The 72,089-nt window shown below is 33.8% G+C and overlaps 3 protein-coding genes across 7 annotated transcripts; 2 read left to right on the top strand and 1 right to left on the bottom strand.

Annotated features, from left to right (window-relative positions):
• Window positions 1–50,394: 50,394 nt before the first annotated feature.
• Window positions 50,395–57,437, top strand: LOC139839740 (protein NLP9-like). Of its 4 annotated transcripts, XM_071829886.1 has the most exons (7): window positions 50,395–50,503; window positions 50,598–51,499; window positions 52,206–52,250; window positions 52,471–53,178; window positions 55,621–55,744; window positions 55,887–56,900; window positions 56,981–57,437. In XM_071829886.1, the coding sequence occupies exons 2-6, from the start codon at window positions 50,675–50,677 to the stop codon at window positions 56,858–56,860; spliced, it is 2,676 nt and encodes an 891-aa protein (XP_071685987.1). In that variant the 5' UTR covers window positions 50,395–50,503; window positions 50,598–50,674; the 3' UTR covers window positions 56,861–56,900; window positions 56,981–57,437. The 4 variants fall into 4 exon arrangements, with proteins under 4 accessions (XP_071685987.1, XP_071685984.1, XP_071685986.1 ...); XM_071829883.1 differs by having other exon boundaries at window positions 55,887–57,434; XM_071829885.1 differs by having other exon boundaries at window positions 50,420–50,503; window positions 50,633–51,499; window positions 55,887–57,434.
• Window positions 57,438–59,810: 2,373 nt separating this feature from the next.
• On the top strand, window positions 59,811–62,124 carry LOC139839738 (pentatricopeptide repeat-containing protein At4g39620, chloroplastic-like). 2 transcript variants are annotated; one of them, XM_071829882.1, is made up of 4 exons: window positions 59,811–60,122; window positions 60,189–60,218; window positions 60,533–60,919; window positions 61,769–62,124. In XM_071829882.1, exons 1-4 carry the CDS (start codon window positions 59,880–59,882, stop codon window positions 61,796–61,798), a joined length of 690 nt encoding a protein of 229 aa, XP_071685983.1. In that variant the 5' UTR covers window positions 59,811–59,879; the 3' UTR covers window positions 61,799–62,124. The 2 variants fall into 2 exon arrangements, with proteins under 2 accessions (XP_071685983.1, XP_071685982.1); XM_071829881.1 differs by having other exon boundaries at window positions 59,811–60,218.
• Window positions 61,616–63,803, bottom strand: LOC139839737 (anthocyanidin 3-O-glucosyltransferase 2-like). The gene has a single exon (XM_071829880.1). The coding sequence runs from the start codon at window positions 63,800–63,802 to the stop codon at window positions 62,339–62,341; it is 1,464 nt and encodes a 487-aa protein (XP_071685981.1). The 5' UTR covers window position 63,803; the 3' UTR covers window positions 61,616–62,338.
• Window positions 63,804–72,089: the final 8,286 nt, after the last annotated feature.

Raw genomic sequence — 72,089 nt, 5'->3', positions numbered from 1 at the left:
ATATATATAGATGTGTCGCCATGATAGGTCGAAACATTGTATACGTGTCTATGGTATCTCAAGATTACATAATATACAATACAAGTTGATTAAGTTATGGTTGAAATAGATTTGTTACCAATTTTCACGTAGCTAAAATTAGAAAAATTATCCAATCTTGTTTTACCCATAACTTCTTCATTTTAAATCCGTTTTGAATGAATCAAATTGCTATGGTTTCATATTGAACTCTATTTTATGAATCTAAACAGAAAAAGTATAGGTTTATAGTCGGAAAAATAAGTTACAAGTCGTTTTTGTAAAGGTAGTCATTTCAGTCGAAAGAACGACGTCTAGATGACCATTTTAGAAAACATACTTCCACTTTGAGTTTAACCATAATTTTTGGATATAGTTTCATGTACATAATAAAAATCATTTTCTCAGAATAACAACTTTTAAATCAAAGTTTATCATAGTTTTTAATTAACTAACCCAAAACAGCCCGCGGTGTTACTACGACGGCGTAAATCCGGTTTTACGGTGTTTTTCGTGTTTCCAGGTTTTAAATCATTAAGTTAGCATATCATATAGATATATAACATGTGTTTAGTTAATTTTAAAAGTCAAGTTAGAAGGATTAACTTTTATTTGCGAACAAGTTTAGAATTAACTAAACTATGTTCTAGTGATTACAAGTTTAAACCTTCGAATAAGATAGCTTTATATGTATGAATCGAATGATGTTATGAACATCATTACTACCTCAAGTTCCTTGGATAAACCTACTGGAAATTATAAAAATATATCTAGCTTCAAAGGATCCTTGGATGGCTTGAAAGTTCTTGAAGCAGAATCATGACACGAAAACAATTTCAAGTAAGATTTCCACTCGAAATAAGATTGTTATAGTTATAGAAATTGAACCAAAGTTTGAATATGATTATTACCTTGTATTAGAATGATAACCTACTGTAAGAAACAAAGATTTCTTGAGGTTGGATGATCACCTTACAAGATTGGAAGTGAGCTAGCAAACTTGAAAGTATTCTTGATTTTATGTAACTAGAACTTGTAGAATTTATGAAGAACACTTAGAACTTGAAGATAGAACTTGAGAGAGATCAATTAGATGAAGAAAATTGAAGAATGAAAGTGTTTGTAGGTGTTTTTGGTCGTTGGTGTATGGATTAGATATAAAGGATATGTAATTTTATTTTCATGTAAATAAGTCATGAATGATTACTCATATTTTTGTAATTTTATGAGATATTTCAAGCTAGTTGCCAAATGATGGTTCCCACATGTGTTAGGTGACTCACATGGGCTGCTAAGAGCTGATCATTGGAGTGTATATACCAATAGTACATACATCTAAAAGCTGTGTATTGTACGAGTACGAATACGGGTGCATACGAGTAGAATTGTTGATGAAACTGAACGAGGATGTAATTTTAAGCATTTTTGTTAAGTAGAAGTATTTTGATAAGTGTATTGAAGTCTTTCAAAAGTGTATAAATACATATTAAAACACTACATGTATATACATTTTAACTGAGTCGTTAAGTCATCGTTAGTCGTTACATGTAAGTGTTGTTTTGAAACCTTTAGGTTAACGATCTTGTTAAATGTTGTTAACCCAATGTTTATAATATCAAATGAGATTTTAAATTATTATATTATCATGATATTATCATGTATGAATATCTCTTAATATGATATATATACATTAAATGTCTTTACAACGATAATCGTTACATATATGTCTCGTTTAAAAATCATTAAGTTAGTAGTCTTGTTTTTACATATGTAGTTCATTGTTAATATACTTAATGATATGTTTACTTATCATAGTATCATGTTAACTATATATATATATCCATATATATGTCATCATATAGTTTTTACAAGTTTTAACGTTCGTGAATCACCGGTCAACTTGGGTGGTCAATTGTCTATATGAAACATATTTCAATTAATCAAGTCTTAAAAAGTTTGATTGCTTAACATGTTGGAAACATTTAATCATGTAAATATCAATCTCAATTAATATATATATAAACATGGAAAAGTTCGGGTCACTACAGTACCTACCCGTTAAATAAATTTCGTCCCGAAATTTTAAGCTGTTGAAGGTGTTGACGAATCTTCTGGAAATAGATGCGGGTATTTCTTCTTCATCTGATCTTCACGCTCCCAGGTGAACTCGGGTCCTCTACGAACATTCCATCGAACCTTAACAATTGGTATCTTGTTTTGCTTAAGTCTTTTAACCTCACGATCCATTATTTCGACGGGTTCTTCGATGAATTGAAGTTTTTCATTGATTTGGATTTCATCTAACAGAATAGTGAGATCTTCTTTAGCAAAACATTTCTTCAAATTCGAGACGTGGAAAGTGTTATGTACAGCCGCGAGTTGTTGAGGTAACTCAAGTCGGTAAGCTACTGGTCTGACACGATCAATAATCTTGAATGGTCCAATATACCTTGGATTTAATTTCCCTCGTTTACCAAACCGAACAACGCCTTTCCAAGGTGCAACTTTAAGCATGACCATCTCTCCAATTTCAAATTCTATATCTTTTCTTTTAATGTCAGCGTAGCTCTTTTGTCGACTTTGGGCGGTTTTCAACCGTTGTTGAATTTGGATGATCTTCTCGGTAGTTTCTTGTATAATCTCTGGACCTGTAATCTGTCTATCCCCCACTTCACTCCAACAAATCGGAGACCTGCACTTTCTACCATAAAGTGCTTTAAACGGCGCCATCTCAATGCTTGAATGGTAGCTGTTGTTGTAGGAAAATTCTGCTAACGGTAGATGTCGATCCCAACTGTTTCTGAAATCAATAACACATGCTCGTAGCATGTCTTCAAGCGTTTGTATCGTCCTTTCGCTCTGCCCATTAGTTTGTGGATGATAGGCAGTCCTCATGTCTAGACGAGTTCCTAATGCTTGCTGTAATGTCTGCCAGAATCTTGAAATAAATCTGCCATCCCTATCAGAGATAATAGAGATTGGTATTCCATGTCTGGAGACGACTTCCTTCAAATACAGTCGTGCTAACTTCTCCATCTTGTCATCTTCTCTTATTGGCAGGAAGTGTGCTGATTTGGTGAGACGATAAACTATTACCCAAATAGTATCAAAACCACTTGCAGTCCTTGGCAATTTAGTGATGAAATCCATGGTAATGTTTTCCCATTTCCATTTCAGGATTTCGGGTTGTTGAAGTAGACCTGATGGTTTCTGATGCTCAGCTTTGACCTTAGAACACGTCAAACATTCTCCTACGTATTTAGCAACATCGGCTTTCATACCCGACCACCAAAAATGTTTCTTGAGATCCTTGTACATCTTCCCCGTTCCAGGATGTATTGAGTATCTGGTTTTATGAGCTTCTCTAAGTATCTCCAAATTTTGGTACCCAAATCCTTTCAGCCCTATACCGGGTTCCATCTTCCTGAATATTAAGATGCTTCTCTGATCCTTTGGGTATTTCATCCTTTGAATTTCCCTCTTTTAAAACTCCTTGTTGCGCCTCCTTTATTTGAGTAGTAAGGTTATTATGAATCATTATATTCATAGATTTTTCTCGAATGGGTTCTCTGTCCTTCCTGCTCAAGGCATCGGCTACCACATTTGCCTTCCCCGGGTGGTAACGAATCTCAAAGTCGTAATCATTCAATAATTCAATCCACCTACGCTGCCTCATATTCAGTTGTTTCTGATTAAATATGTGTTGAAGACTTTTGTGGTCGGTATATATAATACTTTTAACCCCATATAAGTAGTGCCTCCAAGTCTTTAATTTAAAAACAACCGCGCCTAATTCCAAATCATGCGTCGTATAATTTTGTTCGTGAATCTTCAATTGTCTAGACGCATAAGCAATCACCTTCGTTCGTTGCATTAATACACAACCGAGACCTTGCTTTGATGCGTCACAATAAATCACAAAATCATCATTCCCTTCAGGCAATGACAATATAGGTGCCGTAGTTAGCTTTTTCTTCAATAACTGAAACGCTTTCTCTTGTTCATCATTCCATTCAAATTTCTTCCCTTTATGCGTTAATGCAGCCAAGGGTTTTGCTATTCTGGAAAAGTCTTGGATGAACCTTCTGTAGTAACCAGTTAGTCCTAAAAACTGGCGTATGTGTTTCGGAGTTTTCGGGATTTTCCACTTTTCAACAGTTTCTATCTTTGCCGGATCCACCTTAATACCTTCTTTGTTCACTATGTGACCGAGGAATTGAACTTCTTCCAACCAAAATGCACACTTTGAAAACTTAGCGTACAATTCTTCCTTCCTCAATACTTCTAACACCTTTCTCAAATGTTCACCGTGTTCTTGGTCATTCTTTGAGTAAATAAGTATGTCATCAATGAAAACAATGACAAACTTGTCAAGGTATGGTCCACACACTCGGTTCATAAGGTCCATGAACACAGCTGGTGCATTAGTTAAACCAAACGGCATGACCATAAACTCGTAATGACCGTAACGTGTTCTGAAAGCAGTCTTTGGAATATCATCTTCTTTCACCCGCATTTGATGATACCCTGAACGTAAGTCAATCTTTGAATAAACAGACGAGCCTTGTAGTTGATCAAATAAGTCGTCGATTCTCGGTAGTGGGTAGCGGTTCTTGATGGTAAGTTTGTTCAACTCTCGGTAGTCGATACACAACCTGAATGTACCATCTTTCTTCTTGACAAACAAAACAGGAGCTCCCCACGGTGATGTGCTTGGTCGAATGAAACCACGCTCTAAAAGTTCTTGTAATTGGCTTTGCAGTTCTTTCATCTCGCTGGGTGCAAGTCTGTAAGGAGCACGAGCTATTGGTGCAGCTCCTGGTACAAGATCTATTTGAAATTCAACGGATCGATGTGGGGGTAATCCCAGTAATTCTTTCGGAAATACATCGGGAAATTCTTTTGCAATGGAAACATCATTGATGCTTTTTTCTTCAGTTTGTACTTTCTCGACGTGTGCTAGAACAGCATAGCAACCTTTTCTTATTAGTTTTTGTGCCTTCAAATTACTAATAAGATGTAGCTTCGTGTTGCCCTTTTCTCCATACACAATTAAGGGTTTTCCTTTTTCTCGTATAATGCGAATTGCATTTTTGTAACAAACGATCTCTGCTGTCACTTCTTTCAACCAGTCCATACCGATTATCACATCAAAACTCCCTAACTCTACTGGTATCAAATCAATCTTAAATGTTTCGCTAACCAGTTTAGTTTCTCGATTCCGACATATATTATCTGCTGAAATTAATTTACCATTTGCTAATTCGAGTAAAAATTTACTATCCAAAGGCGTCAATGGACAACTTAATTTAGCACAAAAATCTCTACTCATATAGCTTCTATCCGCACCCGAATCAAATAAAACGTAAGAAGATTTATTGTCAATAAGAAACGTACCCGTAACAAGCTCCGGGTCTTCCTGTGCCTCTGCCGCATTAATATTGAAAACTCTTCCGCAGCCTTGTCCATTCGTGTTCTCCTGGTTCGGGCAATTTCTAATAATGTGGCCCTGTTTTCCACATTTATAACAAACTACATTGGCATAACTTGCTCCGACACTACTTGCTCCGCCATTACTCGTTCCGACACCATTTGTTCCTTTCGTTCTATTAACCCCTGGTCCGTAGACCTCACACTTTGCCGCGCTATGACCATTTCTTTTACACTTGTTTCAAAATTTGGTGCAGAACCCCGAGTGATACTTTTCACACCTTTGGCATAGCTGCTTCTGATTGTTGTTGTTGTTGAGGTTATTATTGTTGTTGGGATGATTGTTGTAGTTGTTGTTGTTGTTGTTGTTGTTGTTGTTGGGCCGTTTGTTGTAGTTGCGATTGATGTTGCGATTGTTGGGATAATTGTTGCGATTATTGTTGTAATTGCTGTTGTTGTTGTATTGGTGATTCTTATCACCGTTTTCCTGCCACTTTCTTTTGACTTGCTTCACATTGGCCTCTTCAGCAGTCTGTTCTTTAATTCTTTCTTCAATCTGGTTCACTAGTTTGTGAGCCATTCTACATGCCTGTTGTATGGATGCGGGCTTGTGTGAACTTATATCTTCTTGGATTCTTTCCGGTAATCCTTTCACAAACGCGTCGATCTTCTCTTCCTCATCTTCGAATGCTCCCGGACACAATAGGCACAATTCTGTGAATCGTCTTTCGTACGTAGTAATATCAAATCCTTGGGTTCGTAACCCTCTAAGTTCTGTCTTGAGCTTATTGACCTCGGTTCTGGGACGGTACTTCTCGTTTATCAAGTGCTTGATTGCTGACCACGGTAGTGCGTACGCATCGTCTTGTCCCACTTGCTCTAGATAGGTATTCCACCATGTTAACGCAGAACTTGTGAAGGTATGCGTAGCGTACTTCACTTTGTCCTCTTCAGTACACTTACTTATGGCAAATACCGATTCGACCTTCTCGGTCCACCTTTTTCAATCCGATCGGTCCTTCGGTTCCATCAAATTCCAAAGGTTTGCAGGCAGTGAATTCTTTGTAGGTGCATCCTACACGATTTCCTGTACTGCTAGATCCAAGGTTATTGTTGGTATGTAGCGCAGCCTGTACTGCGGCTATGTTTGAAGCTAGAAAAGTACGGAATTCCTCTTCATTCATATTCACGGTGTGTCGAGTAGTCGGTGCCATTTCCTTCAAAATAGTCAAATGGAACAATTTAATCATACAGAATATTAAGAGTAGTTAATAGTATTTCGTAGCATAATATGAACTCATTTATAAAAGCTTTTTCTTCATATTAGCGTTTTATAAGTTTAAATTCGGGTAGTACCTACCCGTTAAGTTCATACTTAGTAGCTAATATACAATTCAACTACTACAATTCTATATGAAAAAGTGATTATAATAATATTTCGCGTTCAAACTTTTACACAATATTTTACAAACTTACAATACCGCTTATTTTACATATAGCATGAAATATAGCACACAATAAATTTGATACAAGATGGTTGTGAAGATAATTCTAGCTAGTACACAAGTCGTTCAGCAAAGGCAATAAAGACACGTAATTCATACGTCTAGAAACAAGTCATGCATTCTGGTTTTACTAGGATTACTTCCCATCCTTGGTCTTGTGGAACATAACCGTTATGGCCGTTGATAAGACATCGTGTTGTAACATCGTCAAAGGGACGAGGGTTACGTAATGTCCAACAGTCCCGTAACAATCTAAAAACCTCATTTCTTACCCCAACTACCGACTCCGTCACTTGTGGAAACGTTTTGTTTAATAGTTGTAGCCCGATGTTCTTGTTCTCACTTTGGTGAGAAGCGAACATTACTAATCCGTAAGCATAACATGCTTCTTTATGTTGCATGTTAGCCGCTTTTTGTAAATCACGAAGTCCAATATTCGGATATATTGAGTCAAAATAATTTCTTAACCCATTGCGTAAAATAGCATTTGGGTTCCCCGCAATATATGCGTCAAAGTAAACACATCGTAACTTATGGATTTCCCAATGTGATATCCCCCATCTTTCGAACGAAAGCCTTTTATAAACCAAGGCATTCTTGGAACGTTCTTCGAATGTCTTACAAACTGATCTCGCCTTAAATAGTTGTGCCAAAGAATTCTGACCGACTCTAGACAAGATTTCATCAATCATGTCTCCGGGTAGGTCTCTTAAAATATTGGGTTGTCTATCCATTTTGTGTTTTTATACTGTAAAATAGACAAGAGTTAGATTCATAAAAAAAATACTTATTAATACAAACAATTTTTACATATATCATAAAGCATAAGCACACTATATTACATATATTACACCACACGAATACAACTATCTTATTCCGACTCGCTTGTTTCTTCTTCTTCGGTTTTGGTTCGTTTTGCCAAGTTTCTAGGGATATATGATGTTCCCCTAATACAAGCCGTCGTTTTCCACATTGGTTTAGAAAAACCTGGTGGTTTAGAGGTTCCCGGGTCATTGTTACAACTTAAGGACTTCGGGGGTTGACGATACATATAAAGTTCATCGGGGTTGGAATTAGATTTCTCTATTTTTATGCCCTTTCCCTTATTATTTTCTTTTCCCTTTTTAAATTCAGTTGGGGTAATTTCTATAACATCATCGGAATTCTCGTCGGAATCCGATTCATCGGAGAATTGGTAATCCTCCCAATATTTTGCTTCCTTGGCGGAAACACCATTGACCATAATTAACCTTGGTCGGTTGGTTGAGGATTTTCTTTTACTTAACCGTTTTATTATTTCCCCCACCGGTTCTATTTCTTCATCCGGTTCCGATTCTTCTTCCGGTTCCGATTCTTCTTCCGGTTCCGACTCTTCTTCCGGTTCCTCTTCGGGAACTTGTGAATCAGTCCACGAATCATTCCAATTTACATTTGACTCTTCATTATTATTAGGTGAGTCAATGAGACTTGTTCTAGAGGTAGACATCTATCACATAATATCAAACGTGTTAAGAGATTAATATATCACATAATATTCACATGTTAAAAATATATAGTTTCCAACAAAATTTGTTAAGAAATCATTTTTCAAGTAAACACGGTCGAAGTCCAGACTCACTAATGCATCCTAACAAACTCGATAAGACATACTAATGCAAAATTCTGGTTCTCTAAGACCAACGCTCGGATACCAACTGAAATGTCCCGTTCTTATTGATTAAAAACGTTCCATATTAATTGATTTCGTTGCGAGGTTTTGACCTCTATATGAGACGTTTTTCAAAGACTTCATTCATTTTTAAAACAAACCATAACCTTTATTTCATAGATAAAGGTTTTAAAAAGCTTTACGTAGATTATCAAATAATGATAATCTAAAATATCCTGTTTACACACGACCATTACATAATGGTTTACAATACAAATATGTTACAACAAAATAAGTTTCTTTAATGCAGTTTTTACACAATATCATACAAGCATGGACTCCAAATCTCGTCCTTATTTAAGTATGCGACAGCGGAAGCTCTTAATAATCACCTGAGAATAAACATGCTTAAAACGTCAACAAAAATGTTGGTGAGTTATAGGTTTAACCTATATATATCAAATCGTAACAATAGACCACAAGATTTCATATTTCAATACACATTCCATACATAGAGATAAAAATCATTCATATGGTGAACACCTGGTAACCGACATTAACAAGATGCATATATAAGAATATCCCCATCATTCCGGGACACCCTTCGGATATGATATAAATTTCGAAGTACTAAAGCATTCGGTACTTTGGATGGGGTTTGTTAGGCCCAATAGATCTATCTTTAGGATTCGCGTCAATTAGGGTGTCTGTTCCCTAATTCTTAGATTACCAGACTTAATAAAAAGGGGCATATTCGATTTCGATAATTCAACCATAGAATGTAGTTTCACGTACTTGTGTCTATTTTGTAAATCATTTATAAAACCTGCATGTATTCTCATCCCAAAAATATTAGATTTTAAAAGTGAGACTATAACTCACTTTCACAGATTTTTACTTCGTCGGGAAGTAAGACTTGGCCACTGGTTGATTCACGAACCTATAACAATATATACATATATATCAAAGTATGTTCAAAATATATTTACAACACTTTTAATATATTTTGATGTTTTAAGTTTATTAAGTCAGCTGTCCTCGTTAGTAACCTACAACTAGTTGTCCACAGTTAGATATACAGAAATAAATCGATAAATATTATCTTGAATCAATCCACGACCCAGTGTATACGTATCTCAGTATTGATCACAACTCAAACTATATATATTTTGGAATCAACCTCAACCCTGTATAGCTAACTCCAACATTCACATATAGAGTGTCTATGGTTGTTCCGAAATATATATAGATGTGTCGACATGATAGGTCGAAACATTGTATACGTGTCTATGGTATCTCAAGATTACATAATATACAATACAAGTTGATTAAGTTATGGTTGGAATAGATTTGTTACCAATTTTCACGTAGCTAAAATTAGAAAAATTATCCAATCTTGTTTTACCCATAACTTCTTCATTTTAAATCCGTTTTGAGTGAATCAAATTGCTATGGTTTCATATTGAACTCTATTTTATGAATCTAAATAGAAAAAGTATAGGTTTATAGTCGGAAAAATAAGTTACAAGTCGTTTTTGTAAAGGTAGTCATTTCAGTCGAAAGAACGACGTCTAGATGACCATTTTAGAAAACATACTTCCACTTTGAGTTTAACCATAATTTTTGGATATAGTTTCATGTTCATAATAAAAATCATTTTCTCAGAATAACAACTTTTAAATCAAAGTTTATCATAGTTTTTAATTAACTAACCCAAAACAGCCCGCGGTGTTACTACGACGGCGTAAATCCGGTTTTACGGTGTTTTTCGTGTTTCCAGGTTTTAAATCATTAAGTTAGCATATCATATAGATATAGAACATGTGTTTAGTTGATTTTAAAAGTCAAGTTAGAAGGATTAACTTTTATTTGCGAACAAGTTTAGAATTAACTAAACTATGTTCTAGTGATTACAAGTTTAAACCTTCGAATAAGATAGCTTTATATGTATGAATCGAATGATGTTATGAACATCATTACTACCTCAAGTTCCTTGGATAAACCTACTGGAAATGATAAAAATAGATCTAGCTTCAAAGGATCCTTGGATGGCTTGAAAGTTCTTGAAGCAGAATCATGACACGAAAACAATTTCAAGTAAGATTTCCACTCGAAATAAGATTGTTATAGTTATAGAAATTGAAACAAATTTTAATATGATTATTACCTTGTATTAGAATGATAACCTACTGTAAGAAACAAAGATTTCTTGAGGTTGGATGATCACCTTACAAGATTGGAAGTGAGCTAGCAAACTTGAAAGTATTCTTGATTTTATGTAACTAGAACTTGTAGAATTTATGAAGAACACTTAGAACTTGAAGATAGAACTTGAGAGAGATCAATTAGATGAAGAAAATTGAAGAATGAAAGTGTTTGTAGGTGTTTTTGGTCGTTGGTGTATGGATTAGATATAAAGGATATGTAATTTTATTTTCATGTAAATAAGTCATGAATGATTACTCATATTTTTGTAATTTTATGAGATATTTCATGCTAGTTGCCAAATGATGGTTCCCACATGTGTTAGGTGACTCACATGGGCTGCTAAGAGCTGATCATTGGAGTGTATATACCAATAGTACATACATCTAAAAGCTGTGTATTGTACGAGTATGAATACGGGTGCATACGAGTAGAATTGTTGATGAAACTGAACGAGGATGTAATTGTAAGCATTTTTGTTAAGTAGAAGTATTTTGATAAGTGTATTGAAGTCTTTCAAAAGTGTATAAATACATATTAAAACACTACATGTATATACATTTTAACTGAGTCGTTAAGTCATCGTTAGTCGTTACATGTAAGTGTTGTTTTGAAACCTTTAGGTTAACGATCTTGTTAAATGTTGTTAACCCAATGTTTATAATATCAAATGAGATTTTAAATTATTATATTATCATGATATTATCATGTATGAATATCTCATAATATGATATATATACATTAAATGTCTTTACAACGATAATCGTTACATATATGTCTCGTTTAAAAATCATTAATTTAGTAGTCTTGTTTTTACATATGTAGTTCATTGTTAATATACTTAATGATATGTTTACTTATCATAGTATCATGTTAACTATATATATATCCATATATATGTCATCATATAGTTTTTACAAGTTTTAACGTTCGTGAATCACCGGTCAACTTGGGTGGTCAATTGTCTATATGAAACATATTTCAATTAATCAAGTCTTAACAAGTTTGATTGCTTAACATGTTGGAAACATTTAATCATGTAAATATCAATCTCAATTAATATATATAAACATGGAAAAGTTCGGGTCACTACAGTACCTACCCGTTAAATAAATTTCGTCCCGAAATTTTAAGCTGTTGAAGGTGTTGACGAATCTTCTGGAAATAGATGCGGGTATTTCTTCTTCATCTGATCTTCACGCTCCCAGGTGAACTCGGGTCCTCTACGAGCATTCCATCGAACCTTAACAATTGGTATCTTGTTTTGCTTAAGTCTTTTAACCTCACGATCCATTATTTCGACGGGTTCTTCGATGAATTGAAGTTTTTCGTTGATTTGGATTTCATCTAACGAAATAGTGAGATCTTCTTTAGCAAAACATTTCTTCAAATTCGAGACGTGGAAAGTGTTATGTACAGCCGCGAGTTGTTGAGGTAACTCAAGTCGGTAAGCTACTGGTCCGACACGATCAATAATCTTGAATGGTCCAATATACCTTGGATTTAATTTCCCTCGTTTACCAAACCGAACAATGCCTTTCCAAGGTGCAACTTTAAGCATGACCATCTCTCCAATTTCAAATTCTATATCTTTTCTTTTAATGTCAGCGTAGCACTTTTGTCGACTTTGGGCGGTTTTCAACCGTTGTTGAATTTGGATGATCTTCTCGGTAGTTTCTTGTATAATCTCCGGACCCGTAATCTGTCTATCCCCCACTTCACTCCAACAAATCGGAGACCTGCACTTTCTACCATAAAGTGCTTCAAACGGCGCCATCTCAATGCTTGAATGGTAGCTGTTGTTGTAGGAAAATTCTGCTAACGGTAGATGTCGATCCCAACTGTTTCCGAAATCAATAACACATGCTCGTAGCATGTCTTCAAGCGTTTGTATCATCCTTTCGCTCTGCCCATCAGTTTGTGGATGATAGGCAGTACTCATGTCTAGACGAGTTCCTAATGCTTGCTGTAATGTCTGCCAGAATCTTGAAATAAATCTGTCATCCCTATCAGAGATAATAGAGATTGGTATTCCATGTCTGGAGACGACTTCCTTCAAATACAGTCGTGCTAACTTCTCCATCTTGTCATCTTCTCTTATTGGCAGGAAGTGTGCTGATTTGGTGAGACGATAAACTATTACCCAAATAGTATCAAAACCACTTACAGTCCTTGGCAATTTAGTGATGAAATCCATGGTAATGTTTTCCCATTTCCATTCCGGGATTTCGGGTTGTTGAAGTAGACCTGATGGTTTCTGATGCTCAGCTTTGACCTTAGAACACGTCAAACATTCTCCTACGTATTTAGCAACATCGGCTTTCATACCCGGCCACCAAAAATGTTTCTTGAGATCCTTGTACATCTTCCCCGTTCCAGGATGTATTGAGTATCTGGTTTTATGAGCTTCTCTAAGTACCATTTCTCTCATATCTCCAAATTTTGGTACCCAAATCCTTTCAGCCCTATACCGGGTTCCATCTTCCAGAATATTAAGATGCTTCTCTGATCCTTTGGGTATTTCATCCTTTGAATTTCCCTCTTTTAAAACTCCTTGTTGCGCCTCCTTTATTTGAGTAGTAAGGTTATTATGAATCATTATATTCATAGATTTTACTCGAATGGGTTCTCTGTCCTTCCTGCTCAAGGCATCGGCTACCACATTTGCCTTCCCCGGGTGGTAACGAATCTCAAAGTCGTAATCATTCAATAATTCAATCCACCTACGCTGCCTCATATTCAGTTGTTTCTGATTAAATATGTGTTGAATACTTTTGTGGTCGGTATATATAATACTTTTGACCCCATATAAGTAGTGCCTCCAAGCCTTTAATGCAAAAACAACCGCGCCTAATTCCAAATCATGCGTCGTATAATTTTGTTCGTGAATCTTCAATTGTCTAGACGCATAAGCAATCACCTTCGTTTGTTGCATTAATACACAACCGAGACCTTGCTTTGATGCGTCACAATAAATCACAAAATCATCATTCCCTTCAGGCAATGACAATATAGGTGCCGTAGTTAGCTTTTTCTTCAATAACTGAAACGCTTTCTCTTGTTCATCCTTCCATTCAAATTTTTTCCCTTTATGCGTTAATGCAGTCAAGGGTTTTGCTATTCTGGAAAAGTCTTGGATGAACCTTCTGTAGTAACCAGCTAGTCCTAAAAACTGGCGTATGTGTTTCGGAGTTTTCGGGGTTTCCCACTTTTTAACAGTTTCTATCTTTACTGGATCCACCTTAATACCTTCTTTGTTCACTATGTGACCGAAGAATTGAACTTCTTCCAACCAAAATGCACACTTTGAAAATTTAGCGTACAATTCTTCCTTCCTCAATACTTCTAACACCTTTCTTAAATGTTCACCGTGTTCTTGGTCATTCTTTGAGTAAATAAGTATGTCATCAATGAAAACAATGACAAACTTGTCAAGGTATGGTCCACACACTCGGTTCATAAGGTCCATGAACACAGCTGGTGCATTAGTTAAACCAAACGGCATGACCATAAACTCGTAATGACCGTAACGTGTTCTGAAAGCAGTCTTTGGAATATCATCTTCTTTCACCCGCATTTGATGATACCCGGAACGTAAGTCAATCTTTGAATAAACAGACGAGCCTTGTAGTTGATCAAATAAGTCATCGATTCTCGATAGTGGGTAGCGGTTCTTGATGGTAAGTTTTTTCAACTCTCGGTAGTCGATACACAACCTGAATGTACCATCTTTCTTCTTGACAAACAAAGCAGGAGCTCCCCACGGTGATGTGCTTGGTCGAATGAAACCACGCTCTAAAAGTTCTTGTAATTGGCTTTGCAGTTCTTTCATCTTGCTGGGTGCGAGTCTGTAAGGAGCACGAGCTATTGGTGCAGCTCCTGGTACAAGATCTATTTGAAATTCAACGGATCGATGTGTGGTAATCCCGGTAATTCTTTCGAAAATACATCGGGAAGTTCTTTTGCGACGGGAACATCATTTGTGATGACCCGGGAATTTCCGACCAAATTTAAACTTATTCTTTATATAATTTCGACACGATAAGCAAAGTCTGTAATATCGAGTCTCAAAAATTTTGTAATTTAATTCATGTATTCAATTGACCGTTGACTATCCCCGACGATTCACGAATAGTTGTATGTAAATAAAAATGTAAATATATATATATATATATATATATATATATATATATATATATATATATATATATATATATATATATATATATATATATATAAATAAAGAAAGGTGTATATATATATATAACATTCTGAATTAATAAAATATAAGTATTACTATAAGATTGATTAAAATTATTATTTAGTTGTAATCTAAATATTATTGGTTATTATGACTAATACTATTACTAATATTATTACTTTATAATTATAAATACAATTATTAAAAGTCATTATCAATATTATCATAATATCATCTTTATCAACAATATTATTATTATCAATATTATTATTAGTATCATTAATTATCAATAGTGTTAATATATTTGTAATGATTTGAAAGGACCCGTCCTAATCCACCTGGACGAAGTCATCAACATTTGGTCCCATTGCGATGAGCTCCAAGTAATGTCCTTATATTGAGCAAATGCACAGCGGAAGACTTAATTCGTACATGAGAATAAACATGCTTTAAAGTGTCAACCAAAAGGTTGGTGAGTTCATAGGTTTATCTTAACAATCATTTCAATATGTTAATAGACCACAAGATTTCATAATCATAAATATAATACACTCGCAAGTGTATGTAAAGCATTCTAAGTGGTTGAGCACTTGGTAACCATACTTAACATTTAATCAACGTCGCATATTCCCTTTATTATAAAATCTCACTACACCGTACCAAGTGTAGTCACCAAAATGAAGTACTGTGCAACCGTTGAATACTGGTCGTCCAGTCCGGTTGGGGTTGTCAGGCCCGATAGATCTATCAACAGGATTCGCGTTTACAATACCCATGTAAATAGTAGTTACCAAGCTACAGGGAAATATGCCAGAGGTACAACTCAACGTAGAATATATTTTTAAGTACTTGTGTCTATTTTGTAAACATTTATAAAAGCAGCGCATGTATTCTCAGCCCAAAAATATATATTTCAAAAGCAATTAAAAAGGGAGCAAATGAAACTCACTTTTGCCTTGAAGGTATTTAATTCGACTTGGTCTCCGATAGATATCACGAACCTAACCATATATATAATATATCAACATATTTTCTTTTTAAGTAATCGTTACATATATATATATATATATATATATATATATACTTTTAATACTTTTAATATTTTCTTAGTCCGTAGTTAGCAGTCCGATGTTAGTGGTCCACAATTAGTTGCTTAAATAAAATAAATAAAGACCCCATCGTATTCGTATTGATCAGAATTAATCTCGACCCATGGTACCATGTTGTCAAATGACGTGTTGCGTACATAAAGTACCGTGTTGTCAAATGACGTGTTGCGTACAATCATGAGGTCTTATGATTAATCTTCTCGTTTTGTTTACGGGTGGTCCTAAAATATATAAAATCAAATCATAAGTAATTATATATAAAATATCATATTAATTAGAAAAGATATGATTAATTTACTTTTTCTCCAAATATTTTCGTAGCTAAACTAGCTTCGAATACCCAATCTTGTTTTAGTCGTAGTTTCTTCATCACAACTCCGTTTTTGTTGGTTCAAATTGCCACTTCCTTGGATCGAGTCAAAATTTAAGAATATAAACTGAAAATACCTTAGTTTGTATTCGAAATCATAGGTTATAGGTCAAACTTTGGTGAAACTTATGAAAGTGATCATTTTCCATCATAAAAACAACATTTAATAATCATTTTTCTAAAAATACTTACACTTTGAGTTAAACTATGAAATTTTTATGTGTTAACATATTCATAAGAAATATCATTTTTCCAGAACATGAACTTCCAATTCAAAGTTCAAGATGGTTTTTAATTATCCAACCCAAAACAGCCCCCGGTTGCACTCCGACGACGTAGATTCAGTTTTTAAGATGTTCTTTGTAAAACCAAGTTATATCTTGTTAGGTTAGCATATCATTATGATATATTACAGGTCTTTAAGTGTTTTAAAATTTAAGTTAGAAGGATCTATTTAGTTTGCGAACAAGTTTGAAATCATTCAAACTATGTTCTTGTTGTTAAAATTTTATACCACAAAATAAGATAGTTATATGAATATGAATTGAATAAGATTATGAACAAGGTTACTACCTCAAGTTACTTGGACAAAGTTACTGCAAAAGATAAGAAATAATCTTGGAATCAAAGAGTGGTGGAGTTAGATCAAAAGGTTGGAAGTAAACTTCTTCAAATGGGTGGTTATTTTGATATGTTCTTGAAAGAGTTTTCTTATGGTGTTTAAGGCTTGTAATTGAAGCTAAATGATGGGGAAAATGCTTGGAGATGATCAAGTATGAAGTTAGGAGTATTTTGAGAGAGAAATGGGGGTGTAGGTATGAGAAAATGGAGTGAAGAAATGGTGTTCATTTATAAAAACGTTTTTAGTTTATAAAGAAAGAAAAGGATTCCTAATTTTGTTTTCTTACTAATAATTCATACTACTTGACAAATCCTAGTTACCTCATATCTAGGGCAGTAATAATGTTGATTAGGATGTTGATTTGATGTGTATATACCAATAGTAAATACGTATAGAAGCTGGGTATGATACGGGTACATATACCCTAGATATACGTATAGAAATCTTGAGGAAACGGAACGAGAATTCAAATATAGCTATCTTTTGTGAATATACTTATATTGTTTTATGTATTTAAGTCCTTAAAAGTGATTAAATACATTATATATACGATACATGTATAAGCATTATAGATTATAAGTATATATATCAAAGAATGTTACGTATAGTTATCGTTTTGAAAACTTAAGTTAGTAGTTTCAAAATATACTTATAACTCATTGTCATTAGTACACAATGAGATGTTAAACCATCCTTAGATCATGTTAAATATATATAAATACATATATATACACAAACGTATAATTATCGTATGTTATATAGTTCGTGATATCATCGGTCATATTGGACGGTCAAACGTTGTGTAAAACTCTTTTCAAAAACACAAGTCTCAACAATTTGGATTGCTTATCATGTTGGTATGGTTTAATTTATGTAAATATTAATCTCATAAGTATAATTTGGTCGGAAAATTCCGGGTCATTACAGTACCTACCCGTTAAAGAAATTTCGTCCCCGAAATTTAATAGAGGTTGTTATGGATAACAATAAGAAGGTTTTCATGACAAATATAAGGTGATAATGGAGTTTTATCATCATTGAGTAATGTAGATAAAACAATTCGATTATGTGAAGAATATAAATGAGACTATCGTAAAAGAGTGAGATGAGTAAAATATATTCGTCTTAACCGATGACGTAGTTATGATTGATTTACGGGATTTAAGGGATTTAAAGAGAATCTTACGTAATAAGATTTGGTTCTTTGGTGATTAAGGAAATTAGGATCTTCTTTAATTATATGCAATAATCTGTTTCGATTGCTCTGTTGGATATTTCACTATAAATTCACCCCTTCGTTTCCTTATTTTCCACGACTCACACCTTCTATTCTTTCTCCCTTGATTCTTACTTTAAAGCATTCATCAATATGCTCCATCCAGTCCTGATTCTTGATATACTCCTAACTTTTATATCTGTCATTCTTCTTTTTCATCTACCACCCGAAGAATCTATTTACTTCTACTATACTCTTGTGTTTATAGTGTTTCTAATTCTCCCGTGTCTCTATATTGCTATCTGCATCGATATACACGGTTTGTAATTTCGGGGTTATTATCGGAGTTTATATTCTTCATTATTTTTCGGAGCTTCATGCTTTCGTTTTCTCTTCCCGACTTCGAGTCAAGCGAGTAATGGTCCGGAATTCGTAGATATGAAATTCAGAATGAACATAGCTAATGCTCTAAGAAGAAAATGGTAATAGAACGATTTTGATTTGTTAAATTACCAGAATACACTGGAGAAGACCGAGTCATCCAGAAAAATATTCTCTTGATATGTTTAGAGATTAGATAGAATGTAAGAGTCGTGTAAATGGCACATGATGACGGTACTGTGAATCATCATGCTTCATTAGAAACTCAGCATGACTTACTGTAATATAATGACGTTGATCAAGTGTCATTATATTATACTAATCCATGCTTCAGTTCCCAACACTACTTCAAAACATTCATATTTTAAACTCGAAGGTTTCAGAATTTAGAAACTAACACAGTTTCTTTTATGTTACAGATATTACGGAGAGATAAATGATCTCAGATAAGAATAGTTGTGAAAATATCTCCAGAAATATGGAGGATATTTATAATAGAACATACGAGAATATCTTAGAATTTCTAATATCAATGGATGATGAAGAAGATTTGTCTGTGAAGGTTTAGAATGAGAAATAAGATGTTTGCTAACGATTTCAGTAGGCACATAATCATTTGGATTCTTTGAAGGAAAACTTATTCTTTGTGATTTGTCCATGGCTTTCTTCATAGTTTCGCATAATCCGCTTTTCGGTACTAAATTTTCTATCGAGCGTTCCTAACACTCCTTTCTTTATCATCAAACTTTTGGCCATTAAGATCATCTACAACATGCTGCTTCGTCAGCATTTTCAAAGTTAACTGATCTGGGTCATCGGTTATCAAACCGAGGTAGTTTCAGGAGAATTGTGTTTTTTTAGAATGATTAATCGCTGATGGTAATATTGTGGAATATAAAAGGTTCCCCAGTAACAATAAAGAGTACGCATATATATCGCGGTTATAATAAAGTTGTTTCGGATGAAAAGTCAGAGTTGACTTGCTGGAGCTGTGACAAAATTAGCTAATTTGGAAAGGGATTGCAAAACGATCTTCGGTAATAACAATGTCAAAGGAACTAGAACAGATACGTGTCAAACGTTTACTCAGTTTCCGAGGGTTTTTCAGGTGCATAACTATATGCATCAATCTTTTCTTCCGTAGATGAAGTGCGGTTGGTTTATCCTCTCGATTGAGGTGTTTTTAAGAATCATGATAGATTTAAACGCTGATTGTAATCGTCGAGATACAATGAGGTTTAAGATGAAATCAAGTGGAAATCTTGAAGAAATGTTTAGTTTCATATGTTATAATCAATATTTTAATTCATTTTAATTGTCCAATGTCATTAGTCCACAGTCGATAGTCCACAGTAACAGTCCAATAATTCATATATAGTTTAATATATAATATACGAATTAATTAATACGTGTCGTGACCCGTATACCTCTCAGACTCGATCACAACTCAAACTATATATATTATTGTAGAATTAACCTCAACCCTGTATAGAGAACTCGATCATTACTGCATATAGAGTGTCTATGGTGATTCCAAATAATATATATAGATGCGTCGATATGATATGTCAAAACATTGTATACGTGTCCCGATATTTAAAGTGTGTAAAATAATTATAGAAATTAAATGACGATAAATAAAAGTGCGATAATTAAATTGCGATAAATACACTGCAATAAATAAAATGTAATCAGTTAGCTAGGAACAGTTAGCTGGAACAGTTAGCGTGGATTCTTAACAAAATTTTCATAGTTAATTTGTTTGTTTCTAACAGATTTTATTTTGTCATATGTTTTCTTCATATGCCACTTGTTGAATTCTGGGAAGTCAAAATCCAAATATGAAATTGAATGAAAATGGTTATTCTGCGGTGAACGGATACGTATATCGGTGGTTGTAAGTAGGATAGTAAATGACTGTTGAATCAGCTTCGACGAATGTACAATGTAACTTATTAAGATGAAATCTAATTATTCCTCGGGTATTACCTACCCGTTAAAAAAAAATTTCACCATTAATATTTTGTACAAAAGAACTTTTAATTACAATCTTTATGAAAACATATATACATATATATTTTCTTCAGATGAAATCATGAATTTAATGAGTTAATATGATATTAATCTCATTTTCTTTTCGGTTTGAGCTAGAATAAGAAATCTCTAAAACTTTTTGAAACCACATATTCTTCGCAGAATATCAATGAAGTTATGGATCAATACTTCATCGTTCATTATTGTTGGTACTCCTTGGTATCTATGGTGCGTATGATGTTGATGTTTGTGGGACAGATTATGATGTCGAGATGTGTGATGCGGACGTTGTTTGTTAGTGGTGATGATGGTATTGTTGATGTTATTGATGGTGGTGCTGATTATGCTGCTGGTGCTGCTGCTGGTGTTTGCAACCTTCGCACCATGTTCTCCAAAGCCGTCACGCGAGCGCGAAGTTCGTTAACTTCTGCTAGTACACCGAGATGATTGGCGGTTGGAGCGAGCGAATGAACGAGATTTGTAATATGGGATAGTATATAATCGTGACGAGATACTCTAGAAATGAGAGAGAAAATGGTGTTTCGAATAGGTTCGCCGGTAAGTGCTTCAGGTTCATCGCCAAGAGGGCAATTTGGTGGATGGAATGGATCACCTTCTTCTTGTCTCCAGTGATTTAGTATATTACGAACCCATCCCCAATTCATCCAGAATAGATGATGGGAAATTGGTTGATCCATTCCGGTGACGCTGCTTTCGGAGCCCGAATGGAAATCCATATCGGCATAACTGTCGGAAACTGAAGAATTCGAACTAGATGCGGAATCCATCTTGTATAATGGGGAAAATGAATTTTTGGTATGAAATAGATTATAGGAGTTAGATTTGGTACTCTTCAATACATAATTTACATATGTATATATAATACCAAAATCCCGTAAATTATGGAGAATCTTTGAAAAGGTATCAGTCAAAGTTCGCAATAACAGATATGTTAAGATAAGAATTCGTCTATACACTATCAATGCAGTAAATGCAGTAAAACGTGTCTAGACTTATGAATGATAAGCAGGTAATTTTCTAAAGATGATAAGCAGATGATTTCCGACTAGAAATGATAAGCAAAACTTTTGACATGTAGACACGGTCGAAGTCCAGACTCATTAATGCATCCTAACAACTACTAGTTAGACACACTAATGCAAGACCTGGTTCGCTACGACCACCGCTCTGATACCAACTGAAAGGACCCGTCCTAATCCACCTGGACGAAGTCATCAACATTTGGTCCCATTGCGATGAGCTCCAAGTAATGTCCTTATATTGATCAAATGCACAGCGGAAGACTTAATTCGTACCTGAGAATAAACATGCTTTAAAGTGTCAACCAAAAGGTTGGTGAGTTCATAGGTTTATCTTAACAATCATTTCAATATGTTAATAGACCACAAGATTTCATAATCATAAATATAATACACTCGCAAGTGTATGTAAATCATTCTAAGTGGTTGAGCACTTGGTAACCATACTTAACATTTAATCAACGTCGCATATTCCCTTTATTATAAAATCTCACTACACCGTACCAAGTGTAGTCACCAAAACGAAGTACTGTGCAACCGTTGAATACTGGTCGTCCAGTCCGGTTGGGGTTGTCAGGCCCGATAGATCTATCAACAGGATTCGCGTTTACAATACCCATATAAATAGTAGTTACCAAGCTACAGGGAAATATACCAGAGGTACAACTCAACGTAGAATATATTTTTAAGTACTTGTGTCTATTTTGTAAACATTTATAAAAGCAGCGCATGTATTCTCAGCCCAAAAATATATATTGCAAAAGCAATTAAAAAGGGAGCAAATGAAACTCACTTTTGCCTTGAAGGTATTTAATTCGACTTGGTCTCCGATAGATATCACGAACCTAACCATATATATAATATATCAACATATTTTCTTTTTAAGTAATCGTTACATATATATATATATATATATATATATATATATATATATATATATATATATATATATATATATATATATATATATATATATATATATATATATATACTTTTAATACTTTTAATATTTTCTTAGTCCGTAGTTAGCAGTCCGATGTTAGTGGTCCACAATTAGTTGCTTAAATAAAATAAATAAAGACCCCATCGTATTCGTATTGATCAGAATTAATCTCGACCCATGGTACCATGTTGTCAAATGACGTGTTGCGTACATAAAGTACCGTGTTGTCAAATGACGTGTTGCGTACAATCATGAGGTCTTATGATTAATCTTCTCGTTTTGTTTACGGGTGGTCCTAAAATATATAAAATCAAATCATAAGTAATTATATATAAAATATCATATTAATTAGAAAAGATATGATTAATTTACTTTTTCTCCAAATATTTTCGTAGCTAAACTAGCTTCGGATACCCAATCTTGTTTTAGTCGTAGTTTCTTCATCACAACTCCGTTTTTGTTGGTTCAAATTGCCACTTCCTTGGATTGAGTCAAAATTTAAGAATATAAACTGAAAATACCTTAGTTTTTATTCAAAATCATAGGTTATAGGTCAAACTTTGGTGAAACTTATGAAAGTGATCATTTTCCATCATAAAAACAACATTTAATGATCATTTTTATAAAAATACTTACACTTTGAGTTAAACCATGAAATTTTTATGTATTAACATATTCATAAGAAATATCATTTTTCCAGAACATGAACTTCCAATTCAAAGTTCAAGATGGTTTTTAATTATCCAACCCAAAACAGCCCCCGGTTGCACTCCGACGACGTAGATTCAGTTTTTAAGATGTTCTTTGTAAAACCAAGTTATATCTTGTTAGGTTAGCATATCATTATGATATATTACAGGTCTTGAAGTGTTTTAAAAGTCAAGTTAGAAGGATCTATTTAGTTTGCGAACAAGTTTGAAATCATTCAAACTATGTTCTTGTTGTTAAAATTTTATACCACAAAATAAGATAGCTATATGAATATGAATTGAATAAGATTATGAACAAGGTTACTACCTCAAGTTACTTGAACAAAGTTACTGCAAAATATAAGAAATAATCTTGGAATCAAAGAGTGGTGGAGTTAGATCAAAAGGTTGGAAGTAAACTTCTTCAAATGGGTGGTTATTTTGATATGTTCTTGAAAGAGTTTTCTTATGGTGTTTAAGGCTTGTAATTGAAGCTAAATGATGGGGAAAATGCTTGGAGATGATCAAGTATGAAGTTAGGAGTATTTTGAGAGAGAAATGGGGGTGTAGGTATGAGAAAATGGAGTGAAGAAATGGTGTTCATTTATAAAAACGTTTTTAGTTTATAAAGAAAGAAAAGGATTCCTAATTTTGTTTTCTTACTAATAATTCATACTACTTGACAAATCCTAGTTACCTCATATCTAGGGCAGTAATAATGTTGATTAGGATGTTGATTTGATGTGTATATACCAATAGTAAATACGTATAGAAGCTGGGTATGATACGGGTACATATACCCTAGATATACGTATAGAAATCTTGAGGAAACGGAACGAGAATTCAAATATAGCTATCTTTTGTGAATATACTTATATTGTTTTATGTATTTAAGTCCTTAAAAAGTGATTAAATACATTATATATACGATACATGTATAAGCATTATAGATTATAAGTATATATATCAAAGAATGTTACGTATAGTTATCGTTTTGAAAACTTAAGTTAGTAGTTTCAAAATATACTTATAACTCATTGTCATTAGTACACAATGAGATGTTAAACCATCCTTAGATCATGTTAAATATATATAAATACATATATATACACAAACGTATAATTATCGTATGTTATATAGTTCGTGATATCATCGGTCATATTGGACGGTCAAACGTTGTGTAAAACTCTTTTCAAAAACACAAGTCTCAATAATTTGGATTGCTTATCATGTTGGTATGGTTTAATTTATGTAAATATTAATCTCATAAGTATAATTTGGTCAGAAAATTCCGGGTCATTACATGATTAGTTTCAGAATTTAGGCTGCTTTTCATTTTATAACACGTTTTTAATTTATATTTATTATTATATTATATTATTACTATCCTAAATCTTATACACAAACTTACACGAAGTTTAGAACAAAAACTCTGGCTGCTTACTCTTTGATATTCCTATATGACACTGTATCTAATTGAAAAGTTTTGGAACTTACTGTGCTTGATTGAGGAATCATGCTTTATTTTATTTTTTTTTTGTTATTAATATTAATTAATTTAATGTTAAAAGTTTCTGCATTATTCAATTTATAAGATCAAGTTTGTTACGCATCCCCGTCACTTTTTCAATTTCCTGTTTGATGATTGAAATTCATAACAAATTGGATATTGTTTGTTGATTGAAATGTTTACTATAATTGGAGTTAGTATTTTGTCCCTGCACTAACACATGCCACTTATCTATCTATCACTATCTTCTATATACATCATATATATACAATATACGTAATTATGCAGAGACTCAATAAACAAACATGAACCAAGAGCTATTTAGTGTAACTGTTTTCTGTTTCCCTGCCGTGCATAGAAAATCACCATAACCATCATCATGTTAGCTATCTTCAGGTACAAAACACCATCCTCTTGCCATAAACTCCATCACCACCTATTTTACTGTTTGGCTGCTATACTATTAATTGTTTCTGTTTTGTTGATATCACTCGATAACACCACTATCATAAAAACTGTTGCAATTGCTTACTCTAGTTCGACCAAACTAACATCCACCATCATCAAACCATCAAACGGTTACGTGTATGTTTTCTACTCGAACAAGCCATACTCATATCAAACCCGAACACCAATGAAACCCATTTAGAACACCATCACTCGAAACAAATTGATGCTGCTACATGTTTGTTCTAATTCCGTTTCTTTTTCGTGACACCACAACCACTTTATTTCCATTTTTTATTCCTTCGATGATCATGTACAACCATCACAGAACAACTACGGATGTAACCTGCTGATTGAACAGGCTACTGTATATTTAGTTTATGTTTCAACTCTTCGTGAACACCAACACATCCCATCGATCAGATTATTTAAATCACTTTGCTTCTGCGTGTTCTTTTTCTATTTCGTAGGAAAGATGATGATGTCGAGTAATTTTAAAAACAATGAAATGAGTCGGTGATGCTCACAGCCTAAAAGCCTTGTCAACTTGGACATATTTAATAATACTTTACAGCATATCATCGAATATTTCTATGGGGGACAAATTACAAATTCATGGCCTACATAGATAGTGAGACATGAACGTTTGGTTACTCTATTTATATATTCTTTTTCTCCTTAACCGAATCACAGCAACTTTGGTGTTGTTTAAGTAAACATGGGCCGTGATCCAATTATGTTTCTCTGTTGGGCTGGCGTAATCTTGGGCTAAAACAAGAACTCACGTTTTTTTTTTTTTTTTAGAATTATTAGTATAAGTTTGATGATACCGGTTGATGACAATATGAAGATGAACTTATGCTTATGAAGATGAGCTGAAGATGATACATTATAGTAAATGATGATGATTAGATAATTAGGATTTGATGATGATGATATCGGGAGTTATAATTTGTGATGAAAATAGTTATGATTCGAATATGAATATGGTGATGATTATTGTTACATTGAAATTAAATGATGATGATAGACGATAATATTTATGAAGCCTGATGGTGATGATATTGATCATTGATGACATAGAGAAATAAATAGCTCTGTGTGTATCTGGAGAAGAAATTAGAAAACAGAAACATACGGTTTATATTTAGTTGGGATCTAATTAAATCAGATAAAACAAAACGGAGGAATGGTATGGAGTGTTGTGGATTGAGCGAGAGGTCTTGGGTTCGAGCCTAGGCAGAAGCCTTTATTTTTTTAAGGCTTGATACATTAAGGTAGTCCTTTTATCATTATCATTATTATTATTATTATTATTATTATTATTATTATTAGAATTATCATTATTTTTATCATTATTATTTTTATTATCAATTTTATTATTTCTAACACTAATATTATTATTTTTATCATTATTATTATTAGTATTATTATTATATCAAATAAAGATATTCTATATAAAAATATGTTATTTACATAAAACATAACTATATTAATATGTTGGTAATAAATAGTAATTATCTATTTAAGGTATAAAAAAAAAATTGTTAATTTAGCTATTAATGAAATGTACAAATTACTAAAATAACAATTAATAATAATATATAAATTTGTTCGATCACAATTATATGTGTTAATATACATACCTGATATAGGTTCGTGAATCCGAGGTCAACCCTGCATTGTTCAATATCGTCATATGTATTTTTACTACAAAATACAGTACTGTGAGTTTCATTATTCCCTTTTTATATATATTTTTGGGACTGAGAATACATGCGCTGCTTTTATAAATGCTTTACGAAATAGACACAAGTGATCGAAACTACATTCTATGGTTGGATTATCAAATCGAATATCACCCTATATAGTCTGGTAATCTAAGAATTAGGGAACAGAAACCCTAATTGACGCGAACTCTAAAGATAGATCTATCGGGCCCAACAAGCCCCATCCAAAGTACCGGATGCTTTAGTACTTCGAAATTTATATCATGTCCGAAGGAGGATCCCGGAATGATGGGGATATTCTTATATGTATGTTGTGAATGTCGGTTACCAGGTGTTCAATCCATATGAATGACTTTTATCTCTATGTATGGGATGTGTATCGAAATATAAAATCTTGTGGTCTATTAAAATATTGAAATGATTGTTATGATAAACTAATGAACTCACCAACCTTTTGGTTGACACTTTAAAGCATGTTTATTCTCAGGTATAAAAGAAATCTTCCGCTGTGCATTTACTCATTTTCAAGATATTACTTGGAGTCATTCATGACATATTTCAAAAGACGTTGCATTCGAGTCATTGAGTTCATCAAGATTAGTATTTAGTAAATTATAGTTTAGATATATTATGAAATGATATGCAAGCTGTCAACTTTCAATGTATTGAAAGTTTGTCTTTTTAAAAATGAATGCAATATTTGTAAAATGTATCATATAGAGGTCAAATACCTCGCGATGTAACCAACTATTGTGAATCATTTATAATCGATACGGACTTCGTCCGGATGGATTAGGACGGGTCATGAAAGTTGGTATCAGAGCGGTGGTCTTAGCAAACCGGGTCTTGCATTAGTGTGTCTAACTGATAGTCGTTAGGATACATTAGTGAGTCTGGACTTCGACCTGGTCTGCATGTCAAAAAGTTTTGCTTATCATTTTATATCGAAAATTATCTGTTTATCATTCTTAGTCTAGACACGTCTTGCTGCATTGATTGCATGAATAGTGTATAGACAAGATTCATATCTTAGCGTATCTATTACTGTAAACCTTACCTGGCATATCCCGTAAATTCCTCCGTAATCTACGAAATCTTCTATTCTATATATATGGATATTCTATGTAATTAAGAATACCATCCGTTAGCCAGAAAATCATTTCAGATCTAAAAATTCTTTATTCAATCGTACGAAATGGAATTCATCATTAGCTCAAGCCACTCGAATTCCGAAATGGAATCCCACTCAAGCTCCGAAAGCAGTGTGACCGGAATGGATCAACTAATCAGTCATCATCTATTCTGGATGAATTGGGGATGGGTTCGTAGCCTCCTCAATCATTGGAGACAAGAAGAAGGTGATCCTTTCCATCCGCCACATTGCCATATTGGCGAAGAACCTGAAGTACTTACCGGTGAACCTGTTCGAAACACTATCTTTTCCCTCATTTCCAGAGTATCTCGCCACGATTATATACTATACCAAATTCTAGATTATATTTATCCGCTAGTCCGAACAGAAAATCACCCCGGTGTAATAGAAGAAGTCAACGAGCTTCGTGCTCAGGTAGTGGCTTTAGAGAATATGGTGCGAAGATTACAAACACCAGCAGCAGCACCAGCAGTATAACCAGTACCACCACCAATGTCAACAGTACCATCATCATCACCAACATCAACATCCGCATCCCACACCTCAATATCTTAATCTATACCTCGAACATCAACGTCATACGCACTATGGATACCAAGGAGTACCAACAACAACAACATCATCACACGTCTCAACCTCGCAATCTATACCTCAAGCATAACCATCGTTCTACGAATCGTTTTACGAATCGTTCTACATAAACTATCTTCGTCCTTCATGGTGATTATGGAATCTCTAATATTTTAGAGATTATGTACTCCAGTTCTAGCCGTAAATCTGATGAGTTTAATATCACATTGACTCATTAAATCCATAATTACGTCTGAAGAAAATAAATATATATATATGTTTTCATAAAGATTGTAATTAAAATTTTTATTGTACAAACTGTTAATGGTGAAAATATTTTAACGGGTAGGTAATACCCGAGGAATATTTAGATCTCGCATTAATAAGTTACACTGTACATTCTTCGAATCTGATTCAACAGTTATTTATTATCCTACTTGCAACCACAGCTATACAAATCCGTTCATCACAGAATAACCATTTTCATTCAAATTCAATTTCATATTTGGATTTTAATCTATCAGATTCCAACAAGTGGCATAATGAAGAAAACATTGGACAAAATAAAATTTGTTAGAAACAAACAAATTGATTATGAGAAATTTTGTTAAGAATTCACGCTAACAAAATCCTAGCTAATTGTTCCTAGCTAACTGTTAATTTCTTATTATACATTTAATTATCACAATTTATTTTATCGCAATTAAATTCTAGCAATTTTATTTATTGTCATTTACATTCTGTTATTTATTTTACGCACTTATTTATCGTCATTTAATTTCTGTTATTCATTTTACGTATTTAAATATCGGGACATGTATACAAAGTTTTGACATATCATATCGACATATTATTTGGAATAACCGTATACACTCTATATGCAGTAATGATCGAGTTCTCTATACAGGGTTGAGGTTGATTCTACAATAATATATATACTTTGAGTTGTGATCGAGTCTGAGACGAATACGGGTCACGATACGTATTAATTAATTCGAATATTATATATTAAACTATGTATGAATTATTGAATTTCTAACTGTGGACTATCAACTGTGGACTATCAACATTGGACAATTAAAATAAATTAAAATATTGACTATAACATATGAAATAAAACAATTCTTCAAGTTTGCCACTTGATTTCATCTTAAACTTCCTTTGTATTTTGACGATTACAATCAGCGTTCAAACCTTTCATGATTCTTGAAAACACCTCAATCGGGAGGATGAATCAACCGCACTTCATCTACGAAAGGAAAGATTTATGCATATAGTTATGCACCTGAGAAACTCTTGGCAACTGAGTAAAAGTTTAACACGTAGCCGCGTCAGATCCTTTGGCATTTATTAGCAAAAATAACTTTGCGATCCCTTTTCAAGGTAGCAAATTTTGTCACAGCTTCAGCAAATCAACTTCCACTTTTCATTCGAATTAGCCTTACTATAATCCTGATATATACAATTACCCTTTTGATACCGGAGAATTCTTTTATATTCCACCATATTACCAGCAGACGTACCAACAACCTCGTTGCTTCTTGGTTTAAATCTCTCAGATAAATTATTATATTTATTCATTGAAACCTTATCATATACTCATCCGCATCTTGTAACAAGAATTGCCATACCAATTACCGAGAATCAGCAATCAGTATTTCGAATCCCTCAACGTTTCTACATCAACAGTTATATGTATGACATTTATCTCTTAGAATTATGATCTCTCATTCTGAAATTCTGAAAAGCACTCAGTCACAAATCAATACTCTGAATGTTGAAAAAAAAGCTGAATGAAGCAGCAGAAACCATAGACAACTATAAACGCCTTTTATCATCGAAAGTTTGATGATAAAAAAAAATAGTATGTTGGAAAAGCTCAGAAAGGTTGGAACTGGAAAACGGATTGAGCTAACCACGAAGGAGACCAAGGACAAATACAAGGACCATACCATATATTCAAAGAATCCAGATAATTTTGGATCCGATGAAACCTTCAACGAATATTTTGCTCCGTACTCATGTTAAAATCTTGCGAAAAATCTTTCTTCATCAATCATTGAACTTAGAAATTCCAAAATATCATCATAAATATCTTCGATATTTCTGAAGATATTTTCATAAATATTCTCGTCCGAAATTATATACCTCTTCGTGCATCCTGTGTATCATTATATTGGAAACATTCAACAGAAAATTTAGTACCGAAAAACAGATTATGCGAAACTATGAAGAAAGCCGTGGACAAATCACAAAGAATAAGTTTGACTTCAAAGAATCCAGATGATTCAATGTCTGCTAAAGTCTTTAGTGAATATCTTGCTCCTTACTCTAAACCCTTGCGGACAATAGTTTTTTTTTATCATACTCTGATTTTAGATATTCCAAGATATCATCGTATCTTTCATTATAAATATCCTCCATATTTCAGAAGATATTTTCATAACCATTCTTATCTGAAATCATTAATCTCTTAGTGCTATTAGTGTTGCATCATATAGAAACTGTTAGTTTCTATATTCTGTAAACTTTCGAGCTTAAAATATGAATGCTATTGAAGTAATGTTGGGAACTGATGCACGAGTTAGTATAATATAATGACACTTGATCAACGTGATAATATTACATTAAGTCATGTTGAGTTTCTTATGGGACGTGATGATTCACAAATTTTAACGTCATCATGTGCCATGTTACATAACTCTTTCATTCTGTTTAACTTCTGAACATATCAAGAAAATATATTCTTGATAGTTCTATTCTCAGTGATTCTGGTTATTTGATAAATCAAATCGTACGAATACATTAGTTCTTATTTAGAACACGATGTTTATTCGAAATTCCATACTTACGAATTCTGGACCATTACTCGCTTTACTAGAGGTCGGGAGGATAATAACAAGGCAAAGAGCTCCAAAATATAAGAGAAAATATAAAACCCAACAACAACACTGAAATTATAAACCGTGGATATCAACGCGTATAGCAATATAAAGACACGGGAGGATTATAAATACAATAATCCCTAAAGCATAGTAGAAATAAACGGATTCCTCCGGTGGAAGTTGGAAAAGGAGAATTATTATTGCGATAATCAGGATAAGGACAAGGGTCAGAACTGGATTAAGCATTTCACGATCTTTTGAATTTGGGAATTGAGTATTGAAGTGGTGAAGATTAATGGAACGGAAAAGGTAAAATTTATAGTGAAAATATCAGACAGAGTAATCGAGGCAGATCACCGTATTTAATTATATAGATCTTAATCTCCTTATTCGCCAAAGAATCAAATCCCTCAAATTTTGAAGATTTTCTCTAAATCCCTTGAATTCCAGAATTCATCCGCGGATACGTCAAAAGTTATGGAAAATCTCCATTTCTTCATCTCGATCTTTTGTGATAACTTCATTCATACACTTCGATTAATCGAATCATTTTATCCATGTTATTCAATAATAATAAAACTCTGTTTATCAACTCATATTCGTCATGAAAACATTTTTATTGTTAACCATGACCATCTCACCCAAATTTCGGGACGAAATTTCTTTAACGGGTAGGTACTGTGATGACCTGGGAATTTTCGACCAAATTTAAACTTAATCTTTATATGATTTCGACACGATAAGCAAAGTCTGTAATATCGAGTCTCAAAAAATTTGTAATTTAATTCATGTATTCAATTGACCGTTGACTATCCCCGACGATTCACGAATAGTTGTATGTAAATAAAAATGTAAATATATATATATATATATATATATATATATATATATATATATATATATATATATATATATATAAAGAAAGGTGTATATATATATAACATTCTGAATTAATAAAATATAAGTATTACTATAAGATTGATTAAAATTATTATTTAGTTGTAATCTAAATATTATTGGTTATTATGACTAATACTATTACTAATATTATTACTTTATAATTATAAATACAATTATTATTAAAGTCATTATCAATATTATCATAATATCATCTTTATCAACAATATTATTATTATCAATATTATTATTAGTATCATTAATTATCAATAGTGTTAATATATTTGTAATGATTAGTTTCAGAATTTAGGCTGCTTTTCATTTTATAACACGTTTTTAATTTATATTTATTATTTTATTATATTATTACTATCCTAAATCTTATACACAAACTTACACGAAGTTTAGAACAAAAACTCTGGCTGCTTACTCTTTGATATTCCTATATGACACTGTATCTAATTGAAAAGTTTTGGAACTTACTGTGCTTGATTGAGGAATCATGCTTTATTTTTTTTTGTTATTAATATTAATTAATTTAATGTTAAAAGTTTCTGCATTATTCAATTTATAAGATCAAGTTTGTTACGCATCCCCGTCACTTTTTCAATTTCCTGTTTGATGATTGAAATTCATAACAAATTGGATACTGTTTGTTGATTGAAATGTTTACTATAATTGGAGTTAGTATTTTGTCCCTGCACTAACACATGCCACTCATCTATCTATCACTATCTTCTATATACATCCTATATATACAATATACGTAATTATGCAGAGACTCAATAAACAAACATGAACCAAGAGCTATTTAGTGTAATTGTTTTCTGTTTCCCTCCCGTGCATAGAAAATCACCATAACCATCATCATGTTAGCTATCTTCAGGTACAAAACACCATCCTCTTGCCATAAACTCCATCACCACCTATTTTACTGTTTGGCTGCTATACTATTAATTGTTTCTGTTTTGTTGATATCACTCGATAACACCACTATCATAAAAACTGTTGCAATTGCTTACTCTAGTTCGACCAAACTAACATCCACCATCATCAAACCATCAAACGTTTACGTGTATGTTTTCTACTCGAACAAGCCATACTCATATCAAACCCGAACACCAATGAAACCCATTTAGAACACCATCACTCGAAAACAAATTGATGCTGCTACACGTTTGTTCTAATTCCGTTTCTTTTTCGTGACACCACAACCACTTTATTTCCATTTTTTATTCCTTTGATGATCATGTACAACCATCACGGAACAACTACGGATGTAACCTGCTGATTGAACAGGCTACTGTATATTTGGTTTATGTTTCAACTCTTCGTGAACACCAACACATCCCATCGATCAAATTATTTAAATCACTTTGCTTCTGCGTGTTCTTTTTCTGTTTCGTAGGAAATATGATGATGTCGAGTAATTTTAAAAACAATGAAATAAGTCGGTGATGCTCACAGCCTAAAAGCCTTGTCAACTTGGACATATTTAATAATACTTTACAGCATATCATCGAATATTTCTATAGGGGACAAATTACAAATTCATGGCCTACATAGATAGTGAGACATGAACATTTGGTTACTCTATTTATATATTCTTTTTCTCCTTGACCGAATCACAGCAACTTCGGTGTTGTTTAAGTAAACATGGGCCGTGATCCAATTATGTTTCTCTGTTGGGCCGGCGTAATCTTGGGCTAAAACAAGAACTCACGTTTTTTTTTTTTAGAATTATTAGTATAAGTTTGATGATACCGGTTGATGACAATATGAAGATGAACTGATGCTTATGAAGATGAGCTAAAGATGATACATGATAGTAAATGATGATGATTAGATAATTAGGATTTGATGATGATGATATCGGGAGTTATAATTTGTGATGAAAATAGTTATGATTCGAATATGAATATGGTGATGATTATTGTTACATTGAAATTAAATGATGATGATAGACGATAATATTTATGAAGCCTGATGGTGATGATATTGATCATTGATGACATAGAGAAATAAATAGCTCTGTGTGTATCTGGAGAAGAAATTAGAAAACAGAAACATACGGTTTATATTTAGTTGGGATCTAATTAAATCAGATAAAACAAAACGGAGGAATGGTATGGAGTGTTGTGGATTGAGCGAGAGGTCTTGGGTTCGAGCCTAGGCAGAAGCCTTTATTTTTTTAAGGCTTGATACATTAAGGTAGTCCTTTTATCATTATCATTATTATTATTATTATTATTATTATTATTATTATTATTATTATTATTATTATTATTATTATTATTATTATTATTATTATTATTATTATTAGAATTATCATTATTTTTATCATTATTATTTTTATTATCAATTTTATTATTTCTAACACTAATATTATTATTTTTATCATTATTATTATTAGTATTATTATTATATCAAATAAAGATATTCTATATAAAAATATGTTATTTACATAAAACATAACTATATTAATATGTTGGTAATAAATAGTAATTATCTATTTAAGGTATAAAAAAAATAAAAAAAATAAAAATAAATAAATATAGTTAATTTAGCTATTAATGAAATGTACAAATTACTAAAATAACAATTAATAATAATATATAAATTTGTTCGATCACAATTATATGTGTTAATATACATACCTGATATAGGTTCGTGAATCCGAGGTCAACCCTGCATTGTTCAATATCGTCATATGTATTTTTACTACAAAATACAGTACTGTGAATTTCATTATTCCCTTTTTATATATACTTTTGGGACTGAGAATACATGCGCTGCTTTTATAAATGCTTTACGAAATAGACACAAGTGATCGAAACTACATTCTATGGTTGGATTATCAAATCGAATATCACCCTATATAGTCTGGTAATCTAAGAATTAGGGAACAGAAACCCTAATTGACGCGAACTCTAAAGATAGATCTATCGGGCCCAACAAGCCCCATCCAAAGTACCGGATGCTTTAGTACTTCGAAATTTATATCATGTCCGAAGGAGGATCCCGGAATGATGGGGATATTCTTATATGTATGTTGTGAATGTCGGTTACCAGGTGTTCAATCCATATGAATGACTTTTATCTCTATGTATGGGATGTGTATCGAAATATAAAATCTTGTGGTCTATTAAAATATTGAAATGATTGTTATGATAAACTAATGAACTCACCAACCTTTTGGTTGACACTTTAAAGCATGTTTATTCTCAGGTATAAAAGAAATCTTCCGCTGTGCATTTACTCATTTTCAAGATATTACTTGGAGTCATTCATGACATATTTCAAAAGACGTTGCATTCGAGTCATTGAGTTCATCAAGATTAGTATTTAGTAAATTATAGTTTAGATATATTATGAAATGATATGCAAGCTGTCAACTTTCAATGTATTGAAAGTTTGTCTTTTTAAAAATGAATGCAATATTTGTAAAATGTATCATATAGAGGTCAAATATCTCGCGATGTAACCAACTATTGTGAATCATTTATAATCGATACGGACTTCGTACGGATGGATTAGGACGGGTCATGAAATCATTGATGCTCTTTTCTTCAGTTTGTACTTTCTCGACGTGTGCTAGAACAGTATAGCAACCTTTTCTTATTAGTTTTTGTGCCTTCAAATTACTAATAAGATGTAGCTTCGTGTTGCCCTTTTCTCCGTACACCATTAAGGGTTTTCCTTTTTCTCGTATAATGCGAATTGCATTTTTGTAACAAACGATCTCTGCTTTCACTTCTTTCAACCAGTCCATACCGATTATCACATCAAAACTCCCTAACTCTACTGGTATCAAGTCAATCTTAAATGTTTCGCTAACCAGTTTAATTTCTCGATTCCGACATATATTATCTGCTGAAATTAATTTACCATTTGCTAATTCGAGTAAAAATTTACTATCCAAAGGCGTCAATGGACAACTTAATTTAGGACAAAAATCTCTACTCATATAGCTTCTATCCACACCCGAATCAAATAAAACGTAAGCAGATTTATTGTCAATAAGAAACGTACCCGTAACAAGCTCCGGGTCTTCCTGTACCTCTGCCGCATTAATATTGAAAACTCTTTCGCGGCCATGTCCATTCGTGTTCTCCTGGTTCGGGCAATTTCTAATAATGTGGCCCGGTTTTCCACATTTATAACAAACTACATTGGCATAACTTGCTCCGACACTACTTGCTCTGCCATTACTCGTTCCGACACCATTTGTTCCTTTCGTTCTGTTAACCCCTGGTCCGTAAACCTCACACTTCGCCGCGCTATGACCATTTCTTTTACACTTGTTGCAAAATTTGGTGCTGAACCCCGAGTGATACTTTTCACACCTTTGGCATAGCTGCTTCTGATTGTTGTTGTTGTTGCGGTTATTATTGTTGTTAAGATGATTGTTGTAGTTGCTGTTGTTATTGTTGTTGTTGTTGTTGTTGGGCCGTTTGTTATAGTTGCGATTGATGTTGCGATTGTTAGGATAGTTGTTGCGATTATTGTTGTAATTGCTATTGTTGTTGTATTGGTGATTCTTATCACCGTTTTCCTCCCACTTTCTTTTGACTTGCTTCACATTGGCCTCTTCAGCAGTCTGTTCTTTAATTCTTTCTTCAATCTGGTTCACTAGTTTGTGAGCCATTCTACACGCCTGTTGTATGGAGTCGGGCTCGTGTGAACTTATATCTTCTTGGATTCTTTCCGGTAATCCTTTCATAAACGCGTCGATCTTCTCTTCCCCATCTTCGAACGCTCCCGGACACAATAGGCATAATTCTGTGAATCGTCTTTCGTACGTGGTAATATCAAATCCTTGGGTTCGTAACCCTCTAAGTTCTGTCTTGAGCTTATTGACCTCGGTTCTGGGATGGTACTTCTCGTTCATCAAGTGCTTGAATGCTGACCACGGTAGTGCGTAAGCATCATCTTGTCCGACTTGCTCTAGATAGGTATTCCACCATGTTAACGCAGAACCTGTGAAGGTATGCGTAGTGTACTTCACTTCATCCTCTTCAGTACACTTACTTATGGCAAACACTGATTCGACCTTCTCGGTCCACCGTTTCAATCCGATCGGTCCTTCGGTTCCATCAAATTCCAAAGGTTTGCAGGCAGTAAATTCTTTGTAGGTGCATCCTACACGATTTCCTGTACTGCTAGATCCAAGGTTATTGTTGGTGTGTAGCGCGGCCTGTACTGCGGCTATGTTTGAAGCAAGAAAGGCATAAAATTCCTCTTCACTCATATTCAAGGTGTGTCGAGTAGTCGGTGCCATTTACTTCAAAATAGTCAAATGAAACGAGTTAATCATATAGAATATCAAGAGTAGTCAATAGTATTTCGTAGCGTAATATGAACTTATTTATAAAAGCTCTTTCTTCATATTAGCATTTTATACTCTTTAATTCGGGTAGTACCTACCCGTTAAGTTCATACTTAGTAGCTAACATACCATTTCAACTACTACAATTCTATATGAAAAACTAATCACAAAAAAAATATATATCATATTCGAACCTTTATACAATAACTTGCAAACTTACAATACCGCTATTTTACATATAGCATGAAATATAGCACATAAAACTTTGATACAAAGTAGTTGCGAAGATAATTCTAGTTAATAAATAAGGCATTCAGCAAAGGCAACAAAGACACGTAATTCATACGTCCAGAAACAAGTCATGCATTCTGGTTTTACTAATACCACTTCCCATCCTTGGTCTTATGGAACGTAACCGTTGTGACCGATAGTATGACAACGTGTTGTAACGTTGTCAAAAGGACGAAGATTACGTAATGACCAACAGTCTCGTAATAACCTAAAAACATCATTTCTTACCCCAATTACCGACTCCGTCACTTGTGGGAACGTTTTGTTTAATAGTTGTAGCCCGATGTTCTTTTTTCTCACTTTGGTGAGAAGCGAACATTACTAACACGTAAGCATAACATGCTTCTTTATGTTGCATGTTAGCCGCTTTTTCTAAATCATGAAGTCCTATATTCGGATACATTGAGTCAAAATAATTTCTTAACCCGTTGCGTAAAATAGCATTTGGGTTCCCCGCAATAAATGCGTCAAAGTAAACACATCGTAACTTATGGGTTTCCCAATGTGATATCCCCCATCTTTCAAACGAAAGCCTTTTATAAACCAAGGCATTCTTGGAACGTTCTTCGAATGTCTTACAAACTGATTTTGCCATAAATAGTTGTGCCGAGGAATTCTGACTTACTCTAGACAAGATTTCATCAATCATGTCTCCGGGTAAGTCTTCTAAAATATTGGGTTGTCTATCCATTTTGTGTTTTTATACTGTAAAATAGACAAGAGTTAGATTCATAAAAGATACTTATTAATACAAGCAATTTTTACATATATCGTAAAGCATAAGCACACTATATTACATATATTACACCGCACAAATACAACTATCTTATTCCGACTCGCTCGTTTCTTCTTCTTCGGTTTTGGTTCGTTTTTCCAAGTTTCTAGGGATATATGATGTTCCCCTAATACAAGCCGTCGTTTTCCACATTGGTTTAGAAAAACCTGGTGGTTTAGAGGCTCCCGGGTTATTGTCACAACTTAAGAAATACGGGTGTTGATGATACATATAAAGTTCATCGGGTTTGGAATCAAATTTCTCTATTTTTATGCCCTTTCCCTTATTGTTCTCTTTTGCCTTATTAAATTGTGTTGGGGGTAATTTCTATAACATCATCGGAATCCTTGTCGGGATCCGATTCATCGGAGAATTGGTAATCCTCCCAATACTTTGCTTCCTTGGCGGAAACACCATTGACCATAATTAACTTTGATCAGTTGGTTGAGGATTTTCTTCTACTTAACCGTTTTATTATTTCCCCCACTGGTTCTATTTCTTCTTCCGGTTCCAATTCTTCTTCCGGTTCCAATTCTTCTTCCAGTTCCGACTCTTCTTCCGCTTCCTCTTTGGGAACTTGTGAATCAGTCCACGAATCATTCCAATTTACATTTGACTCTTCATTATTATTAGGTGAGTCAATGGGACTTGTTCTAGAGGTAGACATCTATCACATAATATCAAACACGTTAAGAGATTAATATATCACATAATATTCACATGTTAAAAATATATAGTTTCCAACAAAATTTGTTAAGCAATCATTTTTCAAGTAAACACGGTCGAAGTCCAGACTCACTAATGCATCCTAACAAACTCGATAAGACACACTAATGCAAAATTCTGGTTCTCTAAGACCAACGCTCAGATACCAACTGAAATGTCCCGTTCTTATTGATTAAAAACGTTCCATATTAATTGATTTCGTTGCGAGGTTTTGACCTCTATATGAGACGTTTTTCAAAGACTGCATTCATTTTAAAACAAACCATAACCTTTATTTCATCAATAAAGGTTTAAAAAGCTTTACGTAGATTATCAAATAATGATAATCTAAAATATCCTGTTTACACGCGACCATTACATAATGGTTTACAATACAAATATGTTACAATGAAATAAGTTTCTTGAATGCAGTTTTTACACAATATCATACAAGCATGGACTCCAAATCTCGTCCTTATTTAAGTATGCGACAGCGGAAGCTCTTAATAATCACCTGAGAATAAACATGCTTAAAACGTCAACAAAAATGTTGGTGAGTTATAGGTTTAACCTATATATTATCAAATCATAATAATAGACCACAAGATTTCATATTTCAATACACATCCCATACATAGAGATAAAAATCATTCATATGGTGAACACCTGGTAACCGACATTAACAAGATGCATATTTAAGAATATCCCCATCATTCCGGGACACCCTTCGAATATGATATAAATTTCGAAGTACTAAAGCATCCGGTACTTTGGATGGAGTTTGTTAGGCCCAATAGATCTATCTTTAGGATTCGCGTCAATTAGGGCGTCTGTTCCCTAATTCTTAGATTACCAGACTTAATAAAAAGGGACATATTCGATTTCGATAATTCAACCATAGAATGTAGTTTCACGTACTTGTGTCTATTTTGTAAATCATTTATAAAACCTGCATGTATTCTCATCCCAAAAATATTAAATTTTAAAAGTGGGACTATAACTCACTTTCACAGATTTTTTACTTCGTCTGGAAGTAAGACTTGGCCACTGGTCGATTCACGAACCTATAACAAATATGTACATATATATCAAAGTATGTTCAAAATATATTTACAACACTTTTAATACATTTTGATGTTTTAAGTTTATTAAGTCAGCTGTCCTCGTTAGTAACCTACAACTAGTTGTCCACAGTTAGATGTCCAGAAATAAATCGATATATATTATTTTGAATCAATCCACGACCCAGTGTATACATATCTCAGTATTGATCACAACTCAAACTATATATATTTTGGAATCAACCTCAATCCTGTATAGCTAACTCCAACATTCACATATAGAGTGTCTATGGTTGTTCCGAAATATATATAGATGTGTCGACATGATAGGTCGAAATATTGTATACGTGTCTATGGTATCTCAAGATTACATAATATATAATACAAGTTGATTAAGTTATGGTTGGAATAGATTTGTTACCAATTTTCACGTAGCTAAAATGAGTAGTTTTTACCAATTTTGTTTTGCTCGCCATTTCTTCGTTTCTAATCCGTTTTGAGTGATTTAAGCGGCCACGGTTTCGTATTGAACTTGAATTTATGAAACTAAACAGAAAAGATATAGGTTTATAGTCGGAAATACAAGTTACAAGTTGTTTTTGAAAGAGGTAGTCATTTCCGTCGAAAGAACGACATCTTGATGACTGTTTTGAAAAACATACTTTCACTTTGAGTTTAACCATGATTTTTGGATATGGTTTCTTGTTCATAATAAAAATCATTTTCCCAGAAGTATAGCTTTTAAATCAAAGTTTTTCATAGTTTTTAATTATCCAAACCAAAACAGCCCCAGGTTGTAACTACGACGGCGTAAATCCGGTTTTATGGTGTTTATCGTGTTTCCGGGTTTTAAATCATTAAGTTAGCATATCATATAGATATAGATCATGTGTATAGTTGATTTTAAAAGTGTAGTTAGAAGGATTAACTTTATTTGCGAACAAGTTTAGAATTAACTAAACTATGTTCTAGTGATTACTAGTTTACCACTTAGAATATGATAGCTTTTTATGTATGAATCGAATGATGCTATGAACATCATTACTACCTTAAGTTCCTTGGATAAACTTACTGTAAAAGAGAAAAATGGATCTAGCTTCAACGGATCCTTGGATGGCTCGAAGTTCTTGAAGCAGAATCATGACACGAAAACAAGTTCAAGTAAGATCATCACTTGAAATAAGATTGTTATAGTTATAGAAATTGAACCAAAGTTTGAATATGATTATTACCTTGTATTAGAATGATAACCTACTATAAGAAACAAAGATTTCTTGAGGTTGGATGATCACCTTACAAGATTGGAAGTGAGCTAGCAAACTTGAAAGTATTCTTGATTTTATATAACTAGAACTTGTAGAATTTATGAAGAACACTTAGAACTTGAAGTTAGAACTTGAGAGAGATCAATTAGATGAAGAAAATTGAAGAATGAAAGTGTTTGTAGGTGTTTTTGGTCGTTGGTGTATGGATTAGATATAAAGGATATGTAATTTTGTTTTCATGTAAATAAGTCATGAATGATTACTCATATTTTTGTAATTTTATGAGATATTTCATGCTAGTTGCCAAATGATGGTTCCCACATGTGTTAGGTGACTCACATGGACTGCTAAAAGCTGATCATTGGAGTGTATATACCAATAGTACATACATCTAAAAGCTGTGTATTGTACGAGTACGAATACGGGTGCATACGAGTAGAATTGTTGATGAAACTGAACGAGGATGTAATTGTAAGAATTTTTGTTAAGTAGAAGTATTTTGATAAGTGTCTTGAAGTCTTTCAAAAGTGTATGAATACATTTTAAAACACTACATGTATATACATTTTAACTGAGTCGTTAAGTCATCGTTAGTCGTTACATGTAAGTGTTGTTTTGAAACCTTTAGGTTAACGATCTTGTTAAATGTTGTTAACCCAATGTTTATAATATCAAATGAGATTTTAAATTATTATATTATCATAATATTATGATGTATGAATATCTCTTAATATGATATATATACATTAAATGTCGTTACAACGATAATCGTTACATATATGTCTCGTTTCAAAATTATTAAGTTAGTAGTCTTGCTTTTACATATGTAGTTCATTGTTAATATACTTAATGATATGTTTACTTATCATAATATCATGTTAACTATATATATATATATCCATATATATGTCATCATATAGTTTTTACAAGTTTTAACGTTCGTGAATCACCGTTCAACTTAGATGGTCAATTGTCTATATGAAACCTATTTCAATTAATCAAGTCTTAACAAGTTTGATTGCTTAAAATGTTGGAAACACTTAATCATGTAAATAACAATTTCATTTATTATATATATAAACATGGAAAAGTTCGGGTCACTACATTTATGGCATACAAGCACAAATGGATAAACTTGGATGGTCTCCCAATGTATATTAATGAGGTAATATTAACTCGATGAGACCAATGATGTGTAGCTACAATTGGTAACGCATGTGGCCATCTTGCTGATCGGTTGATTGAAGATGCGGTTTATTATGTATTATTGTTCCGGAAATGTTTAATTATCCTAGGAATAGAACCTACTTTAACGTGTTTTTTTATTACAGGTTTGTGAAAATTTGGAGCTAAAAGATGGTGAAAATGCTGAGAAAGTCGAATCATGCGAGTTGTTACTCTTTTGTCCATAACTCACTCATACGACCTCCGATTAAGATTAATCAAATTTTTAGACGTCCGTATTTCAGAGAGCTACAACTTTTGTTTTTATGTCTTAGCGTGAAAACACTCCCACATGCCCGTGAAAACACGTTGCTTGCAAATTTTGCGATGAACATAATGTTTAGTGGCGTATTACATGCCAAAAGGGACTGGGCGTAAAAACACTGCCATGTAGCCGTAAAAACACGGTGGGCCATATTTTTGTGGCGGTGCATATTTAACCAGGGGTGTGCGAATTGAAACTTCCCTAAATATGGTTTAAAAAGGCCTTATCACGGAAATATGAATCAATCATAACTTTTGGGAGCTACGAGCCGCAACCTAAACCAAATTCTCTCAAGGTCTTCAAGATTCATCAAGTCACGATCTCTTCATCAAGATTCATGCTTTTCATCACCGTGATCATGCTCGGCTAATTTCCTTATTATTCCTTACGATGAACAATTAATCTATATAATTTTTCTTGCACGTTTATGTGATTCATGATTTATATTGATTAAGGATTTATTAATTATCGTAATACGAGTTATTGCGGATTAACGACTTTTCCTAGTCCACTCTTAGTTTAATTTAGTTAGGGATCAAGAATTATTGTGTGATTTACATAATTCGTGCCCAAGATAGTCTTTCAAATAACGTAATAGTCATGTCTATGTGATTTGAATAAATGCTTGATACCATAACTTTCAGTAGATTGATTGTACACAATTGAGATTCGTAAGAGATAATCTTTCTCATTATTGATCAAAACTCTTTTTGATTGCTTCTTTTTTTTACTTGCTTAAATTTACAATTTAAGTATTTTAATTTTAATCGCACATAATTTAATTACAGAACCTAATCTTAAGAACTACTTTCTTATAACCATAACTTTCCGTGGAACGAACTCTACTTACCCTAACTATTCTGGTGTATTTAGTTGACTTTTTGTCACAACCCTAAGTTTTCCGACCTAATCGTTTAACTTAACATCTTAGGATTTTAAATTCCAACTTGACAAGATAAACTTATTAAATTGACTTTCGCACTAGATCATAAGTTAAGACATTTCTACACTTAATCACTCTCACACCTAGTCTTGATCAACTTGTACCTAGCCATTACTTTCATTTAAGCCAACCGTAATCTACCTTAAATAAGACCTCATGTAAGCTTATTATCTAAGCTTCGATCATACAAATAATACCTCAAAACTATACCCTAAATACTTGCACTAATACATGTAAAATTGTAGACAAAAATCAACCAAAAGTGGCTTCCACCATACACCACCAAAACCGCCACCATCATCACCCTTCACCACCAAGTAAACTTCTTCCATAATCCATGCAAACCATAAATGATCATGCAAAACATCATGATTATGCTATGCATGAACATTAATACATATTAAGAATTAACCAAAGCCTTAAACAAGATCATAAGCCCTTACTTACACTTAAACTTAATTAACCTAAACTAAACCTACACTTATAATGTCATGCAAACTTAACCAACAAGCTTCATTAGACAACATTGCATGAACATTTAATGAGAAGCATGAGTCATCTTATTCCTTCCTTCTCCACATGCCACGCCACCACCACCATCTCCTATATAAACCTCCTTTAACCTCCTCAACATTCAATTGATCATTCACCCACTTCAATTGCAGATCCAAATCACCCCATTCATCCTCTTCTTCCACTTAACAACCTCCTTTCTTCAAGGTATAACCATTTACTTTAATACTATCATCTTTTCTAGTCATCTTCAAGAGTAATCAAGGTGTAAAAGCTTGATCTAGAGTGTTTAATCACTCAATGATGATTACATGGCTAGCCTTGATCTTGATTATAGGTGAGTAACCTTAAGTTTTCTACATGTCCAATGTTTTAAAATGAACTTAAAACAAGAATTTTATTGACTAAAAGTCTAAAACACATAGATACAACTTAGGTTGAATTTGTCCAAAATAAGTACTAAAAGATCACGAATTAAAAACTTACTTTGAATTTAGATATGAGCTTTATAAATTTATCATATGTCCATATATATGTTCTAAGCTTTCTGTAAAATTTTCATGAATTATCTCAAAGAAAAAGGTATTTTTCATTTTTATTTTCTCACTACATGTATGTTTTTAAACAAATCTGACCACATTCTAAAGAATCAAGCATAGATCAAAAACTAAAATGATTCTGAAAATATATGTTTGTATTCTTAAAAGGGGACAAGTAAAGGAGTAAATCAAGATTTGAAACACTAAAATCCATGTATTATTTTGGGAGAAAAAGCCATTTAGATTTGACATAAGAAATTGTTGTAATCAGATTTTGGTCTAAAACCTCACTTATAAAAACTAGGTTAATGAAGACCTGGAGGTGATTTCTTTTGAAGAAGAGTACTTTTATATGTCTTAAACTCTCTGTAAAAATCCTAAGTCAAACAAATGTATTTTGCTATTTTTAAACATGCATGGAAGCTTATGATGTAAATCTGGACAGTTAAGAGTACTTGTAAGATATCACAAATTTGACCAACTTTTATTTCGAATCTAGAAGCTAACCTTACATGGTTGGAAACTAGACTCAATAACCTTTCCAAAGGTGGTAACCTCACCTTAAATGGATGTCTGGATTAATAGAAACACGTAGGCTAAAGTGACGGTGAAACTAGTTAAAACTGTCAACACTTAAACAATGAACTATATAAACATTTGAAACCAAGAATCGAAATGGACATGTAAGAACACTTGGGAACTGATCTTAGACCTAACCTAAATCCTATAGTAGATAGTTTGACCTCTGACCTTATAATATTCATTAGGTTCTAAGCTTGAATCACCGCAAACTACCTAAATTGCATTTTTGTATATCGTACCGTACTTCATCACTAGTGAGTTCACAGCCCTTTTTTACTGTTTTCATTTTTGGGCAGAGAAATCATACATGCTTTTACTGTTTTACGCATAGACGCAAGTACAATTACTTACATTCTTACACATGAGTTGTAACCATAAATCCCTAGTCCGATATCGTTAATTACTTAGTTGGAAAGCGCGAATTGTTGTGAATAGATCTATTGGGACTGACAATCCTCATCCGGGTTAAATGCTAACCTTTGACTACCGGTCATAAACGGGTGTCGTTTGAAAACACTTGGGTTATGAGTGTCTTGTATATGGGTACGTGGTAACGTTCCACAAACACGTCAAGTTTTGATATTGAGTGCTAATTATTTAGAATGCTTTTACAAATTACTTTGAAATATTAAATCTTGTGGTCTATATTATACAACTGCTATTCAAACCTGTGAATTCACCAACTTTATGTTGACAAATTTTAGCATGTATTTCTCAGGTACTTAATTGTTACTTCCGCTGTGGTCTAGAAGTCAAGAGTAGCTATGTTGAAGAGTTGCATGCCTGCCTGCTTTCGTTTTACTAAACTTATGCATTCATTCTTTAAATATATTTTGAAATGTACTACTTTTGAATTTATTGGATAACTTTTGAATTTTTAAACGTTATGAAATAAATGAATGCACTTTTGGATCAAATGTTCATATAGAGGGCATAACCTCGTTGTGGGACCTCTTGTTATTGCGCCATGTCATAGTGATTTTTACGGGGGCACGACACTTTTGATTGTTACTTCGATGTCGATCACTTGCCACCAAAAAAGAGGATTGAGATTCAAGACAAATATATATATATATATATATATAGGGGCAGGATCAATGGGGAAGTAACCAATCGGGGGGAAGCGGGGGGAAGGAAAAAAAAATTCGTTTTTTTGGATTTTTTTTCCGGCACCAAGATCACACGAAAATATGAACATTTAGAAGAGACACTTCGTGATGAATGTTATTATTTAGGCGGGAAAACGATCGACAAAAATAACATTCAAGATAATATTGTTCGTGAAGAATATGAACGTTTTTTTCCCATGTTTTGTGAAGTAAAATTTAGCCCGATTTAGAGTTTAGGGTTTAGAGTTTAGGGTTTAGGGTTTAGGGTTTGGTGTTTTGGGTTTATTCCATAAACCTAAAACACCAAACCCTAAACCCTAAACCGTTCGTGTTAAAAACTCAATCTAAATCCTAAATCTAAACCCTAAACCCTAAATTTCTAAACCCTAATATCTAAACCCTATAAACCCTAATATCTAAACCTCAATAGCTAAAACCTCAATATACGCTCGAAAAACACGATAATTGTTATATATTACTTCTTCGAGCGTTTTTCCGCCAAAATAAAAACATTTATCACAAAGTGTCTCTACTAAAGTTCATATTTTCATCTCATCTATAATGTTCGTGAACAAAGTTTTTTCAAAAAACGAAAAAAAAAGTTTTTGCTTCCCCCCCGATTGGTTAATTCCCTCTTGATCCTACCACTATATATATATATATATATATATATATATATATATATATATATATATATATATATATATCGGTCGAATTGTTGGTAAGATGTCTACAGTGTACCTTCGCCGTGATACCGTCAACGGTATCACATCGAAGGGCTTCCCGATCAATTGTCTAAATCGCACCCTAATGTTTGTTGGATTATCTCAAGGCTGCTTATATGGTCGGGTCTTTTTATTTTGTTATAGCGTTTATTGAGTTTGTTAGAGTTTGTTTGTGCAACATGTTTTGTCATTTGGATGTCGTTTAGTTTTATCAATATTAGTAGTTTTGTTTATTTGTTCATGTAGGCTTGGTTGTAAATAGTGGGTGCTCGATCTTCTGTTCAGAGTTTACTTTTTTGGTCTCGAGCTATGGTAAGTAGAATTCATTTCACGGAAAGTTGTGGTTAATTTCTCGAGGAAAAGAACTCTTATTATAAGGTTTTTTTTCGGGAAACGATATTATGTTACTTAGACAATTCTTAACCATGACGTTATGTCATGATATCACTGACTGCCACATCAGCGTCACATCAACACCTTCTTTCCATCACTAACCAACCACCGACTGTTAACAACCATGACATACCACAACTTAATCCCACTTCCAATATTTAATATTAAACTTAATATTATTTATTACTTGTATTATATATAAAAAAATTATGATATTATTATTTGTATAAAAATTATTATTATTATAATAATAATAATAATAATAATAATAATAATAATAATAATAATAATAATAATAATAATAATAATAATAATAATAATAATAATAATAATGAATGATTCGTTATGAAACATTGTAAATAAAAAATTGATCAGTAATCTAATATCTAGTATAATAATAATAAATATTAAATAATGAAGATCTTCAATAAAAATTTATTTTTTTCTATTCTAAAATGTTGATGTAGTATGTAGTAAGGATTAAATCTTATTATTATTATTATTATTATTATTATTATTATTATTATTATTATTATTATTATTATTATTATTATTATTATTATTATTATTATTATTATTATTTGTGTTTGTCAAATAATTATGTCAAACAAAATAATATTTTATTGATTTAAAAAAGACGACAATACAATACATGAAAATATACAAACGATTACATCAAAGTTAAAAACAATAAACACTAATCGTCTTCTTCGGGTGGTGTGTCAAACGTTGGTATGTAAGGGCTTTGAGGTTGGTTATATTAAGGTGTGTGAGGTTGGTTAAATTGAGGTGTTTGTGGGTTGTTATATTGTAACATCTATGTTACATCCATCCCACATCGATTGGAGAGGGGAACGAAACAAGCTTTATAAGGGTGTGCAGACCTTTCCTAGCATGACACGTTTTGGGACCACAAGCGCAGCAGATCTCATGAGAACTTTGCAGTTAAGCGTGCTCAGGCGAGAGCACTACCAGGATGGGTGACCTCCTGGGAAAGTGCTCGTCGTGTTTGGTCGCCAAGAAAAATCCGTGCGCCTACGGGCAAAGTGAACAATATCATGCTACGGAGAACGTGTTACCTGGGCTGGCTGTCACATATATTGATGCGTTTGAGATAGATAGTGGGGGTTATTCATGTAATGAGGTATGAATAATGGATTCACGGTCCAATTACTTAGTTGAGGATATTGAGATTGATAGTGGGGGTTAGAAGACGATCTCATGGGAGATTGATGTTGCATATTCATGAGAGATTGTTGATGGAGATTTTTTGGAGCTTGATGAAGCGTGTTTTGGAGGACCGAATTTCACATATCTTCATTGATGGTAGTAGTATTTTGTTGTTGTTTTTGATATTTATTTTGAACGACGATTTTTTGGCATCAGTAGATCATAATTTCAACGACCCTCATCATCTGCACGTATCACACACGTTCGGGCGGAACCCCGAACCCGATGACGGTACCCGGGAACACATCCATTCGGGCAGTGTTCCTAGGTAGAGATGATGAAGTTGAGATGAAGTTTGATGAAAATGAGAGTTGAATGTTGGTGAAAAGGAGATAGTTGTTGGGTGTATATAAATGAGAGTGTAGTTGAAAAAAAAAAAGTAGCCGCTGAAAGAAAAAAAAACAGCCGTTTGACAATTAAAATGTATTTCATCCGTGACCAAATTGTCATGGAACGGATATTTCTCTCACGGTCAGTCAGCGGCGGGAAATATATGGGGCGCTAATATCAGCACGGTTGAGGCAACGGTGACCCCAACCGCTAACCGATAAGAGCCCTCTTAAAAAAAAAAAAAAAAAAAGGAAAAAACTATACTGACCGTGGTTTGAAAAATTATGAAATTTAACGGTGGTGAGGAGCGGTGAGTAAATTTGCGGCAAAGCATACCGCCCTTCCTTAGTTAGATCTAGTCTCCTGCTGGTTAAAGTTTCCTCTTTTAGTTACTTGTATCATGTGTGACGTGTCACTTCCACAATTAACCTTTTCCCTCGAATATGAAGTCAAGTCAGTCGGTAATTTGTAAGGTGGGCGTGCTATCGCATATTTTCGAGGTCTTTCCGACTCCCTCTTTTGTCAACTTCCTCATTCATTCGTCATCTGTTTCGTCATCCTTGTTTTCTTTAGCCGATTAAACTCAGATTCCATTCCTCCTTCATAGTATCTTCATCCCAGGTTACTCTTCATCTTCTTATCAAATTATTCGTATTATATATCACTATATCATTGATGTTGTTGTTGTTGTATTTGTTTCTGGTTAATGAAACAGAGATGAATTGAATTTGTGCTTTTGATACAAATTAGGGTTGATAACATATGATAGGGATTTTAGGTTAGTTTTGAGTTATGGAGTACAATTCACCGTCTAAAGATAAATCTAACGGTTTTTGGGCCTCACCGCGAGCTCAGATGGATAATTCGGTACCAGACGATCCGTTTAATGGTTTTTCGGAGATTATGAACTTTGATACTTATGCTGGATGGTGTAATAGTCCTTCAACACCTGATCAGATGTTAGCTGCTTTTGCTTTATCAAACAGTTACCCTATGTATGATTTAGGAAACTTCCCTGAACAAGTTAGAACCGGTTTTGTGAATACTGATGTTGAAATCGCGCAGAATTCGGTTGATAATGGTGAATTTGGTTTACCTAGTGAAGAAAGAGAGAGTCAGGGAAACGATATTGTTTGTAGGCCTCTGCAGGTACGATCACTTGCTGAGAAGATGTTGAAAGCGTTGTCATTTTTTAAGGATTCGTCTGGAGGGGGCATTTTGGCGCAAGTTTGGGTTCCGATTAAGGAAGGTGATAAGTACGTGTTGAGTACTTGTGAGCAGCCTTATTTGCTTGACCAAGTGTTGGGTGGATACCGTGAAGTGTCTAGAGGATTTACATTTTCTGCGGATGTGAAACCGGGTCATTTTCAAGGGTTACCGGGTCGGGTTTTTACCTCAAAAGTACCAGAATGGACTTCTAATGTGGCTCATTATAGTAAAGGTGAGTACTTGCGGATAGATCATGCGCGTAGTCATGAAGTGCGTGGATCTATTGCTGTACCGGTTTTTGAAGATGATAATTATGAGAAATCTTGCTGTGCGGTGCTTGAACTTGTTACAACGAAAGAGAAATCTGATTTCAATGCGGAGATGAATCATGTTTGCCGTGCACTTGAGGTACTTCATATAGATTGTATTCTTTATAACAACCCGTAGTCTTGTTAAAACCCTCTTTTACTTTATATATATTTGTATATGTATTGTTTCATGTTACTGTTTTGTTTGATATTTTTGTCGGTGAAGTTAGTGGTACTATCTTGTAAATATATATGTCAACTATTGGTCACACTGAATGCTTTTAGTAAGGATGCCTTTATTTGAGGTAATTAGTTGAGTATTACGGCTATTCTTTACAAATATATATGCTTATTTGGGTTGCATACTCAGGTGGTTCAAAGCTATTAGTGTTTCTTTCACTTTGGCGTGTGTATTCTATACTGTGAATGTGATCCAATATAAAAATTCATCCATGTTTATGTATCCTTGTGGTGTTGCTGTCTACTCTTCCCCTTTGGTTTCTCTTTTGTTCCGTTAATGTGAGGTACTTTTCTGAAAATAAAAGAACTTTTCTTGACTCGGTGGTTTCACAAATAAGTAAAGTTAAATCTAGTAACTATGTGTACAAGGATGGAACGTCAATCTTTGAGGATGTTTAACAGTCACTTTCATATTCTTATTTGTATAATTAACTATTAGTTTGGTAACAACTAATGTAATACTGTCTCTTGATTTCACGTTTCCTGTAAAGTTCATGAATTTTGGTGTTGTAAAGTTCTCTTACGATTATCGTTTCTGTGCATTAACTACTGCTTTATTATTGCAGACTGTGAACCTTAAAAGTGTTGCAACTCCTCAACTTAATAAACAGGTATGTGTTGGATCTGTTGTGCGAATAAATATCAAGTACAATTTTAAGTAGATTATCTTGTATGTATGATAACATTTTGTTTCTGCTAGCTCGATGTAACACTTCTTATTACACCTTAACTAAACCAACTTTGAGAGCAAGTGAGCGAGTGTCAAAGGGTACAACCTTATTTTATTGTTCAAAGTCGATCTATGTTTATGAGGTTTCAATTCTATTGCAGTGCCTTTCGAAAAATCAAATGGCTGCTTTAGCTGAAATATCGAATGTGCTTCGAGCTGTATGCCATGCACATAGATTACCAGTTGCTTTAACATGGATACCATGTAGTTATAACAAAGGTGTTGGTGATGAAGTTATAAAAGTACGGGTTGGAGGGTGTAATACCAACCCAACAGAGAAAGTTGTATTATATGTCCAAACGGATGCTTGTTATGTCAATGAACAAAAGATGCAAGGTTTTGTACAAGCTTGTAGCGAGCATCATCTCGAAGAAGGACAGGGTATTGCAGGAAAAGCACTTCAGTCGAATCATCCGTTTTTCTTACCCGATGTAAAAGATTACCATATAAACGAGTACCCACTTGTGCAACATGCTCGTAAATATGGCTTGAATGCTGCTGTAGCAATCAGGCTGAGGAGCACGTTTACTGGTGATGATGATTATATATTGGAGTTTTTTCTTCCTGTTAACATGAAAGGTTGTACAGAGCAGCAACTTTTGTTGAATAATTTATCGAGTACGATGCAGAGGATTTGTAGAAGTTTGAGGACTGTTTCTGATACTGAATTGTCTGGTGTGGTGGGACCCAATGTTGAATTCCATATGGGATTAGATGAAAGCAGGCTGCTTTTGAATCATGCTGATCAAATTTCTGTAAAAGAAACTGAATCAGTGGATGTTAGGATGGGACCAAGTCCACCTGATCAGGTAATATTACTGTTTATTAATTTATCTCATGTTTTAGTAACCCCATGGCCCTGTAAAATATCATTTTGTATGCTTCTTACGTATTGTGACCCTTATTTCTTTCACGCTCTAGAGAATTCTTATTATAAGAAACCACATCTATTTGGGTATGTTTATCAACTAGCTTTTATAGCTTAAGCTTATGTTTTTCAAATACTCAAGTTACAAGGTTTATTTGGTAAGAAAAAAAAAAAATACAATATATCGAAGAAATAAACTCTTGAAAAATAAGCTAGTGGAAGGAGCTTTTTAGAGATTATTAAATTTAAATTACCTAAATAGGTCTTTATTTTTTAAATTTAAATTTATGTTTATTATACAACTGCATATATAACTATAACTAGTTATTCTATAGCTACACTATATATACCCCTCCACATCCCTCCACATAGTATATATGCACTGTATATATGCACCTGTATCTATTTATATGTATTTAGACTATATATATGTACCGCTGCATATGTTGGTACCTATATATGTACCTATGTATCTATGTAACATGTATTGGTGTATGTATGTTTGTCTGTCTTGTTTCTGTACCTAGGTATATATATCTACGAATGTATCTATATGTATATATGTTTAAGCATGAGTTTTTTTTATCCATGCTCATGTGTGTAGCGTGTATATATATATATATATATGTATTTATTTTGTTTGTCTGTATGTCTACTTGATTTTAAATGGTTTTGTGCTCTGTATGATCCATGCTATTTGCCCTACTGTTGTGCATTACTGCTTTATGTGTTCTCTTTTTTGGTTACTGTGTATGGTTGCTTCTTGCTAGGAGCACATAACTCTTACAGGAACGTATCTTTTGCCCTATCTATTTCATTTTTATGAGCACTTCTGGCCGGAGGTCCGTTTGGAAGCAATCTCTTTTGCTCTAGAGTAGAGGGAGGGACGACCTTATCTAGGCGCGGGTTCTATACCCGCGGGTGGAGTAGTGACTTCCTTCTAATCTAGGGTACGAGGAATGATTGTCTACACCCACCTCTCCCATACCCCACTTTTGTGGGATTGGGTATTGTTGTTGTTGTTTATTATTGTCCTCTTATGTAAATTTAAATTTAAATTTTTTTTTTTCGAACACTTACTGAAAACTATATGCTACAGCTTTCGGCTCCAACTATAAGCTACTAGGTTCAGCTTCCAACTTAGTTTTTCCCAAACATTCCCTATATAAGCATGTATGAGACGCAAATATATCCATCTGAAACAGTGGGTTGTGTTTAACTTATGAGTGTTGAATTATTATTTGGTAACTGCAGTTTTTGTTGCAGGCTAGAAATCATTGGTAGATTAAACCGTTGCCATTTACTATAGTACTAAATGACTTTGAAATGAAATAGAAAATAGTTATCAACAAGGATTTGAAAAGGTAATTGGTCTGAATTACTCCATGTCAAACTAAGAAGTATATCATCAAAATAAGTTATTCGTGAATCGGCTGAAATTACCACCTCTATGTAGGTGGCTCCTAATTGAAAAATTGGGGTACTAAGTTTTGCATGAATCAGTCACTCTTTGGGGTAGATATGTATGAACCTACTTGATGTAGATGGCTTATTTTTGACCAAATGAAACAAATATATATTTTCTTTGAACTCTGGTAGAAGTGTATGTGGTTTTAGTGGTCAAAATCAATATTACCCTGATATGTTTAGATGTTTAGTTTTGGGGTACCTAAGTTATGTTTTTTATTGTCCTCTTATGTAAATCTGCATTTTTCCCCGATCACTTGCCAAAAATATACGATCCAGCTTTCGGCACATACAATTAGCTCCAAGTATATTTTATTAGCTTCAGCTTCCAACTAGTTTTTTCTAAACATTCCCTATATAAGCATGTATATGCGACACAGATATATTCATCGGAAAAAGTGGGTTGTCTTTAACTTATGAATAGGGGCAGGAATGAGACACTACGGGCCAGGTTAATTTGGTTATTGATACAATGATAGTGTAATAAAGTGTTTTACAATACATTATAATAGATTGCCAACGAGTTTCAACCTCTCGAATCCATTTTTCCACTTACGTTTTTTAGCTTAACCCATTTGACCCATTAGAGAGTAGATAAGTAAACATAACTTGGATCGATCCATATGTCCACGAATGGCTGAATTGCCACCTCTATGTTGGTGGCTTCTAATTGAAACACTGAGGTACCTAAGTTCTTCATGAATTAATGTAAATATATGTATGAACCTGCCCTGATGGAGATGGCTTATTTTTGACAAAATGAAACAATTATATATTACCTTTTTGACTTTGGGTAGAAGTGCATGTGGTTTCACTGTTGGTCAAAATCGACATTACCCTGATCTGTTTAGATGTTTAACCTCCTGGTCTTGAGTCTCTTGCAAGGATTATTAACATGCCCTGTTCTCCTGCGCAGCTGGTTGGTGGATCAAAGAGACAATCCGAGAAAAAGCGAAGTTCTGCAGAGAAGAATGTTAGCTTAAGTGTACTACAACAATACTTTTCTGGGAGCCTTAAAGATGCTGCAAAAGCCATTGGAGGTATTATTTTGCCTTTATAAGAATCTCTACAAGATTATAGCTACATTAGGAACCATAGCAAGTAGTAGATTCAATTATATTTTGTATGTTACTGTATACATAGATGATATATTTTCGTTAAAAATACAATTTTCTTTTGTAGTTTGTCCTACTACACTAAAAAGGATATGCAGACAACATGGTATTTCGAGATGGCCATCACGCAAGATTAACAAGGTAAATCGTTCTCTAAAGAAGATACAGACGGTTCTCGACTCTGTACAAGGCGTGGAAGGAGGTTTAAAATTCGACCCCGCGACAGGTGGACTTGTAGCTGCAAACACCGTCACCCAAGATCTTGATGCACAAAAAAGTTCAATGCTTTCAAATAATAGCACCGAAGTTGCATCACAACATCCTCAACCATCATCATGCTTTAATACCGAAAGTCTAAAATTAGAGGATGAATGTAATGTTGGAGTGGACGAATTAAGATCATCTAATAGCCTCCCGATTCCAATTACAACTTCTATGGGTGGATATTGTATTGATAAATGGAGTCCAGTTGATGGTCAACTGAAAGTAGAAAAGTCAAACCGCCTTTATTCGTCGCATAGCTCGAGTTCCTTGGGTGCTGGTGATGACATGGACACATCAATGAATGACAATGATGTCATCGATGGTTATGATAATGATCATAACCAGTCAACTTCTTCCAGCATGACAGATTCATCAAATGGGTCAACGATGAATGGAAGTTCAACGAGCTCTCCAAGCTTCAGTGGTCTGAAAAACTCGAAAACAGAAAGGTTTAATGGGGATGAAGGATCGAAACTAACTGTAAAAGCTACATACAAAGAAGATACAGTTAGGTTTAAGTTTGAGCCTTCATCTGGTTGGTTTCATCTTTATGAAGAAGTTGCAAAAAGGTTTAAAATACAAACAGGGACGTTCCAGCTCAAGTACAAGGACGATGAAGAGGAATGGGTATTGTTGGTTTGCGAATCTGATTGGAGGGAGTGTGTTGAAATTTTGGAATCTTCTGGGACCCGCATTGTGAAGTTTCTTGTTCGTGATGCTACTTTTGGTATGGGAAGCTCAGGCAGTAGCAATTGTTTCCTAATCGGGAGTTCTTGACGTCCTACTGTTGGTGTGAGCGAGCTGTGACCCGTTTGAGGTAAAGTGGGTACACCTGTTTTTTTTGTCTGCTTTTCAATAAATTGTTGTTCTCGTGTCATTGCTTCTTCCTGTCTGAAGAGCTTAAAGGAGTTGATTTTGTTGACATCAAGGAGTGGGGAAGCTTGAGCTTTAGATGGTTTGAACAATCTGTATAATGGTAATGGTGTTTGTTACAGGTATAGGTATGGGAAAAAAAAAGATGGGAGTAGTTAGTTATTTTAATTTTACAGTTGGAATTTGGAAAGATGTTTTTTATGTGGACTATTTTGTTAAAGCAAATGGTAAAAATTGTAGAAATATTTTGGTTACAAGAGCATTGTACTCTTCTAACATACAATGTACAAATAGTATCACATAAAGTATAAACAATATAAAGCATGTGGGTTCCATTTTTCTAAGAGATCTTCGTCAAATCCATGGTGAACCTAAGAGAGAATTCGGTGCTTATCATGGCGAGCAGACGGCGATTGCCATGTCACCTCGGCGAGTTTGCATGGCTAGATACAGGCAGTGGTCTAAGTTTCAATATATTTGCTAAAAAGGTGAAATCTTTACTATAAGAAGTTGTTCTCATTACATTGAGATGATATATTACAACAATAACAAAAACCAATACCACAAGATTGGTGTATGGGGGAGGTGAGATGTAGACAATCCTTCCCCTATCCGAGAATAAAGACAAGTCATTTCTCCACCCCGAGTGACACACTCTCAAAAGTAGAGAAAGTCATCCCTCTCTTTATTCGACGGATAAAGAGATTGCTTCCGAGAGGACCTCCGGCCTTTAAGTAGGGGAAAGTTTTTTTTTTAAATAAAATAAAAATAATAATAGACGCCATGAAAATGGTAGAATCAAATTTCCATGGGTTTTAAATCCTTCCTAGAATTTAATTTAGGCTCTAAGAGTCAGTCAAGTCGCCAATAATTCAACGATTGTTGTCGACTCAATAGAGCAATCTCTACTTTTTGTGTTATTTAAAGGTGTAATATATTTAAAAAAAAAAAAAACAACAATGGAAATTCAGAAAGCTCGTTCAAATGTAATGGATAAAGGTTTTATGTTAAAAAAATAAGAAAATGTAGAATACCATTAATTAACCATTATATATTATATATTATATATTATATATTATATTATATTATACTACCTCCGTCCCATCTTAAGTGTCTACCTTTCCATTTTTGGATGTCCCATTTCAAGTGTTCACTTGATATTTCAACCAATCAGAAGAGGTTATTCTGGAGAGAGAAGATTTCTAATTGGTGGAGAATGAAGTTAGTGGAATTTTCTAAAACTGTGTGCAAAAAGTAAGTGGACACTTGTAGTGGGACGGAGGGAGTATTATATTATATTGTATATTATATATTATATTATATATTATATATTATATATTATATATTATATATTACGTCTTATATATTATATTATATATTATATACTATATACTATATACTAATGGCCACGAGACTTTTGGTCGTTTTGGACAAAACCCCGGCCAAAATTGGTCAAAACGACAATCAAGAAAAAAAAAACCAAACACCCCCTCCAACTTTGACCAATTTTCAAGTTCAACCCCCAAATCAGGGGTGCAAAATGTAAACTTATTATTTTAATTAAAAATCTTAAACACACTTCACCTATATTTTCAACGAGATAACCATTATTATATACTAATGGCCACGAGACTTTTGGTCGTTTTGGACCAAATCCCGGCCAAAATTGGTCAAAATGACAATCAAGAAAAAAAACCAAACACCCTCTCCAACTTTGACCAATTTTCAAGTTCAACCCCTAAATCAGGAGTGCAAAATGTAAACTTATTATTTTAATTAAAATCTTAAACACACTTCAACTATATTTTCAACGGGACATATCTTTCCGCTCGACTCGCGTATTTTTTTTTTCAACCCACCGTTCAACTCAAAAAAATCATACGAACACAACGGGACTAACTATACCCGAAACGGACACTTCTAAAAAAAACGCTCAATACCTCGGACTATATTCAATACATATACACACATATAATACGCTCCGTTAACTATGAATGCGCACCCAAAACGCCCCACGGCAACGCGCTGGCCCATTTTACTAGTTAATTATAAGAGTACATATTTAGAAAAGAAAATACAAGTTTTTGTAGAAAAAGAAAGAAAAATACTCGCAAGTCACAACATGTACATGACAGTACATCTTACACACTTCAAAGACCCAACTCACTTGAGCAATATCACTAGTCGTTGGCTTTCACAACTACTCCTTGAATATGATCGAAGATAGTTACAATAGTTCTTACGACATTCTGCTAATGCCCTTTGTACATAATTGATCATGTGACTATGACACGGTGTATTTATATCTAATTTTCTAACGACAGCCTTTAGCGTTGTCATTAGTAGGCTTTAATGTGTTGTACATGATGGTTAAGTTTCACTTTTGATGTGGCGGTTACTGAAATTTACAATACATTTAAGCACGTTCACGACTTGTTAAAAAAAATCCTTAAATTCAATTAAATTTAACGTTAAAAGATTAATCAAATTTACACTTTTTGAGAAAGTTTTACGTCGACGGAATGTGATCTTCTTGCCTTTTTCTTTTTGGTTGTTTCGACTTGGAATTTGTTAGCTATAGTTAGTTGTTAGTATCTCTTTTTTCATTTTATAGGTCGTATCTCGGTGGCTTTTGTGTTGTTTGTTTGTTTTTTCCTTTTTGCTTTCTGTTGGTTTGGGCCGTGATGCCTTTGTGTTGTGTATGTTTCGAGCCTTCATTTTTTGATGAATTCCTCAAGTTTTTTATAAAGTTCTAATTTTTTGCCAAAAAAAAAAAAAATACACTTTTAAGTTTTAACCATTCATATTTTATTGCATGTTAACAATCTTCCATTTGAAAAGCAACATGTGCAAGTGTGTAACACCAGTTTAACTTTAAATCAGCTGTTCTCGTTCTCATAAAACCCTACTAAACCCTAAATAGATGGCGATGAACATTTATTCATCTCCGATGAGAAATCAATTTCTACAAATTACTTCTTCAGACCCCTTTGAAATCAATAAAATCCATTTCCATTTGAGATATAAAACAACAACAATAATCACTTGTGGATTACGAAAACCGTTACGAACAAGAAGGCGTAGTGACGGTGTTTTGTCAACAGAAGCAATACAAGCTGTTCAATCACTCAAATTAGCTGCCAAAAATCAATCTAAATTAGATCAGGTATTCAATTCAAAGCTTAATCGTCTCTTAAAAGATGATTTATTGGATGCTTTTGCTGAACTGCAGAGGCAACAACACTTGGACCTTGCTCTCAAGGTACGGCGCCTGTTTAACGCATTCGATTTTTCAAATTAAATTCTATGTGCTTGTGTAATTAATTGTTGAAATTACTTCAAATTCGATGAATTCTCGGTTGCTTTGTTCAATTGTTGAAATTATAGGGCAATCATAGTTTAGATACATTCACTACATCGGTGTTTAACTGGATTTGGTTTATTTTTGTATAATTATACGCATTATGACTTTTCACATAGTTTAATACATGCACTACAAATATATACACACACATGTAGATATTAATATATACAATATTTAGGTTGCATCTTATCTGATATGCAATCAATATTCAGGTGTTTGAATTTATGAGGAAGGAAGCATGGTATGAACCAGATCACTCATTGTATGGTGATTTAATGTTAATGTTTGGGAAGAAGAAAGCAATAGATAAAGTCGAAAGACTTTTCTCTGAGCTAATGGAAGAAGGCCTAAAACCTGACACCCGAACCTATACTGAACTAATTGGAGCATACCTCAAAGTGGATATGATAGACAAGGCAATGGAAACATATGAGTTGATGAAAGCATCAGGTTGCACTCCAGACGAGTTGACCTTAACGATCATGATAAGAAATCTTGAAAGTGCTGGCCGAGACGAGCTTGTTGCAATTGTAAAGAATGATTGTGCTAAATATGTGGATTCTCCAAAGACGTTTCTCAAGGAAGTTGCTAGAAAATATGTGAGTTGCCTATAATTATGCTTATAAATGGCAAGCACGTTGACTTTTGTGGTCAAGTGTGTTACTTTTCAATTTCTCATTACAGGTGTCACGATTGGCTGGGTGGGTGTTAGTTTATAATGGGTTCAGGTGGAAATGAGTTATTTTTAGCAATGGTTGGCTGTAAATTGCCACAAACATCTTTTTTGTTCAAAATTTTGAAACAATTAATTTGCAGTAAATATGATTACAAGACTAGGTTAGTACTATAACTATATCCAGGTTTTAGATAAAATGAGATAGGAGGATGTGAGCATTAGGGGATACACTTGGTGTGACTTTGAGCAATATGTTCAACCCATTTTACCTTTTTCCATTCTAGACATTTAGCTACACAAAATTATTAAACCCAGTAGGGCAGACCTATAAGCTCGTGTGCCAAACATACCCGTAACCTTATTAGTTGTTGTAGTTATGATGCACTTACACACTTTTAACAGATTAGTTTACGTAGGTGTTGTTTTATCGTAGTGTTTTCTAAATTATGAAATTATCTTGGTGTTCATTAAGGACATATGTTTGGATATATATGTCTTGGATGCAGAGTATGACCATCAGGGAAAAGCTAAACGGGCATGGAATAAAATGGACAAAAATTAACTAATTTCATTATAGCTTCAAAAACTAATTCACTTGATTACATATGTGTTTTCCCTGTTCACGACGAATAATATTTGTGCGGTTTACAATTTATGTACATCATAATTTATATCTCATGTCTTCTTGCGATTAAAGTAGTTGAGATCTGTTTTCATGCTTTGATGATAATTTATGTGAGAAGTAGTTACTAATTTTATTGTTTTTGTCCAGCCAAAAAGACTAAGACTGAACTTGGTTTGAAGAGCAGCCACAGCATGCAATCTTTGTTATATGCTTGCACCTCGTTATCATATATGCCGTTCTTAAAGGGTCCTCACGACTGAGTGTCACACATGATAATTGTAAATATAAGGGTTTGTACTTTGTAGTGTAAGTTCTGGTAGTACTATTAGTAGTATCTGGATCTGTATATGCACATGATCGTCCATATTTTCTGAGTCTGGTAAGAGCAGCTGGTAACTACTACGTATTATTATTGGTGCACGAACTTAACTAGATATCATACAATGCCAAAACTGGGTTGCCCACCACCTGTTTGACTAAAAACCCCACTGACAACTGTCGTATCAATGGTACATATCATTGGATGATTCATCTGTAATCAAATGTATGTGAATTGTTTGTATGTTGACAAAAAACAGCTACTTGTTATCAGAATTTCAAGGCTGCAGGTCACATTATGTCATGTTAACAGTTTATACAACAGGAAGTTTGAAACAAGTGCTTGAAAACAAGACCGTTAACTTTCAGTAACTGAAAAACTAACACAAGTCGAACCCATCATGATACGTTTCTTGTAATGTCACGTATAAACTTGCCAACAGACGCATAAGACGAACCACCCTCTGCCACTGCGGCTCTGCTCTTCTCACTCATTTCTTTCACTTTCATTCTCACCTCGTTATCCCCCATCAATTCCCTTATCCCACATTTTATCTCCTCCGCTGTTACAATAACCGTACCATCTTTATGATTAAATATATCCTTCTTATAATCCAACTTAATCTTCACAGCCAGTCCCAATTCCTCCACCATTTCAAAAGCGTTCATCTGCTGCTCAGCGTACATCGGCCATGTTGCTATTGGTACACCAAACCATAAACTCTCCAACAACGAGTTCCACCCGCAATGTGACACGAACCCTCCAACTGCAGGGTGTGCCAATAACGTCACTTGCGGGGCCCACCCGATCACTTTTCCTCTTCCATCCGTACGCTCAAGAAACCCCTCCGGCAATACTGTTCCCGGATCCTCGTAATCCCCGGTGTCTATTGTTCTACGCTCTTTAGAAGGCGGTCGACGTAGGGACCACACGAAACGGGACCCACTGTTCTCTAAAGCATATGCGATCTCCTTCACTTGCGTCTCTTCGAAACTCCCCATACTCCCGAAACACAAAAACACCACCGACGAAGGCGGTTGATTGTCCAACCAGCTAATGACATCATCATCTGATTTTTTCGCACCACCACCTTCTAGGTTGAGTATGGGTCCCACTACATACACAAACGGGACACTGACGTCAGCAGACAACGACTGGATCGCGTGCGTCTCCAATTCCAAAAACGTATTAACCAAGATCGCTTTGACCTTTCTCAATTTGCGAATAGACCATAGCGTAAAGTCTAACCCTTCTTTAGTCCGCATAAGCGAAGGGAACGCACTCGTTGGCACCGGTTTGACAAAACTTGGAACCGATATTCGAGTATCCGAGTTCATCATCTCGATAACATCTTGACCCTGATCATCACTCAGTGTCTGTAAGTATAATTTGAATCCAAGATAAGCAGCATTAGATGTACTAAATACATATGTTGGAATTTCAAACTCATCCGCCACATCCATCAACGAGGGGCAAAGTACATCAATAACAAACCCGACAACCTGACCCGAACATGGTTGATTCATCATGTCACCCACAACATCTCTAACATACTTAGTTTGATTTTTGATGAATTCTGTGAAGGAAATCATGGGTGATTTAGATTTAGATTCGAACAATGGTAGGGTTTCATCTTGAGGTAGTTCAATGAAGGATATACGATCCATAGCATTGTTAGCTAACGATTCGATGTAGGTTGTTATAGCCGAGCCAGAACCCTCGCTCTTAGGCTTGATGACGAGGACGGTTATGGAGACTCGTTGATCGCGATTCACGAGCAGTTTTGCGATCTCGACGGTTGACATGATATGACCAAGTCCAGGAGCAGGTATGACTATAAGCTTTGCTACTGTATTTGCCATTTCTTTGATTTAGTTTTGGTTCATGAATGTTTACTAATTTGATGCTTTTATAGCATATGTTTATTTCATTATCTTAATATCTTAATTTGTGGACCCTGCTTATTACTTTAATGGCCCACATGAAAAGAGACATGTATTACTATAAAAGGTCAACTATGGCATGATCCTGTATAGTGTCTTTGAATGGAACCAAGGTATTGAATATGTTACGTAAGGACGTGCGTCAGATTGATTATAATCATTTTTTATATAAATGGTTTGTTTTTTAAGACTGTTTGTAGAATAAGTTTTTATTTAAAAAATTTGTATAACATATACCGGGTCTTGTGAAATCATCCAAACCCGGTGTTGCAAACATGAAACACCGAGTCTTGCCTACATGACAACGGATTAACTTTTTTCTCATTTTCTACAAACTCTTACAAATTGTTTAGCAAATTCACGTTTTTGATGATGTGACAAGACCTAGTGTTGCCAACACCGGGTTTTGATGATATATTGTTGATGTGGCAAGATCCAGTGTCAGCAACACCGAGTTTACTTGTTTTACAAAGTAACTTAAAAAAGCACCTTATTATACAAATACCCTTTAAAAACACACCACTCATCTAAAGAATTAAAATAATAAGCTTATACAATGAACTGCTTGAAAAATTGAAATAGATTTATTTATTTATTTATTTTTGGCAAAAATAACGATAACCTTTATAAAACTAAAAACGTTTTCGAAAAGAAAACAAATTTTAACAAGAAGTACAAAATAGGACCTCGGTCAGGCTCGTACCTAGAAAGCAGTACCAACAAACTATCTATATCGAGTCTCGTCTAACCTAAACCGAAACTAAACGAAACTAAAAGCAAACGATACGACGAGCTACAAATTCTAATATTCTAATAATAATACTAAACAGGAAACGTGAAACCGAAAAAAGAACTCAAATGCCTTTAATGGAATAGATTTTATGTATTGTATCTGGTATATATGCATTATTAATATAAGCTATTTAGTTCACTTAAAAAATTGTGGATGGCTCAGTTGAATATTGGGTGGGTCATCTTGCTACCGCAAGGCACGAAGTTAGGGATTCTAAGCCATAACATCTCACAATCACAACTGCTGAGTGAGTTAAATATTCTCACATAATAAAATTGGTAGTCAATTATGAACTAGTTATGGTTACCGTTATTAACATTTGCCACCAACAAAAAGCTGACTTAGAAAATTGCTTCAAGGCCCTGTTAGAGACTTACATCAGCACTTTGAAACATACAAAGACACTTTAAAAGCTCGTTTGATAAAACGGAATTGACATATAATCAAATATGTCTAAACAATTGTGAAGATATACACTCATATTTTGAGAGTGAATTGATGATGAACCGATCATACAATGATATATCACAAAATTCTCTTTCCAATGCTACACATCAAACATACAAAATTGGCATATAATATTTTTCTTTATTGTTGTTTCAATACGCGAATCGTATTACACATCGAGTTCAGATCAAAAGTCGAAAGAGATAAACAATAAATCAAAGATAAATGAATACCCTCAATAGCCTCCTTAGAATCTGACCCACTTGAAAATTCATCATTGTTCAGTACTTGTAAATAAACAAGATCGACATCATTTGGTTATGAAAGATTTGCTAGAATTACTCTAGTACTCCCAATCCTTATCAACATTACAATTTTAATCATTCATTTTTGACATTAACAATCTTGCTGACTTCATCTACTATGAAGTCATTATCATCGTCACTTTCATTCACTTCTTTATCTAGATTATCTCTATCTAATTGACTCTCTTTTCATACCCACTCATTTGTAATTAACTCATCTGATTGATTCTCATTTGCTACACCTTCATTAGTTACCCCCTCATCAATTTGACTCTTATTTGCTACACAATCCGATTGACTCTCATTTAACACCACACTTAATTAAGTGCATTTCAAAACAGTTGCTTGACATATACTTGGCTGACTCTGACTTGGTTGGCTCTCATAATTTTCTATTACGGAGTACTAGTTTTTTTTTTTAACACTTTTCTTTTTAAATTTTGTTTTACTCAGTTTGGGCACAACTTCAGGTTCATCAATTTCCTCTATTACAACTTTCTTTGACAATTTGAACTCATGAAGGCATGAATGTAACTTTTTAATGTCTACTCCTTTTTATAATTTGAACTCATAAAGGTTTGAATGTTACCTTTTTCATGTTTAACTCCTTTTTACAATTTTGACTCATAAAGGTATGAATGTTGCGGTTAGGGATCACTGACAGGGGTCGAATGTATTGTCGATACCCACCCACCCGATCATTGCCTTGATACGAATAATTACAATCCTACGGTCCCTCGGGTGGAGACCCATATGACGAATCCATACGGGCATCGCGTGTGGTGAAACCCCTCGGGTAAGGCACGAAAACAAGACTACGCAACCTCCGAGGCCCATGAAATGGGCGGGTAACTGTAACAACCCAACCCGATATACAACGATCACGCGGAAATATCAAATAATAATAAAAAATTCCTTGTTCAGCTGGTGGCGCGGCGCGCCAGGCATTTGCGCGGCGCGCAGAATGACCTGGACAGCCCGCTGTCCCCGAAAGTCAAAAATACGAAAAAGATTGACCACTTCCCGACGTATTTAGATAAAACGCTTTTCACAACATATTCATATATGAAAAACTAACACGTTCCATTAATAAAATAAGTTTTACGAGACGGGGCCCACATCGACCCAAATTACCCCTTTAAGTACAAAATACAAGTTCGACCCCACAATTTTAAACACAAAATAAGAGCCGAGCATGGCGATTGGGGATACGCTACCCAATCCTAATTAATCTAAAAGCAAGCCTTCTAAAGCTACTACGCGAGCCACTAGTTCCCACGCTTACCCGAGCCACCGCATCCAAGCAAATCTATAAAAATGTAAACAACGAGAGGGTAAGCTAACGCTTAGTGAGTGAGAATATACTACATACATATATATACATAAAATGAACACGCCACACAAATAATCAAATACCGCATACCGGAGCATCCAAGCATAAAGGCAAGCTAAGCTAAGCATACCGTAATATCACTAAGCAACAAGCTAGTAACAACAACCATAAAGTAAGTCACCAACGACGATGTGAACAACGCAAATAAGCTACACCCGGAGGGTTAGCTACATCACAACAATACATTAATATATATATATATATATATATATATATATATATATATATATATATATATATATATATATATATATATATATATATATATAACAGAGCGTACAACCGCCCAAGGTTAACCAATTGTACAAAGGAATGGTACTCGAATTTTTCATCGGTGTTCGTAACAACCGTTAGTGTACAACACATATATCACTAACCCTTGGACAACACATATCCGTTCATGAAACCGTTAGCGTACAACGCATATATCACTAACTTGGACAACACATATCCATTCATAAAACCGTTAGCGTACAACACATATATCACTAACTTGGACAACACATATCCATTCATAAAGTCGTTAGCGTACAACACATATATCACTAACTTGGACAACACATATCCATTCGTAAAGCCGTTAGCGTACAACATATATATCACTAACTTGGACAACACATATCCATTCATAAAAATAAACACATCAAAATTCAATCTCAACCCTTCGCCATTGGGGTTATCCAATTCACAATCACGTGTGATAATGTACACACAAAACGTGTACCTCGCCAAAGATGGTCAACCAAAACGCACATTCGTGCTAATTGGACCTATACACAAGTCCATCAAATCCACCTATATGTGAAGTGAGCTCTATAACCGAGAACCACTTCTCCCGACCCGCACCCATCCTACACATACATATGCACATAGGATATTAACACTCACCTTGTCGCATTGAAGAATGCCACCGAATAATCCGCAATCGCCGATAGAATATACCTATTCCATTTATCACATAACAAGTAACACAATTAGGGTGGATATACAAATCAACCCAAATTGACAACTAGTGCAATTTCGACCCAAATGCACTTCCAAGCACAAATCGCGCCCAAACTAACCAATAATCACTAACACAAGTGAGAATGGTCCTAATATGCCAATCAAACCCAATCATAGGTGTTAAACACCTATCTTGACCCTAATTTGACCCATAAGAAGTCAATATCACGCCATTAGCAAGTTTTGATTCCAAAACATATTTAACTCGGTTTTATACTTCAACTTAATCCATTTTAAGTTTATAAACCTTATTAAATCGACAATTGGGTCATAATCATCACCAAACCCTAATTTTGACTCTAGTCAAAATTAGTCAACTCAAATTCACCTAAAGTGGTTCCAACACTTCCATAATCACTAAACCTAGTGATTAAACTCAAGATTAAAGCCTAATCAAGGCCAAATCGTCAACCAACCCAAAACCCGCCAAGTGACAAGAATAACTAGTCACCATAAACCCATTTCATCATCTAAGAGGGTTTCACTACAAATCAAACTCAAACCCTAACTTGAATATCAAATCTAACAAATGTAATTCGGAGTTTGAACTTACCAATACCACCAAAATGATGTCGTTGACGAGTAGAACAACTTTAAAACCCGAGCTTTGGTGAGAATCCAACTCCTTCTTCTCCAAATCAAGCTCTCACTCACTAAAAGTGGGTTTCTCTCACTAGGGTTTGAAGAGAGTGTTTGTGTGGGTGAAATGTGATCCAAAATGATCAATGGATCAGTTTTGATGACCCCAAACCGACCCCTAGTAAAAAGACCAAAGTACCCCTCATTTAAACCTTTTAAAAAGGCTGAAAATTGCATCAGACGGTATCGGAGCGCCGCTCCAAATGGTGGAGCGCCGCTCCAACCTACAGGTCAGTTTTCAGAAACTTGTTTTGGCCATAACTTTTTGACCGTAGCTCCGTTTTCGATGAATCAAATATCGTTGGAAACGTAATAAGATTTTCTTTCCAATGGTAAGGCTTTGAAACATCAACTCAAACTTTATTTGGGGTTGAAAAGATACGTACACACCTTGTCACTTCAGACAACGTCCAGTTTCCTTCGACGTTCGAGCAAGCAACACGTACGTGCTTCGTATACTTAATACACGCATCGTACACCATAAATACATTATGTACAATAAATATTTGGGTCTTACAGTAACCAGGGAAATTTTGTAGCGAGTGAGAGTCGAACCTCGGACATCCTATATGGAAAGACAAGTCACTACCACTACGCCAACTCCTTGTATGATGCAATTTTATCAGAAATAATTCAGGATATTAACCTATAAAATATTAAAACACCATTAAAATCGATAATCCAAGCAAAAAATTGTATTTTTCACATGATTTAGGGTTGATATCAACAACTATAATACATATACTATAGTGATACAAACGTTCAATTTGAATCAATCGAATGATCGAGATCGAACTACAATAAAACTTTAAAGCTATGAATTAAGCATGGTCGTCATGTCATTTTTATGGGCTTTGTTCAATAAATAAAAATGGGCCTTTATATACAAAAGTTTTTCATACTTAATAATATAAGTTCAATTCAATAACATTAAAAAAACGTCATAAATACTTGCATCAATAAAAATATCAGTTGTAGAAAACGTAATATCAAATCAAATGAACCTATGTATGTAATGTTGAGCTATATTTTTTGAGCTCTTTTGAATGTTGTACCCTGTGTGATTGCACACCTTGCACTACCTAATATCCGGCCCTGAAATTTAAAATAGTTTTAGTCAAACCGTGGATAGTTTTATTCATATGAATTTGAATTACAGAAAAAGAATTAGTTATAAAACTAAATAACTAAGTAATCTATCCATCGACTATTTAACTACATTCGAAACACTGAAATTCCGTTAAACTTGAATCATCTATTATTGCAAATGCTTCGCATGTGACTCTTTAAATCAAATCATGTGTCTTGCACAGCAATAACAACAAAACTCGATCCCACTACGATCATTCCCCTATTCTAGAATAAAGAGAAGTCATTTCTCCACCCAGAAAGTGAAACATCCCAAAAGTGAAGAAAGTCATCACTCTTAATATTCTATAGATAGAGAGATTGCTTCCGAATGGACCTCCGGTCAATAAGTAGGTAAAGAAAAAGAAAAAAAAATTAGACGCCATGAAAACGATTGAATCAAATTTTCACGTGATATTCATATCATATAGCTTGTCAAAATCGCAGTCATCATCATCTTTTCAAATCATATACAACCTAATTGCCATAGATGATTCAAATGTGCATGATTGGTTTGAAAATTTAGTGTTTTAATATGGTTAGTAAAAGCAGGTGAAAATTTAATTTTGTTAGACTACTTGTATCGGTCAAAACAAACGCCACCATGTGCATATGTGGCACGAAACAAACGTCAACTTCATCAAGTATCAAGCGTGTCTTCGAGGTGTTTTCATGGCTTCAGTTCGTTTCCAACGAGTTAAGAAACGCACGTTTCTTGTTTATTTTATTTTTTTATTAATTTAAAAATATTATTTTTATTCCCTTTTAATACCTAACTGATGTTATGCGAGGTGTATATGAAATAGCTTATATTTTACTAGGAAAAACTATTAAATACGATAAAATTTTACACAAGATATTTATTTATTTATAGAATGGATATACTTAAACCTTGCTACAACACTTATAGGCAGTGTACCTAATCGTACAGTAGTGTAGTTTTTAGTAAGTCCGGTTCGTTCCACAGGGAAATCTTTTAAACAAAGCTTAACGCTATATTAGTTTAAATAAAAATAAAAATATATATATAAGTAATATTATTATTATAAAAGGGGGTTTTTACCGTTTAATGACCGGTTTGTCGATTTTTAAAACTTTTAGTCGCAGTTAAAACCTAATGTAAAATATTGAATAAATAAAAGACTTAATTTAAAGCGTAAAGTAAATAACGATAATGAAATTGCGATAAATAAAAGTGAGATAAAATAAAATTACGATAATTAAAGAGTACGAAAATTAAAAGTGCAATTAAATACAATAACAATAAATAAAAGTGCAATAATTAGAAGTGCAATTAAATATGAAAATAAATGAATTATGCTTATTTAAACTTCCGTAATCATGATGTTTGACGTGTTGATTTTTAGTTTATTCCCATGGCTTAATTGTTCTTTGTCCTGGATTATTCAATATGTCCGTCTGGTTTTTGTCCATAACAGTCCATCAGTCATAAATATAAAGTGCGAGTGTCCTCGTCAAATTATCCTTATACCCGAAGTTAAATATTCCAACTAATTGGGGACTTAAACTGTAACAAGGTTTTAATACTTTGCTTAATAATTACACCAGGTTATCGACTGCGTGTAACCCAAGGTTTTAATACTTTGTTATCAATTATGCCAAGTGTCTTTGTACATAATTCACCCCTGTTTTAATAAGTCTATTAACTATTAATCCATCCCCGTGTCCGGTTAAATGAACGATTATTCGTACATATAAATATCCCGCCCATCGTGTCCGATCGAGTGTATATGGTTATTTATAGGGACGTCCAATTGTAAATCTTTATATTAAAATTAACAAACTATCATTTAGTTAAACAAATATAAAGCCCATTAATAGCCCATAGTCTAATTTTCACAAGTGTCGTTCTTTTGTCCAAACCCCAATTATGGTACAAAGCCCAATTACCCAATTTTAATATTTTTAGCCCAACATCATGATTACTTCGGTATTAAATAAGCATAATAATAACTTAGCTACGAGACATTAAATTAAAAAGGTTGAACATAACTTACAATGATTAAAAATAGCGTAGCGTTACACGGACAGAATTTCGACTTACATCCTTACAACATTCGCTAACATACCCTTATTATTGGAAATTAAAATTAAAATTAAAATTATAATATATACATATATATATATATATATATATATATATATATATATATATATATATATATATATATATATATATATATATATATATATATATATATATATATATATATATATATTGTTATAATTCAGTAGGCTTATAACTACCTTTAATGGTTATAAGAACAAAGAGAGAAAAAGAGAGAAGAAGGAAAGAAGAAATATTGATATTGATATTTCAAGAGAAATGGTGCACCTTAAATGGTTACCATACATGTCTATTTATAGTATAAAATATTACTATGCAAGAAATATAATAATAATAAAATTAACATCCAATCTAGATATTTTATAACACAATCTAGATATTTTATAACACTCCTCCTTGGATGACAA

Source organism: Rutidosis leptorrhynchoides, chromosome 4, assembly GCF_046630445.1.
Source record: "Rutidosis leptorrhynchoides isolate AG116_Rl617_1_P2 chromosome 4, CSIRO_AGI_Rlap_v1, whole genome shotgun sequence".
Lineage (NCBI taxonomy): Eukaryota > Viridiplantae > Streptophyta > Magnoliopsida > Asterales > Asteraceae > Rutidosis > Rutidosis leptorrhynchoides.
The sequence above is the reverse complement of the archived record's forward strand: the minus strand, read 5'-3'. Positions and strand labels throughout refer to the sequence as shown.

Excerpts from the sequence above, each read along its gene's own strand:
- LOC139839738 (XM_071829881.1), top strand. The coding sequence starts at position 59,880 with ATGGCGATGAACATTTATTCATCTCCGATGAGAAATCAATTTCTACAA. Across the intron at positions 60,219-60,532 it reads ACTTGGACCTTGCTCTCAAG|GTGTTTGAATTTATGAGGAA; the intron begins GTACGGCGCCTG and ends ATCAATATTCAG. Across the intron at positions 60,920-61,768 it reads AGGAAGTTGCTAGAAAATAT|CCAAAAAGACTAAGACTGAA; the intron begins GTGAGTTGCCTA and ends GTTTTTGTCCAG.
- LOC139839740 (XM_071829886.1), top strand. The coding sequence starts at position 50,675 with ATGGAGTACAATTCACCGTCTAAAGATAAATCTAACGGTTTTTGGGCC. Across the intron at positions 52,251-52,470 it reads CTCCTCAACTTAATAAACAG|TGCCTTTCGAAAAATCAAAT; the intron begins GTATGTGTTGGA and ends ATTCTATTGCAG. Across the intron at positions 53,179-55,620 it reads GACCAAGTCCACCTGATCAG|CTGGTTGGTGGATCAAAGAG; the intron begins GTAATATTACTG and ends TCTCCTGCGCAG.
- LOC139839737 (XM_071829880.1), bottom strand. The coding sequence starts at position 63,802 with ATGGCAAATACAGTAGCAAAGCTTATAGTCATACCTGCTCCTGGACTT.